The sequence below is a fragment of the Dromiciops gliroides genome, chromosome 3 (assembly GCF_019393635.1).
Source record: "Dromiciops gliroides isolate mDroGli1 chromosome 3, mDroGli1.pri, whole genome shotgun sequence".
Classification (NCBI taxonomy): domain Eukaryota; kingdom Metazoa; phylum Chordata; class Mammalia; order Microbiotheria; family Microbiotheriidae; genus Dromiciops; species Dromiciops gliroides.
The window spans coordinates 667,821,483-667,892,137 of record NC_057863.1 but is presented as its reverse complement, the minus strand read 5'-3'; the positions used below and the strand labels follow the sequence as shown (position 1 = coordinate 667,892,137).

The window sequence follows — 70,655 nt, the reverse complement described above, 5'->3', positions numbered from 1 at the left end:
TACTCATGCAGGATGGAAGGCTAGAGATGGAATTGAATTGCAGTGAAGTGAGCAACACAGCTAAAGCATCTCAAGAAATGGGGACCCTGGCCAGGCACTCACCCATTAAGAGAGCAGGCCTCAGAGGAAGGCTAGGTGGGGTGATGGGACAGTCCAGAGAGTGAGTCATCTCTAAGTGAAGTGGAATTAATGTGGAAGGGTTATCAAGAAGAGATTCATGGAGATTCCATTTCCCTTGTCCAGTTCTTATCTCCCAGGAGAATCAAAGGTCCCAAAGGTCAGTATTTGGGGTTTGCCTTTGTATGCACAGTGCCAGCCTCCTGTGGGCACTTTCCCCAAACCAGTGATAACTAATACTCACTCCTGTCCCTTCAACAAGACCCTAACCCTAACACCAGGGCTACCTTGAACTCAAAATCTACTCTTCAATCAGCAAACCTTTATGAAGTGCCTTTTCTGTGCCGGACCCTGGGCTTAAACATGGGGAAAGAAAGGGGCAAAAGACAGCCTGTGACCAGCTGTGGACTCCGCCTGGAAAAACACTTCCTCAGGCTTCACGGAGAGAAGGTTGGTTTGGGGCTTTCTGATGTTTCCCAAACTGGATGTCATAGATGAATAATAAGAGCTACCCTTCATGGGACACTTCTCACATGCCAGCCACTTTACAAATCGTGTTTCATTGGATCCTCACAACAACTCGATGAAGACCCTAGCTAGTGACTTCTTTTCCCTCAGGATAGTAAGTCCCTATCTTATGGTAACATCTGGGAGTCCTCATCCTTGCCAAACCCTTTTTTGGAATCCTGTAGTCTTATCATGATGCTTCTGTATTCCCTCCATACTTGTTATAACTGAAATTGTTAAACTATTTTTTGCTTCTGGGTTGATTTCTGTGTCATACCATTGAAACTGACAATGCCCTGTAAGCAGTGGACAAAACCCATATATCCCCTCAGAAAGGGGGAGTCCCCGAGCTTCACTCTTAGGAGGGAAGTCTCCACATGATCATGTTGTGTTATCTTTCTTCTTGGGACAAAATATTAAGTTGATGTTATGTTTTTTCTGTCTGTCTCTGATCTGTTTTGTAGAAGGACAGGTATGGATATCATGTTCTCTTTCTAATAAGTAGGAAATATTATATGATATAATAATTTCTCTTATCTGTTTATTAATTTTGTAGGAGAAATTAAACATTATTTCTCTCTTTTTTGGTATTTATCAAGTTTATTTTAATTCATACATTTTATAGAAAAACAGTAGAAGATACATCCATGGTGTATGAAAATTTAGGTCTGTACAAATTCTATATACAGGCAAAGGGAAGTGGGAAAATCATTGTAGTGGCTGCAACTCTCAGTCTGGGGGACTTTGCAGACATAGCCCTGGGCACACTTGGCACATCCCAATGGGCAGCAGGAGCAGCAGCTTTTCTTTTTTTGTGTGTGGGGCAATGAGGGTTAAGTGACTTGCCCAGGGTCACACAACTAGTGTCAAGTGTCTGAGGCCAGATTTGAATTCAGGTCCTCCTGAATCCAGGGCTGGTGCTCTGTCCACTGTGCCTCCTAGTTGCCCCAGCAGCAGCTTTTCTTGCAGGAACCTGCACAGGTGCAAGAGCCACCATTCTTACAGTTACAGTTGGGGTCCGTGGCTGGCAGGCAGATATCAGTCACGCAGTTGTCACAGGAGAAGGATATTAAAGAGGATTTCTCTGATCTGTTTGTAGGAGACAGGCAGATACAAAAAATACATTTTAATATCCAACAATGGAAATGAACTGTATCAATTGCTCGTCCTCTGTAGTATGAGCCCAGTTTGGTTCAGTGGGCCCCAGTTTTAAGGATTTCCCCTCTGGTCCCCAGGGCCAACATTAAGCAGCACCTGAAGCTCTTCAGGAGAACCTGTCCCCTTCTGGGTTTTAAGTAGACTATCATGCATCCATTCACTTCATGTGGAAGTCACCAGAAAGTGATTATTTCCTTCATGTCTAGTCATGGATTTTTGCATCCAGATGTGTTGATCAGCGCAGCTAGGTGGTGCGGTGGATAAAACACCAGCCCTGGATTCAGGAGGACCTGAGTTCAAATTCTGCCTCAGACACTTGACACTTACTAGCTGTGTGACCCTGGGCAAGTCACTTAACCCTCATTGCCCTGTCCCCCAAAAAATATATCTAAGAATGTGTTGATCAAATAACCAAAAATACCCCATGAGATGTTTTCATGGTAATCCTTATTGACTGGGAGCTTACTGCTTTTGCTGTTATACTGACAAACACCTGGGGCCTGCCCTGAGCTGTAGACAGGAACTTGTGGTGAAAGGTCAAGGCCCTTAGGGCAGCCCTTGCTTGGAATGGTCATTGGGCCAGTGCTCAGTCAAATACTCCAGCCCTTGAGGGGAAATGCTCAGAGTCCAAGTCGGTCTCCTTTAGTAGGGCCCAGAACAGGCTCCATCCAGTGCTGGAAGACTTGCAGCCCGTGGTCAGTCTATCCATCTTTCCCCTGGGACCAGCGAGGCCCATGTTTGTGGAGGTCCCTGGCTAGAGGCCAGGCTGAGGCGGGGGGGGGGGGTGGTGGCCAGGAGAGACCAGGAGGCTTGGAGAGCTCCAGCTCCTGAGCTTGCCCTTTCCTGGCTGGGTGGTGCAGGATGGTTCCTCTGGCAAGATGGGCAGAGCACGGGGGCTTCTATTGCTGGAGGGTCTCACCTGTGAGCTCTGCCACCTTCAGGAGGATCTCAGCCAAGCTGACCGGAGCCCACTCTGCCCAGGGCCAAGGGCTCTGGAGGATACCATGTGCCCAGTTCAGGGAGACATGGTTGGCCTCCTGATCCTGGAACTATTCCATGACAAAACCTAATGGGTGATGACTGCTCATTGATCATCAGTAGCCATAGTGTTAGTCGTTATGATATCATTCTGGACATGGAACGGAAGTCAGCCTCCATAGCCCCTCCCACTCTGGCCCTGGAGCCAAAACCACCAGGCCTAATCTCTCTTCTCCCTACCAGTCCTCCAAGAGTCTTGAAGGTATATGTGTGCCACGGAAACTGGTCTCAATCAGGTAATATGGGTTGTTCTGCTCCTGTGTGTTCATACTCAGCTATTCTTGCCAGAAGACCTCAGAGATTCACGTTCCCTGGCCTTGACCGTCCTTATACCCCAGAAAACCCAGCTTCCAAAGCTTCTTAATCATCTCACACTGACCTTTGGGTACTGAACAGGTGTGGTGCCCTGGAACTTGGACAGAGTCAAGGAAGCAGGAGCAGCCGTGAAAAGGATCCAGAAGAAATCAATAACCTAGGCAGGAGAGGTCTGTCTGCATAGAGAATCCCAATGAACTAGTGTTTTTGAAGGGCATCCCTTTCATTCAGAGATTTCACAATGTGGAGGCTACTGAAAGAATGAAGGATGAGTTTGGGCTTCAAGACAAAGATGTCATTATAGTGACCCACCCAGGTCAGGTAAGGAGTAGGGTGGGGAACCAGGGATGGAGGCTAGAAGAAATGGGCTTTCTGCTGTTCCTCTGCATTCCAGGGTTCAGACCTCAGACTGAAGCTAGCTCATTCTCCCAAATGAGGACCAGAGATTACTAAGCTTTGGGGTGTAGTGGCCCTCTGACAGTTTCCTAAAATTCAAAGACCCCTTTATCAGAATAAGATTTTGAAATAATTGAAAGACAAGCTATTGAAAACCTTAAAATATCCCCCTCAAGTTTGTGGATCCTGTGATATCTCTGCACATATGCCCCTGGAGGTACATGGACCTCAGGTTAAGAACCCAAGGTATAAATAGAATGTCTTGGGGCACCTAGGTGGTACTGTGGACTCAGGAAGACTCATCTTCGTGCGTCCAAATCTGGCCTTAGACACTTACTAGTTGTGTGACCCTGGGCAAGTCATTTAGCTCTGTTTGCCTATTTCCTTTTTTGTCAAATGAACTGGAGAAGGAAATGGCAACCCCCTCCATTACCTCTACCCAGAAAACCCCAAATGGGGTCAGGAAGAGTCAGAACTGAAACAACTGAACAATAGAGTTCCAGAAGGGAACAAACTGGGCAAAAGTCATAAGGTTCCCAAAACATAGCCAGCGGCACTATCATCAACACCATGATCTCCATTGTGTCCTGGCCCTCTCTAAAGGGAGAGGTGTTCTGGTCACCCCCGTGGGGCCAGGCTGGATGTGTGCTTCTGTTCCGAGGGAACAATGAGCTTGACAGAAGAAGCTCAGTGTCACTGGTAGTCAGGGAAAGGGGTCACTTGTAGGAAGACTGGAAAGGGGATAGGTTCCAAATGGATTTAAAGCCCAGATGGGATTTGACATTTCAACAGAGGATTCCAGGAGAGGCAAGATTCAAACCCAGGTCTTCCTGTCCCCATGTCCAATACTTCATTAACTACAACACTACAAGACCTCTTGAAGGTCACCTAGCTTGCATGGAAATGGTACAGCAGGGATAAAACTCAAGGCTCAGACCCACAGGCTCCATGACAATCCTATTTGCCCACCCATAGAAATGCTCCCAGCTTCCTTCCTTCCATGCCTTTGCTTTTGCTGTACTCAAAGCCCAGAAAGCCCTATCCATCCATGGCTCTCTGAAGAACTTGTATTCAGCCTCTAGGCTCCAGGAATCTCTGCCTTATCCTTCCAGTCCCATTAGGAGTGGACCTCACCCATGACTGATGTTTCTTTAATACATCTCTCAGGCACACTGCCATGCAGGTCAGCTTCCTAAGATACGTTCGACAAAGTTGCACTACCTGGGCCCACCCCAAGCCGTGATTGTGAGCAATATGAAAACAGAGATTTCATGGCATTCAGAAAGTGCTCAAAAATGCTTGTGGAATGATTGGATCCTCTTCGGTGTAGCCATTCAACCATCCAGGCAAACGGGAGCTTCGTGTTGGGGACATCTTCCTGACAAGCAGCATTGTCCCAAGTACAATAGGCAGTCTTCCTGCCCTCACTGTCTGGGAGTCTTCTAATGCCTTGTTTGACTAAGGGCTGGATTAAGACCTGTGGGTCTCTCCTGCCTCTGAGCGTCTATGATTCTGTAATAAAATGTTCAGGAAACCCCTCCCTCCTTCTTCCATGCAAGGACCCGCGGGATGATAGGTAGCCTTGGCCTGATCTACTCAAAAGGGGACCCTCTGCTTGGATCAAATCTGTCCCTTCCTGGAAACATTCTCCCTGGATAGAAATTAAATATTGCATTGAATTCATTGAGAATAAAGTAGACCCAAGGCTCCTTCCTCACTTCCCATCTCCCAATCCAGCTCTTCCTTAAGTCCTATTTCATCAGCAAGGCCAAGGTAAGCATATGAGGAGGGCCCTGATTAAAAGGAATGGAAACAGGGGTGGCTAGGTGGCGCAGTGTATCCAGTGTAGCACCAGCCCTGAATTCAGGAGAATCTGAGTTCAAATCCAGACTCAGACACTTGACACTTACTAGCTGTGTGACCCTGGGCAAGTCACTTGACCCTCATTGCCTCACCAAAAAAAAAAAAAAAAAGGGAAAGAAACCGGCATCTGGGAGTTGGGAGAAAACTTGAATAGACAGAAGCTGGGGCAGTATTCCTGGTTCATTCTGCACAGGAGTTCACGGAAGGGGGGGCGGGGCAGACAGAGGACTCTCCTGCTCTCTATTCTCTACACACTGCCCTTATCATCTTCCTAATGGTCCCCTCTGACCATGTCACTGCTCACTTCTGACTCTGGCACCCAAAGGCAAAGGTCGTGTGCACAACAATTGGGAGACAGGTATGAGATAAAGGAGAAGGGAAAGGAAAGTAGATGGAAGTGTGAAAGTGATTTGGATAACTTTGAAGGAATGCCAGAGATTGTGTTGGAGACAAGCAGGTTTGGGAGAAATCGAGGGAATTGAGTTGAAGAACGAGGAGTAGTGGGGAGGAACTCAGGAGAGACAGAATAGCTTTTCTTCCAGTGTCTGAAGAGCCATGATGTAGAGGAGGGGTGAGGTTTGTTATGCTTGGCCCCAGAGGAGGGAGCCAGGAGAAATGAGAGTATAACATTGAAAATAATTACAATAAAGGCTGCTAGGGGGCACAATGGATAAAGCACCAGCCCAGGATTCAGAAGGTCCTGAGTTCAAATGTGGCCTCAGACACTTGACACTTACTAGCTGTGTAACCCTGGGAAAGTCGCTTAACCCTCATTGCCCCACCAAAAAAAAAAAAAAAGGTAAAGAAAATAATTACAATATACACAAGTTTGGGGTAAGCATATTATCAATTTATCAATTTCTACCAGTAAGGAATTGAACAAGCATCTCTTTAGCTTTTTGTAGTCCCCAGAGTGAGCATGTGGCCCCAAGAGCATCCCAGTTTTCCCATGTCCCCTCCAACACCCAATATTTTTCTTTTTTATTATATTTGCCATTCTGATAGTTATAAGGTGATACCTCAGAGTTGTTTTAATTTGCATTTCCCTGATCAACAGTGATTCAGAGCATTTTTCATATAACTATAGATAGTTTTGATATGCCTGTTCATATCCTTTGACCATTTATCAACTGGAGAATGACTTGTATTTTCATAAATTTGACCCAGTTCTTTATATATTTGAGAAATGAGGCCTTATTAGATACTTGTTGCAAAAATTCTTTCCCAGTTTTCTGCTTTCCTTATAATCTTGGCTTCATTACTTTTATTTGTACAAAATCTTTTAAATTTTATATAATCAAAGTGATCTATTTTACATTTTGTATTGCTTTCTATATCTTCTTTGGTCCTAAATTCTTCCTCTGTCCATAAATCTGACAGATAAACTATTCCATGTTCTCTTAATGTATCACCCTTTATGTGTAAATCATGTACCCATTTTCACTTTATTCTAGTGTACAGTGTGAGATGTTGGTCTATACCTAGTTTCTGCCATACTATTTTCCAGTTTCCCCACCAGTTTTTGTCAAATAATGAATTTTTGTCCAAAAGCTTGGATCTTTGGGTTTATCAAATACTAGATTACTATAGTCATTTACTGTAGTGTAATGGGTACCTGTTCTGTTCCACTGATCCACCTCTCTATTTTTTAGACAGTACCAGATTGCTTTGATAATTACAACTTTATAATACAAGTTTAGATTTGGTACTGCTAGACCACCTTCTTTCACACTTTTTTTTTCATTGATTCCCTTGATATCCTTGAGCTTTTATTATTCCAGATGAATTTTATTATTTTTTTCTAGATCTATAAATTTTTTGATAGTTTGATTGGTATTACATTAAATAAATTAACATAAGTAGGATTGTCATTTGTATTATATTGGCTCAACCTACCCATGAGTAATTAATATATTTCCAATTGCTCAGATCTGACTTTATTTGTGTGAAAGGTGTTTTATAGTTGTGTTCATATAGTTCCTGGGTTTGTCTTGGCAGGTAGACTCCCAAGGATTTTATATCATCTACAACTTTTTAAAAAGAAATTTCTCTTTCTATCTGTTATTACTGGACTTTGTTGATAATATATAGAAATTCTGAAGATTTATGTGGGGGGGTTTTGTATCCTGCCACTTTGCTAAAGTTGTTAATAATTTCACATAGTTTTTAGTTGATTCTCTAGGGTTTTCTAAGTATAACATCCTATCATCTGCAAAGAGTAATAGTTTTGTTTCCTCGTTACTTATTCTAATTATTTAATTTCTTTTTCTTCTCATCACTATAGCTAACATTTCTAATACAATATTAAATAATAGATATGAGAATGGGCATCCTTGCTTCTCTCCTGATTGTACTGAGAAGGTTTCTAGCTTATCCCCATTACAGATAATGTTCACTGATGGCTTTAGATAAGTATTACTTATCATTTTAAGTTAAGTTCCATTTATTCCTATATTCCCTAGTGTTTGGGGGGTTTTGTTGTTGTTGTTGTTGTTGTTGTTTTGTTTTGTTTTTCTGGGCAATGAGGGCTAAGTGACTTGCCCAAGGTCATACAGCTAGTGTCAAGTGTCTGAGGCAGGATTTGAACTCAGGTCCTCCTGAATACAGGGCCAGTGTTTTATCCACTGTGCCACCTAGTTGCCCCCTCTTCCAGGAATTCTTTTTGGGCCTAAGACCAAATTACATTTTTCTTTGAAGCATCACCTGTAGCCATTTTGGTACGACTGTTCTCCTCTAAGTTTATTCTTTTATCTTCCCTATTACCATATTAACTTTCTATAGTCAACGTTTGGAGGGGGGGTACTCATTTTAATACCTTTTTTGTGACTTAATGTTTTTATGAGAGAGTTGGACTCTAGTCTTATACTCTCCCAAGTTTTTGTGCTGAGGCTCCAGGTCTTACTGGTGGCTTTTGCTGGGCTGCAGGTCTCTGCTACTTGCTTTTTCTGTAGAGTAAGCTTCCCTTCTGACTGGTATTTGTGGGTTGGTGCTCCCTGTTGGCCTCCCTGGGTATGGGGTTTAGCTGCTGGCCTTCTCCAGGGGTGGGGCTAACTTGCTATAGTAACAAAATCTTTCTGGTGGCTGGTCCTAGAGGAATAATTTTGTTACAAGTGTGTCTGAGGGTTGGGGGCCCCTGCTGCTGGTTTACTATAGAAAAACAGTCTCTCTGCTGGTAGGACCCAAGGGTAGCATCTCACCATTAGGGGACTACTGGTTTGCAGGAGAGAAGGGTCTCCCTGGTGGATTGCCCCAGGTTTAGAATTCTGCTTCAGACTCTCTGCTGTGAGCCCAGAAGCTGCTGCTGCTGCTGGACCTCACTTCCCTCCCACCATGGTAAGACAGACCTTTTCTGCAAGTCTGGTAAGCTGCTTCCCTGCTCCTGGAACTGTTCCAAGTTGGTTTTCTAGTGGTTTGGAGGAGAAATTTGGGAGGCCTTAAGAGGGTTCCTTCCTCACTCTACCATCATGACATGGAGAGACCACCAGCCTTATTTTTAGCAATGCTTCCCAAGACCCAATTGAATTCATTCTCCAGGATGTCTAGCTCTAGATCAGTAACCACACCATCATGATTATCAGTGATGTTAGGCTCTTTCTTGTATAGTTCTTTTGTGTATTCTTGCCATCCACAGGCTGTAACTCCTCGAATCTCTCCCCCAAATCCCTTCAGATAATGCCATAAGACCATACTGGGAGCATCAAAACCCACAAAAAGAGGGAGTGAGATCATTTTCCAGCTAAAGATGGCTTAGAAGGTCAGCAGGAAGGATCTGCTGTGCTGGGGTGGGAGTGGAAACCAACCCCAAGGTTGAGGTGACACAGATCCATCCCCAGGTAGGCTGCACCAGAGAAAGAGAGCCTCTGAATCAGCTGCAGTACCGACATCTTCTGGAAGTAAGCTCATGGTCTGGTGAGAGAGCTAAGTGGTTGGCCAGGGGTAGATTACCGGGGTCTCTGCTGTTGCTGAGGAAGAACTCAGTTGTTTTACCCCTGTTGGAAACCAGGAAGCAACCTTGAGCAGCAGCAGCCCAGGTGGGAGAGGGGTGAAGGCTCGCTGGAGCTATCAACCCAGTGAAACAAAAATTTTGTTTTCTGGTTGAACAGCAAGTAGGCCTAGGGTTATTTTCAGACCAGAGCACAGGCCAGGTAAGTGCAGAACATGATTCTCTTTAAACTGTACCACCTGGGACCCCCTGAAGCTTGGGACAGTGCAGCCTGGAAGCAGGGCTCCACTTTAAGAAGGAGTTAAAGACAAGTAAAAGATAGTCACGATGAGCAGACAAAGAAAGATGAGGACCATAGAAAGTTTCTTTAGTGACAAGGTAGAGTGAGACGCACCTTCAGAAGAGGATAGCAACATCAGGGCTCCTACATCCAAAGCTTCGAAGAAAAATATGAATTGGTCTAAGGCCATAGAGGCACTCAAAAAGGACTTTAAGATAAAGTAAGAGAGGTAGAGGAAAAAATGAGAGTGATGTAGGAAAGTCATGAGAAAAAAGTCAACAGCTTGAAAAGCCAAATGGAAAAGCTCTCTGAAGAAAATAATTACCTAAGAATTAGGACTGAACAAATAGAAGCAGTGACTTTATGGGAAACCAAGACACAATAAAGCAAATCCAAATGAAACTCCATGGACTACTAAAATGATAAAAAGCGATTTTAAAGAGGTTTGTATAAAATCAAACAGTTTTGAGGTCTGCAGGATCATGATCCAGGGCTCTACTCTGAGCCACTTCAAGGGGAGAAAAACTCCCAAGAATAGTATAGCCAAATTCCAGAGCTCCCAGGTCAAGGAGAAAATATTGCAAGCAGCCAGAAAGAAACAACTCAAGTACTATGAAGCCACAGTCAGGATAGCACAAGATCTAGCAGCTTCTACATTAAAGAATTGGAGGACATGGAATATGATCTTCTGGAGGGCAAAGGAACTGGGATTACAACCAAGAATCACCTACCCAGCAAAACTGAGTATAATCTTTCAGGACAAAAAAAAAAAAAAAAAAAAAAAAAAAAGGAACTTCAATGAAAAAGAGGACTTTCAGGTATTCGTTATGAAAAGACCTGAACTGAATAGAAAATTTGACTTTCAAATACAAGATCCTAGAGAAGCATAAAAAGGTAAACAGGAAAAAGAAATCATGAGGGATATTAAAATATTAAACTGTTGGGGCAGCTAGGTGGAGCAGTGGTTAAAGCGCCAGCCCTGGAGTCAGGAGGACCTGAGTTCAAATTTGGCCTCAGACACTTAACACGTACTAGCTGTGTGACCCTGGGCAAGTCACTTAACCCCAATTGCCTCACTGAAAAAAAAAAAGGATAAATGATTACTGCCTAAACAGGTACAATAGCCATACTATATAAATAGCCATTAATATATAAGTAGCAAATAATTTAGAAAAATCCAGCCTAGTCCCCCAATAATTTAGCAAACACAATTTGGCAAATAGGAAAATATATTCCTATTTTCTCTTTTTTCTTTCTTTCTCTTCATCCTTCTTTCTTTTTTCTTTTCCTTTCTTTCCCTCTGTTTCTCATTTCTCTTCCTTTATTTACTTGCATCTCATCTTCCTGTTTTCTCTTTCTCTTTGCTTTCCTTCCATCTCTATTGTCTCTTTGTTTCTCTTTCTCTTCATTACTTCTTCCTATTTTCTCATCCTTTTTTCTTTGTTTAGCTTTTTCCTGCTTTTTCTTTCTTTCTTTCCCACCATTTCTCCTTCCTATTTTCTTTTTTCTTTTTGTTCCTTTATTCCAACTCCTTTTCCTGTTTTCTCCTCTTCTTTCCTTTCCTTCATCTCTTCTTCCAATTTTCTTTTGTTTTCTCGCCTTCCCTGCAGCTCTTCCTATTTTCATTTCCTTTTTCTTTCCCTCCATTACTTCTTTTTGTTTTCTCTTCTCTTTTCCTCCAGTTCTTCTATTTATTTTCCTTTCTTTTTCTCCTACTCTTCTTCCTGTTTTCTTTTTCTCTCATTTCTTCTGGTTCTTCTTTTTTCTTCCTTTCTCTCTTTACCTCCTCCTCTCACATCAGCTCTTCATGGATTCACCATAATCTTTCATTTCACCTCTTGTTTCTCTTCCCTGCTCTCCCTCCAAATTATTTTCCTGCTTTCCTTCCTTGTTTGATTTGCTTCCCACTTCTGCTTTCGATCTTGTCCTCCCTCCCACCCCCAATCTCTCATCCTTCCCCTCCATTTCCTCTTGCCCCTACATTTAGTCATTTCTCTCTTCTCCTAAGATATTTCCCTTCAGATTTTTCTTTCTCTCTTCTCCTAAACCCTCTGTTTCTGCTTCTCTTACTCCTGCACTTTTCTTCCAACTCTTCCTCCTACCCCTCATGTACTTTTTATCTGCTTCTTCCCTATCCTCTCTCTCTTCTTCCTTCTCATTTTTGGCTGTTCCTTTTCCCTCCTTTTCTTTCTCTATGACTCCCCAGCACACACGTGCGCACGCGCGCACACACACACACACACACACACACACACCCCAAGCATTGTAGGCTGCAGCATTTTTTCCGAGGATTTAAGGTCAGTGTGGAGATGAGTGAGGAAGAAATCATCTCAGACCTAGAGAATGCCTTCACCCAGGTCATGAAAAACAACACCCTGGCAAACAATAGAGCTATACTAATTGAAAATATGGAACCTTTCCAAATGATGGCAATGAGAAAAGGTGAGGAAGAATGCTCTAGGGCAACAAGAGACTTAAATAGGTGGTTTGCCCCCTCCTTAGCTGACATATAGGCACCCAAAAATACAAGCAGAGAAAGTGTGAATCACAAAACAGCAGGAGAAAAAGAAGGAAGCTAAAGAATTCACTACATCTGTGTACTAGACAGCAGCAGATGTCTATGCAATGATCCACTCCAAGATAGGATGCGTGAGCATCCAAGAAAACCTCCCCCAGGTTTTCCTGGGTCACAGGAGAAACAAGAAAAGGAGGAGGAGGTTGACAAAGTAAAGACAAGCACACTCATTGTCCATACTCTGTGAATGAAGACTGATGAAGGGAACAGCTCACTGGTTGCAGGGGAAGGCGCTATCCTACAAATGTCAGCCACTAAAGGTTCACCCAGTTCTCCTTCATGGGTCAACGAGGAAGGGAGAAAAGGATGAGAAAAAATTATCATACAGACCTGTCCTCAGAACCTCCTGCCCCCATTCCACACAATGGCAGGAATCTGCAGAGACTGGAAGAACTACTTCACAGTGATCCAAATTGAAACATCAGACAAAGCTGTACCAAGAGAAGATGGAAGGCTTGTGTCAGGACCTGCTCCCATGGGGTCAATTCTGAGCTGGGCCCGGGAATACCTCATATTCACTAACTTCCCCATACATGATCTACAAACAGAGATCATTCTACCTCCTCCTGACTTTACCTGTTCTCTTACCTTCTATTCTTTTCTCTTAGTGCTAAATCTGGCCCAAAGAAAAGTAATGCTGTTGAATATATTTTTAAAAGGCTGCTCAGACGCCAGGGGCCTGTCAAACATGATTCAAATACACATTGAGTATTCCCATTGGCCTGCAACAAATGACTATATTTCACATAATGATCTTTGAATTGTGAAAATCAAAATGCATGGGACCACTCTATGGGATTCTTTATTAGCACTAATTGGGACCTAGTTGTAGCTCAAATGTAAGAAGAATAATAGGGGACAGATAGGTGGTACAGTGGATAGAGTATCAGCCCTAGAGTCAGGAGGACCTGAGTTCAAATCTGACCTCAGACACTTGACACTTACTAGCTGTGTGACCTTGGGTAAGTCACTTAACCCCAATTGCCTCACCAAAAACCAACAACAACAAAAGAAGAATAGGAGGTGAGACACTCATGAAGGAATTCACAGGAAACAAAATCCAACATAGGAGAGAAACCTATGCCTTCAAATGTCTATAGATAAAATTTTAAAGTATAGTTATTGAAATGAAGAATTAGAGAGCCTAATATAAGTAATCAAACTTGAATAAAAAAGAAATGAGCATTAATGAATGAGAATTTAAGTACTCAGTCTATGCCAGGCCCTGTGCTAAGTTCTCTAGCTACAAATATAAAAAGCAAGACAGTCCCTGTGCAGAAAGAGTTTCATTCTAATAGGAGGACACATAGTCAGAAGGGAATGGTGGACAGGGAAGACACAAGGTTAGGGAGTGGAGTCAGAGGGTGTCTGGGGCAAGCTGATGTAGCCTGGTATCTTAGTAGCTTAGGTTCTGGGTTGGAACAAAGTAAGACACTTGTAGAGCATTGAATCCATCACAAAAAGAGTTTGACTTAACCATAAATATAACTTTACATAGCAGGTTATTCAACAAGGATAGGGAGGACACTGAGGACAGGAAGAGTTGATTCAGCCTTGTGTAGCTCCCTTGCCCCAGTTGTCCACCATGGTCTACTGTCAAGGGGGCACACACATGCCTGGAGCTCCTTCTGGCTGTTTGGTGTTCAGGTGACCAGGAAGTGATGTCAATGACCAGAGCCAACTAAATCATAAGGACGGTCTCAAGGCCTTTTAAGGAAAAACTATCCTAGCTGGCATGGGGAGAGGGAATAGGTCATTACTCCTACCCCACAAGGTAATTGGTCAATGCTTGCTTTCCAGAAAACTTGAGGGTCATTTGGTTACTTTTCCAAAGCCATAGGTGGAAGAAATGAGTGGGGGGGAATATGGTCCTAGTTCATTGGTGTGCCATATAAATGGCTGGGAAGAAGCATAAGTATGGTGACTCTGGGGAGGACTGGTTATGGTAAAAACTCACCAACCAGAAACCCAGGACTGAGAATGGTACTCTCATGAAAAGTTACTTTGTGGAATGACTACCATTAATGGAATATGACTCAGAAAGAGAAGCAGAGTAGTGTGGTACCTGATGCTAAGAAGGGGGCCCAGGGTACAGAGCACTGGGCCTGGAGTGAGGAAGACCTGAGTTCAAATGCAGCTTCAGCTATATGACCTTGGTCTGTCTGACTCTGTTTGACTCTGTCTGACTCTGTTTCCTCATCCACAGGATTGTTGTGACAACCAGATGAGACAATGTTTTTAAAGTGCTTTGAAAGCCTTAAGCACAGTGTAAATGCTAGCTAGATATGTTCATTGGAAGGAACAGGACCCGTAGGAGAGATAGGAAGAGCACCCAAGAGCCCCCTTGAACAGAAAGGGGAGGTGAAGGAGGACTTTGAGAAGAATCACAAGCCTGGCCCAATGGCAGTCACAAAAGGAGACAATTACCCAGACATCCCCTGGCACTCGTCTTTTCTACCCAAAGCTGAAGAACTATTTCCTTAGTGATAAATCCTGGAGTGCAGGATGCTCAGGAAAGCCTCACACCTCTGGTGGGAGGGGTTGCCACTCCCTTTTCAGGGATACTGTGGTATCCAACTGGACACCCAGTTCTCACCTGTGGCTCCAAGAAGCCGTGCTGTGTGCAGGAGCCCCACCTCAGTAAACCACTTTGGCACACAGGCTAAGCCAGGCTGAGAGTAACCGAGGAGCCTCAAACCTATAGGTGAGTTATGTGAAGACTCCCTTCAGCAGAATGGGTAGATGAAAACAATGTGTTCCAGTGGCCATAAAGGCAGCTGAAGAAGGTCTTATGGAATGCTTAGAGTTTGGTTAGACATGGAAGATTTCACAGTCATCTGCTTTATCCCTGGCCATTGCTGGTCATCTTGACATGTGCCTTGCCACAGGACTGGGATGGCTCTGGAAGAGAGTGAGGCCAACAACTTTGTGCAACTCTGTCTCACATAAATCCACTTTATGCAGGAATCAAAAGGCATCATTCATGCTATTTTACCATTTTTACCTACCTCAGAATCCTGTGGGGACAGGCAAGAGATGAAGCAGAAGGTGCAGATAGATACACTAGGAGCTGTAGTCACAACCCTGCATATAGGCAGCTCAGACCATAGGCTCATCTTCTTTCTCACTGGACTGAAGCAGCAGGGGGTTGGCAGGCCCCTGGGATCTGAGCAGCCTTTTAAAATTGTATTTCGCTATTTATTTATTTATTAATACTAAGAAATATTTTTATTTAAAGTTTTGAATTCCATATTTTATCTCTCCTTCTTTCCCTCCCCTTCCCCCCTCCCTGAAGCAGCAAGTAATCAGATATGTGTCATACATGTACAATTATGTAAAGCATTATCTTATATTAGTCATTTTGTATATGAAAACTTGAATAAAAGAAAAATTGAAAGAAAGTGAAAAATATCATGTTTCAGTCTGTTCCATCAATATCAGTTCTTTCTTTGGAAGTGGATGGTATGTTTCAACAATAGCTCTTTGGGATCATCTTGGATCGTTGTATTGTTAAGAATAGTTAGGTTATTCACAGTTCTTAGTCAAACAATATCGCTGTCTATAGATAGTTTACAACATTGATTTTTGTAAGATGTTGAGTTCCAAATTTTTCTCCCTCCCTCCCCTCCCCCTTCCCGAAGACAGCAAGCAGAGTGATATGGGTTATGTATGTACTATCATGTTAAACATATTTCCATATTAGTTGTGTTATAAAAGAACAATCAGAACAAAAGGGGAAAAACACAAGAAAGGAAAACAACAACAACAAAGTGGAAATAGTATATTTCGATCTACATTCAGACTCCATAGTTCTTTTTCTGGATGTGGAGAGCATATTCCATCATGAGTCTTTTGGAATTGTCATGGATCATTGTGTTGCTGAGAAGAGCCAAGTCTATCACAGTTTATCATCATACAATGTTGCTGTGACTATGTACTATATTCTCCTGGTTCTGCTTACTTCACTAAGCATCAATTCATGTAAGTCTTTTCAGGTTTTTCTGAAATTCATCTGCTCATCATTTCTTATAGTACAATAGTATTCCATTACATTCATAGACCACAACTTGTTCAGTCCTACCCAAATTGATGGGCACCACCTCAATTTCCAATTCTTTGTTACCACAAAAAGAACTGCTATAAATATTTTTGTACGTGTGGGTCCTTTTCCATTTTTATGATCTCTTTGGGACACAGACCTAGTAGTGCTTTTGCTAGGTCAAAGGGTATGCACAGTATAGCCCTTTGGACATGCTTCCAAATTGATCTACAAAATAGCTAGATCATTTATTTCACAACTCCACCAATAACGCATTAGCATTCCAATTTTCCCACATCTTCTCCAACATTTATTACTTTCCTTTTTTGTCATATTAGTCAATCTACTGGGTGTGACGTGGTAACTCAGGGTTGTTTTAATTTTCATTTCTTTAATCAATAGTGATTTAGAAATTTTTTTCATATGACTATAGATAGCTTTAATTTCTTCATCTAAAAATTTTCTGTTCATATCTTTTGACTATTTTTCAAATGGGGAATGACTTGTATTCTTATAAACTTGATTAAGTTCTCCATATATTTGAGAAAGGAGGCCTTTATCAGGAACATTTACTATAAAAATTGGTTCCCAGCTTTCTGCTTTGCTTCTGATCTTGGTTGCATTGGTTTTGTTTGTGCAACCCCTTTTTAATTTAATGGGATCAAAATTATCCATTTTGCATTGCATAATGTTCTCTATTTTTTGTTTGTTAATAGATTCTTCTTCTCTCTGTAGATTTGACAGGTAATCTATTCCTTCCTCTCCTAATCTGCCCATGGTATCATCCTTTATGTCTAAATCATGTACCCATTTTGACCATATCTTGATATATGGTATAAGATGTTGGTCTATGCCTAGTTTCTGCCATACTATTTTCTAGTTTTCCAAGCAGTTTTTGTCAGATAATGAGTTCTTATCCAAGAAGCTGAAGTCATTGGGTTTATCAGACAGTAGATTGCTAAATTCATTTACTACTGTGAATTGTGTGCCCAACCCATTCCACTGATCCAGCACTCTATTTCTCAGCCAGTACCAAATAATTTTGATGATTGCTGCTTTATAGTATAGTTTTAGCTCTGGTATGACTAGGCCACCTGCCTTTGAACTTTTTTCATTAATTACTGAGGTTCTTTCTTAAGGTAAATTGCCAAACATTCAAACTCTCCTACACAAAGCACAACTTCAATGGTCTGATCACATTGTTCAGATACCAACAGTACATTTGCCTAAAAGACTATTTTATGAAGAACTCACACAAGGGAGGTGATCACATGAAGGACAGAAGAAATGATACAAGGACACTCTCAAGGTCTCTCTCAAGAACTTTGGAATCTATACTGGGACATGGGAAACACAGGCACAGGACCACCTAGCATGGCATGCCCACATCAAAGAAGAGGGTGTGCTCTTTGAGCAAAGCAGAATTGCAGCAGCTCAAAAGTCATGTGAGATGCACAGATTTAAAGATATCTCCCTTCAATTGCTCGCATGGACTACTTGTGTCCAACTTATGATAGATCCTTCTGAGCTATTAATCTGATCAGCCACAGTCAGATACAGTGTACCTTGACCCCAATATAGTGATGTCATTTTGGTCTTCTTTAAGAACAAGGAATAGGGGCAGCTAGGTAGCGCAGTGGGTAGAGCACCGGCCCTGGAGGCAGGAGTACCTGAGTTCAAATCCGGACTCAGACACTTGACACTTACTATAGCTGTGTGACCCTGGGCAAATTGCTTAACCCAAAATTACCTCATTCAAAAAAAAAAAAAAGAACAAGAAATAAAAACCAAGCAGTTATAACTTTCTCCTTCGAAGGGTAAGAAATCAACAAGGGAAAATTTAATTCTAGATACAACTCTTTATCAACAGGGAAGAGCTGTTGGGGTGAAAATGGTGGGAACTGTGTAGGGTGAGGGAAGGTAACTGCTCCATCTTTGAGGCTGAAGGAGAGAGGAAGATAGTTAGGCATACATAGTCTAACCTGAAAGAGCAGACTTCAAAGAAGACAGAGGGAAGTTAATTAGGATCTCATGGAACAAAAGTCTAGAGAGGAGGGGGCAGCTAGGTGGTGCAGTAGATAAAGCACTGGCCCTGGATTCAGGAAGAGCTGAGTTCAAATCCAGCCTCAGACATTTGACACTAGCTGTGTGATGATCCTGGGCAAGTCACTTAACCCTCATTGCCCTGTAAAAAAAAAAAAAAAAAAGCAATGCTGGAGCGAACAGCAGTTGTCTACTCTAAATAGACCAGTATAGAGACACAGAAAAATAATTTACCAAATTTGTTCAGAAGATGGAAACAAAGGCATATAAAAGAGTATGGATACAAAAGTGTGGCATGTTTCTGTCTAAATTATTTCAAGAGCAAAAAAATGACTCCAAGATAGCTAAAGCTTAGAATGTGCTGGGTCTAGCAAGGAAAGAGAAAGGGTCTTTTTAGCTAGTATTATGGCAAAGAAGACTCAAAGAAGGAATAGGATTGACAGAACTCAAGCTGAAAGGAACCTCAGAAACCATCTAGTCTTTCTCCCTTACTATAGATAAGGAAATTGAGGCACCAAGAAGTTAAAAGTCTAGTCCAGCATCACACAGCTAAAGTTTGAGGTCGGATATGAGCCCAGGACTTTATGATTCCCAAGTGCATACTCTACATGCTATGCCAACAGAGAGATAGAAGGCACAAACTCTCAGTTTTCATATTGCTTCCAAAGAAAGTAGTTTGGGGACTAGAATGGATGGTACAAAAGTGATGAATGGATAATTGATGCCCAAGATAGGTAATGGGATAGACAGTAAGAGGGTAATGAGCTGCCCTAACCCAGATGAATTGTATCCTTGGCTCCCGAAAGACATGGTGAATGGAATGATTGAGACCCCCTAAGTAATGTTTGGAAGCACATTAGTCATTGACTGAAGTTCCATAGCATTGGAAATGGGCACATTTTGTTTTGACGTCCAAAAATAGGAAGAGAATGGAATCTTCAGATTATAGGCCAGTCATCTCAGCTTTAGTTTCTGGAACATTTATCAGATTCTGGTGGGCCTGGATCCTGAGCTCATAGTCTTTTTATCTCTTTTCTCTGTGGGCTAAGGTTGGCACAGTCACCCAAACTAGACTCATGAAGATAACCCAGTGGCATAGTTACGATGCACTCTCGTGGTGGTAGGGGACAACTCTGGTTACCTTTTTTGGTTATTTTTCCTATTCGGGGCTGATAAATTGAGCTTCATTAGTCTATTTCCCATTTAACAAATGAGCCAAAATGACATTATTATTATTTAATATAGGTGTTAATAGCTGGCAAGTAATCTTGAAAATTGCTCATATGCTTTCACCACTTACCTATTGAGGAATGACATTTTGTGAGATATATACACACACACACACACACACACACACACATATGCATGTATGTCTGTACATATGTGTATATATACACACACATATCTTTTAATTGTTTATATATCTTAGCAAATTTTTATCAGAGAGATTTGATACAAAGATTTTTTTTTTCTATTCAACTACCTCCCTTCCCCTCCTTGGTGCACTAATTTTGTTTGTGCAGGAGCTTTTCAATTTCATTGCTTCTATCTTTGGTTTGCTTAAGAATTCGGCGGAGCCAAGATGGCAGAGGAAAGGCAATGAGTTCCCGAACTCATAACACGATCGCTCCAAAAAACATCCAAATAAGGTCATAGGAAAATGCCCAGAGCAGCAAAACTCACAGAAGAATGTGCTGAAATCATCTTCTAACCAAGAACAGCTTGGAAGGTCAGAAGGAGGGAGCTGCTGTGCTGATACAGGAGTCGGGCCCAACCCCACAGTCACCCTGACACAGATCCAGTCTCAGGAAGTCCTCACCAGAGAAGGAGACCCCCAGAGCCTCTGAATCAGCTGAAGCACCAGTGTCATCTGAAACTAAGCTCACAGTCTGATGAATGGGCTGAGCCCTGGGCAGGGAAGAGACTACAGGGGTCTATGCTGGTGCTAAGGCAGAACTTGGATTTTACACCCCTGCTGGGAACCAGGAGGTAGGCTTGAGTAGCAGTGGCCCAGGTGGGGGAGGGGCACAGGCTCGTCAGAGCTAACAACCACAACACACAAAGCTGGTTGATTGGCAAGTTGGTCTGGGGTCATCTAGGACCAGGAAACAGGCCAGGCAAGGGAAGAACCTGATTCTCCTTAAATAATACCACCTGGGACTTCTTAAGCTTGGGATACTGCAGCCTGGAAACAGTGCCCCACTTTAAGGAGCTAAAAGTCTAGTAAAAGAAAGGCAAGATGAGCAGACAGAGAAAGGTGAGGACCATAGAAAGTTTCTTCAGTAACAAGGAAGACCAAGGGGCACCCTCAGAGGAAGATGTCAACATTAGGGCCCCTATATCTAAAGCTTCCAAGAATTCGCCTTCTACCCATAGCTGTGAAAGCCATGTTATCTACTTCTCTAGTAATTTTATAAAATAATCTTTAATATTAAGGTCATATATCCATTTATAATGTGCTATAGAATAATTGCTCTAAATCTAATTTCTGTCAGACTGCTTCCCAGTTTTCCCAGCAATTTTGATAAAATAGGGAATTATTTCCTGAATAATTTAAGTTCCTTCTTTAATCAAACACGGATTATTAAATTCTATTGTTTCTGATTATTCTTTGTTTCCCACTTTGTTCCACTGATCTGTTTATTTTTTTTAACCAATATCAAATAGGATTGATGACTCTTGCTTTATAATATAGGTTGAAGTCTGGATGTGCTGTTTCTCCCTTCAGTCATTTTTTTTCATTATTTCTCCTAATGAATTGTTTTTAATGTATGAGGTATTTTATTTTTTCTATTACATGTAAAGATAGTTCTCAACTTTTGTTTATACAAGCTTTACAATTTCAGATTTTTCTCCCTCCCACCCCTCCCTCCCCCCTCCCCTAGACAGCAGGTAATCTGATATAGGTTATATCTATATATCTCTATACATATATATATATATATATATATATATATATACACACACACACATATATATACACATAATAACATTAATCCTATTTCTGCATTAATCCTGTTACAAGAGAAAGAATCAGAGCAGTGATGCAAAACCTCAAAATAGAAAGAAAAAAAAACCAACAGCACCCAAAACAAAAGAAATAATATGGTTCAATCAGCATCTATACTCCACAGTTCTTTCTTTCTTTTTTTTCTTGGATTTGGAGATCCTCTTCTATCATGAGTTCCCTGGAACTCTTCTGTACCATTGCATTGGTGAGAAGAATATAGTCCATCACAGTAGGTCAACACTCAATGTTGATGATACTGTGTACAATGTTCTTCTGGTTCTGCTCATCTCACTCATCATCAGCTCACGTAAGACCCTCCAGGTTTCTCTGAACTCTTCCTGCTCATCATTTCTTACAGCACAATAGTATTCCATTGTATTCATATACCACAACTTGTCCAGCCATTCCCCAATTGATGGGCACCCCCTCAACTTCCAATTCCTTGCTACCACGTAAAGAGCAGCTATAAATATTTTTGTACATGTGGGTCCCTTTCCCCCTTCCATGATTTCTTTGGGCAAAAGACCTAAAAGTGGATTGCTGGGTCAAAGGGTATGCACAGCTTTATTGCCCTTTGGGCATAATTCCAAATTGCTCTCCAGAATGGTTGGATCAGCTCACAGCTCCACCAACAATGCATTAGTGTTCCAATTTTCCCACAGCCTCTCCAACATTTATTATCTTCCTTTTTTGTCATTTAGCCAATCTGATAGGTGTCAGGTGGTACCTCAGAGTTGTTTTAATTTGCATCTCTCTAATCATTAGAGATTTAGAGCATTTTTTCATATGGGAATAGATAGCTTTGGTTTCTTCATCAGAAAACTGCCTGTTCATATCCTTTGACCATTTCTCAATTGGGGAATGACTTGGATTCTTATAAATTTGATTTAATTCCCTATATATTTTAGAGATGAGGCCTTTATCAGAAGCACTGACCTCAAAAATTGTTTCCCAGCTTTCTGCCTCCCTTCCAATTTTGGATGCATTGCTTCTGTTTGTACAAAAATTTTTTAATTTAATATAATCAAAATCATCCATTTTGCATTTTATAATATACTCTATCTCTTGTTTGGTCAAAAACTGTTTTCCTTTCCAAAGATCTGATAGGTACACTATTCCTTTCTCTCCTAATTTACCTATGGTATCACCTCTTATGTCTAAATCATGTATCCATTTTGACCTTATTTTAGTATAAGGTGTAAGATGTTGGTCTATGCCTAATTTCTGCCATACTATCTTCCAGTTTTCCCAGCAGTTTTTGTCAAATACTGAGTTCCTATTCCAGAAGCTGGAGTCTTTGGGTTTATCAAACACTACATTACTAGTGTCATTTACTACTGCATTTCCTGAGCCTAGCCTATTCCATTGATCTACCACTCTATTTTTTAGCCAGTACCAGATAGTTTTGATGACTGCCGCTTTATAGTAAAGCTCCAGGTTTGGTACCGCTAACCCACCTTCCTGTGAATTTTTTTTCATTATTTCCCTGGATATTCTTGATTTTTTGTTTTTCCAGATGAATTTTGTTATTATTTTTTCTAGCTGTATAAAATAATTTTTAGGTAGTCTGATTGGTATGGCACTGAATAAGTAAATTAATTTAGGCAGTATTGTCATTTTTACTATATTAGCTCTGCCTATCCATGAGCAATTGCTATCTTTCCAATTATTTAGATCTGATTTGATTTGTGTGAAGAGTGTTTGGTAGTTGTGTTCATAGAGTTCCTGGGTTTGTCTTGGCAAGTAGACTCCCAAGTATTTTATATTATCTACCGTTACTTTAAATGGAATTTCTCTTTCTATCTCTTGTTGCTGGACTTTGTTGGTCATGTATAGAAATGCTGATGATTTATGTGGATTTATTTTATATCCTGCTACTTTGCTAAAGTTGTTAATTGTTTCAAGTAATTTTTGACTTGATTCTCGAGGATTCCTTAAGTATACCATCATATCATCTGCAAAGAGTGATAGTTTTGTTTCCTCCTTGCCTATTCTAATTCCTTTAATTCCCTTCTCTTCTCTGATTGCTAAAGCTAACATTTCTAGAACAATATTAAATAATAGGGGTGATAATGGACATCCCTGTTTCCCCCCTGATCTTATTGGGAAGGCCTCTAATTTATCTCCATTGCATATAATACTTGCTGATGGCTTTAGGTAGATACTGTTTATTATTCTAAGGAAAGCTCCCCCTATTCCTAAACTCTCTAGTGTTTTTATTAGGAATGGGTGCTGTACTTTGTCAAAAGCTTTCTCTGCATCTATTGAGATAATCATATGATTTTGGTTGGTTTTCTTATTGATGTGGTTGATTATGTTAATAGTTTTCCTAATGTTGAACCAGCCCTGCATTCCTGGTATAAATCCCACCTGGTCATAGTGTATTATCCTGGTGATCACTTGCTGTAATCTCCTTGCTAATATCTTATTTAAGATTTCAGCATCAATATTCATTAGGGAGATTGGTCTATAATTTTCTTTCTCTGTTTTTGCTTTGCCTGGTTTTGGTATCACCACCATATTTGTGTCATAAAACGAATTTGGTAGAACTCCTTCTTCACCTATTTTTCCAAATAATTTGTATAATATTGGAATTAATTGTTCTTTAAATGTTTGGTAAAATTCACCCATAAACCCATCTGGCCCTGGGGATTTTTTCTTAGGGAGTTCATTAATAGCTTGTTCAATTTCTTTTTCTAATATGGGTTTATTTAAGGATTTTATTTCCTCTTCAGTTAACCTGGGCAGTTTGTATCTTTGTAAATATTCATCCATTTCATTTAGATTGTCAAATTTATTGGCATACAGTTGGGCAAAATATTTCCTAATTATTGCTTTAATTTCCACTTCATTGGTGGTAACATCACCCTTTTCATTTTTGATACTGGTAATTTGGTTTTCTTTCTTTTTTTTAATCAAATTAACCAATATTTTATCTATTTTATTGGTTTTTTCATAAAACCAGCTCTTAGTTTTATTGATTAATTCTATAGTTTTTTTGCTTTCAATCTTATTAATTTCTCCTTTAATTTTCAGGATCTCTAAGTTAGTGTCTAATTGGGGATTTCTAATTTGTTCTTTTTCTAACTTTTTAAGTTGCATGCTCAATTCATTAATCTCCTCTTTCTCTTTTTTATTCATGTAAGCATTTAGAGCTATAAATTTTCCCCTAAGCACTGCTTTGGCTGCATCCCATAGATTTTGGTATGTTGTCTCATTATTGTCATTCTCTTGGATAAAGTTATCTAATGAATTGTTTTTAAATAAAATTTTTATTTATTTTGTTAAATATTCCCAATTAGGTACAAAAAATTAACATTCATTTTTTTAAAAATTTTGAGTTTCAAATTCTCTCCTTCCATCCTTCCCTTCTCATACTACTTGAAAAGGCAAGCAGTATGATCTTGATTACACATGTAAAGTTATAAAAACATACTTCTATTTTAGCCATGTTGCAAAAGAAAATATACAAAGTAAGTCCAAACAAAAATAAAGAAGGCTTAAAAATATGTTTCGATCTCTACTCAGAGTTGCTGGAAGTGGATAGTATGTTTCTTGAGGCATCCTTTGAAATTGTGTTGCAGGGTAGCTAAGTCTCTCATAGTTGAGTACCCTTACTATATTGCTATTACTGAATACAATGTTCTCTTGGTTCTTCTGATACATTAAACCCAGCACTCTAGAGCCAGCCAAACCCCTTTTGGACTTTGACTCTACCATTTGCAGGTGTATCAAAGAAAAGCCTGCCAAGCAATAGCCATCAAGAATGGTCTCCCATCTTTTTCAATCAGTAAAAAAAAAAATTATATATGAGTGTGATGGAATACTATTGTGCTATAAGAAATGATGAAGGACATAGTTTCAGAAAAACCTCAGAAAACATATAAAGCGATACAAAGTGAAGTGAGCAAAGCCAGAATATTATACAAAGTAACAGCAAGATGGGCTGCTAGGTGGCGCCATACTGCATAGAGTGCTGGGCCCAGATTCAGGAACTCTCATCATCCTTAGTTCAAATCTGGTCTTGGACACTTACCAGCTGTATTTCCTTGTGCAAGTCACTTAATCCCATTTGCTTTAGTTTCCACATTTTGTAAAATGACTGGAAAAGAATACTCTAGTATCCTTGCCAAGATAACCCCAAAAACGGTCACAAAAAATCAAATATGGCTGAAAAATAAATGAACAATAATTTATTCTATTGTTAGATTTATCTAGCTCTGAAAGGAGAAAATAGTTTTACTGTCTATATCCTCTTGCAACTCATTTAACTTTTGAGAATTTGGGAGCTATGCTATTTGGTGCATATATTGATATTACTTTCTCATCTTCATAGGTTTTAACAAGATGTCGTTTCACTGCTTGTCTCTTTTTAGGTCTATATTTGCTGCTGCTTTGACTGAGATTAGGTTTACTATCCATGCCTTTTTTGTCACTTCAGCTGAAGCTTGATAGATTCTGCTCTAGCCACTTATTGTTACCCTGTGCTTTTCTGTATCAATTGTGTTTCTTGCAAATATCAAATTTTTGGATTCTGGTTTCTTCTTTCTTTCTTTTAGGAAAGAGATTCTGCCTTTTATTTTCTGCAAAACTCTGTAAATAAAATACCAAATCAGACATGATGGGGAGAGGTAGGGTGACCGGAGATTAGAAGGGGATCCCAGACCCCAGTGCAGTGAGGGAAGCCCGGTGGAGGCTGGGGAGGCACTTGACTGCAGGTGGCGGTCTCTGCTGGGAGGGGAGCAGAATATATTAAAGAGATTTCTATGTATAGGAATCTGTAGGGTGGGAGGGAACCCTGGAGCCTGGCTCCTGACACCCAGCCTACCCCTGCCAATGCCAGTCAGGCCCATCAGGTTGGGGCCCCCCAGGGTCCAGTCAGCCCTGAAGGCATAGGCTCAAGGGCACAGGTGGTGACTCCCAAGTCCCCTGTGTTCCTGGGACAGAGAGCAGACAGGGAGCTCAGAAGGCTTTGCTGGCCATGCCTCCTGCCCCAAAGATCAGAGGCAGAGCTTCCAGAGCCTCTCCCAGCCATCGGTGAGGAGACTGACCATCCTCCCCACACTGCAAGAGGCTCTGGCAGGCAGCCTCCCTCATGGCCTCCTTGTCTGTTTGGCACAGATACACTCCAGAGCCTTGAGACAGCCCAGAGCCACACACCCTGCCACCCATGGCCTCTGGTTGTTCCAAAAAACAAAGCAGGGCTTTCTTCCAGAAGGCCTAGCCCAGGGCTAAATTTTGAAGCTGGGTTGTGACAGCAGCTACCTCTTTGCTGTTGCCATGGATGAGAAGGGAGCTAGGTGGTGCAGTGGATAAAGCACCCACCCTGGATTCAGGAGGACCTGAGTTCAAATCCGACCTCAGACACTTGACAATTACTAGCTGTGTGATCCTGGGCAAGTCACTTAACCCTCATTGCTCCACAAAACTAAAAAGAGAGAGAGAAGGGAGCTAAGGGGCCGTAGCCTATATCGGTAGTGCTGCCCCTCAGGGGCCAACCTCGGTGCCCACAACACCACAGCCCGGTCATCCAAATTTAAGCTCTTCATGAGCTATGAGGAGAGTCTCCACAGAGGGACTGTTCAAGGTCTCAATGTAGCTCCAGAACTGGAAGATTGAGTGCTGTTCCCCAGGCCCCATTCGAGGCATCCTGGGCAGCCACTGTCCCATGGCATCCTCCAAGAGCTTAACACACATGGCCTTGGCCAGGCCTGGCTGGCACAGCAAGAGGCAGGCCCCAGACTGGCTGCAAAAGGTGAAAAGGACATGCTCCACAGGACACACCAAGAGATTGCTTCCTTCAGTGCACAGGTCCCAGAAAGGCAGGAAACCAGGCTGGGGAATGGAGAACTGCAGCACTTCCTGAGCAGAGGTGGACTCGCCCACTTGCCCCCCACAAAGCTGGCACACCAGCTCCAGCACCAGGGCCTCCCAAAGCAGCCACTCCAATGCTGATGCTTCCTGGCAGCACAGGGGCCCAAAGGGGCCTAGTTTCAGCAAGAGGTAGCCAAGGTGTTGGAGGTCCAGGGCAGGGCAGCCAGTGCTGAGGGGGGGCCAGGCATGGGGAGGAGTCCGGGGCATCCTCAGACACACTACTAACCCCAGCCTCGGATCCCGGCCCTGTGCTGCTCAGCATCCTGTGCTCAGGCCCATCCTCATCCTCACTGAGGAAACTAAAACTCTCCAGTGCATGCTCCATGGTGAGGCTGAAGCTGGACGCCCGGATTCGGGACATGCCTTGTCTCTGCACCAGTAGACTCTCAAGCTGAGTCACCTCCTGCTCCAGTCCCTGCGGTTCAGGAAACCAAATCCATAGTCATCCAGGGCAGAGCTCAAGGCCCCCAGGACTTCTTCCAGCCCAGTGTCCAGAGGCCCTGTTCCCTGATCCGACAGCCCCTTCTGGGAAAGAGCTTTGGCCTCCATTAGAGGAACACCAGCTGCCTCCTGGACTAGAACCTGGGGACTGGGGGCATGGTCTGTGAGAGGCGATTGTGTGGGTGTGGGAGGGGCGGGGTCTCTGTGTGCTAAGGCATTGCTTAAGGGATAAGAGGAATCACATCAGTATTCATTAGGGAAATTGGCCTCCAGTTTTCTGGTTTGCTCTTCCTGGTTTAAGTATCAAAGTGATATTTCGTTATAAAAGGAATTTGGTAGGACTCCTAAGTGTGGACTTTAGTTGGGTCTTGGAAGTCAAGGAGGTCAGTGGTTGGAGAAGAGGAGGAAAAGCATTTCCGGTGTGGGGAAAGCCAGAGAGTATGCCCAGAGATGGATGGGCTTTGTGGAAGAGCCAGGCAGGCAGTATCACTAGATGGAAGAATGGAGGGGGAGGAGGGGGCAGGGATTGAACAGCTTCCAATGCCAAACAGAGCATTTTGTATTCAATCCTGGAAGCAATAAGGGGCCCCTGGCATGGATTGAGTGTGTGTGTGTGTGCCCCCCCCCCCCCCCCGCATTGGATGGATCTGAGCTGTAGGACAATCACTTCAGTGGCTAAATGAAGGGTGGACTGGAAGGGAGAGACACCCCCCCCCCCCCCGCCCCCGGCCCAGCACCTTTGCAATAAGCCAGGCATGAGCTGAGGGACTGCACTAGGGTAGGAATTGCTTGCATTTAGCATTTAGCAGCACTTAGCACACACTGAGTGTTTAATGAATGCTCTATTTCCCTACCTATTTATCTACTGCCCTCTGTCCACATACCATCTATTTCTCTATTACTTGATCAATCTATCTCCCCATGTACCAGTTTTAGTTTCTGAATTAGGGCTTTTTACCAGGGCCAGGCTCTATCCTCACCATGCTTTGGGCCTTTGTCTGTCTCACCCTGGGTCCCCTGGTTCTTGTGTTGGCCTCTACTTCCTGGGGTTCAGACCCCCTGGGTCTTTGAGGTTCAGAATGTTAGATCTTTATTGTTCTCTCTAACATCTCAGGACAGCATGGTATGGACCTCGGAGTCCCTGCACCTGGGCTTCTCTTTGCATGGACATGGGTGCTGGTTGTGGCCACTTCCCAAAGCTTCCAAAGTCTCCACTCAAGGGATTTCTGATGACTTCACTGATTTCTCTGGACTTTTCTGATCTGGGTCCTCAAGCCACATGTGCCCTTCACTTTGCTGGGAGGAATGGGGTTTTCCTATTGTCCTTAGGTAGAATTTTGAACAGTTTGGAGTGGGGGCAGTACTCATGTAGGGTAAGGCAACTAATGAGGAGATAGAAGACTAGAGATGGAATTGAATTGGCAGTGAAGCAAGCAAGCAGCATGGCTAATGCCTCTCAAGAAATGGAGATCCTGGCTAGGCACTCACCATCAGGAAAGCAGGACCCAGGGTGTCACCATGCTGATGTAGAGTTATAGAGCAGACCAGAGAGTGAGTCATTTCTAAGTGCAAGTCAATTTCTGTTTAAAGGGGGTGTCAAATGGAGATCCATGCTTTCACTAAGATTCTCTTTTTGTGTTGTACTCCATATGGAAGGCAATGGTTCTTTGGGGGGTAAGAAATTCAAAATAAACGATTAAATATAAAAAAGGGGAGAGGTTCTGTGAAGTGAGGGTGTAAGTGTGACTGTAGGGCAGCTTCCCTGAAGAGTGGGCAATGTAGACAAACTGAAAGAGATGAGTGGATGAAATCATAACCCAACTGATATTAAAAATGATGGCAGGGGGCAGCTAGGTGGTGCAATGGGTAAAGTATTAGCCCTGGATTCAGGAGGACCCGAGTTCAAATCCAGCCTCAGACACTTGGCACAGTCTAGCTGTGTGACCCTGGGCAAGTCACTGAACCCTCATTGCCCTGCCCCCCCCCAAAAAAAGATGGCAAATCTAACCCACAACAGGAGCAAACAGATCCCAAGGAAATACTGAATTTTCCATAAGTGCTATATGAAGTAAGAGATTTCTTAAAATGAAAGAAAAGCACTTGGGGAAAGAATTGGAAGAAAAATAAATGGTTCAGAGTAGAAAATAATAAATAATTCTTTTACATATTGCAATCTTGTACATTCCTCTTAGGCCATAAAAGTTAAAGAAAAGGTAGATCTGTCATAGGAAGTACACTTCCTTCAATGTCATAAAAGTTGAACAAACTTAATTAAACAGTCATAATTGGATAAATATTCCCTAAGTAAATAAACCTCATCAAGCAAACTCAATAGGTAAACTAAGTCAGATTACAGATTAAATTATATTTAGAGGATTCACAAATAAGCTGATTGAGGAGGAAGATGTATATGTCACCAAGGAGTGAAGGACAGTTAAGATTCTTTCTCTGGCTTCATAACTAAGGCTTTAAGTGAAATTCCACATCCCATAGGACAGGTTTTAGTCAACTCAACAATCTCTCAGCTAGGAGAAACAGCCCTGACATTCCCTCAACTCGAGTCAGGTTTTAGTTAGGTGAGGTCAAAATTTTAAAATTCCCATTGCAGTTTCCTCCATTTTGATCATAAAGAAGTCTGCAATGCCTTATAAATTCAATCAATCTCTGCCTTGGGCATATTTTCCATTAGACATGCATATATTCCTAAAGGAATATTGGAAATATTGGATGTTGAATATTAAAAAACATTGTATACAATAGTAAACCAAGAGTAGCATAATCATGATTATCAGGACTGAATAATAGAAAGTCTCCTTGGTCCAGCTTGTTCCTGATAACCCTTTCTTAACAGCCATTTAATCAGCTTATTTCATCTTGAGTCTTAGGTGTCCTATGGAGTCAACTGGTCCTTGGAAACATTTTCCCTTGGGGATTCTGGAATAGGCTTCATTCCCAGGATGGTTCTGGAGAAATGTTCCTCCTAGTAGATCAGTTTTCTTGGCTCCAAATTACATATAGTTCCCTGAGTTAACTAGTTCATGTGGTAAAAACCAGTCCAAATATTATGGAGCTAACTTTATTAAACTTAGATCTATTAAAAAAAAAAAACCACCAAACAGGAACCCATAATTCACCTGGAAGTTCAAAGAATTTACATATCGCTTGCTCTTTCTAGCTTACCTTAAACCCCCCCTGTACTGATATGGAATATGCAATCTGCAGTATGAAGGAAGAGATCTTAGAGGATCCATGAGGGCCTGACTTATAAAATGAGCCGTTCTGTCTCTTAATATTATCAGAGAAAGACTTCCAAAAAAAAGGGGGAAGGTATTTTAAAATTTCTCAGAAGCCAAAGTGGCAGAGAAAAGCCAAGAAGTTACCTGAGCTTTCCCCAGTTTCCCTTAAAAAAAAAAAAAAAAACATTGTCAAGCCTCTAAACAGATTCTGGAATGACAGAACTTGCAAAAAGATGGAGTGAAACAATTTTCCACTTTAAGATAACTTAGAGGGGCAGCTAGGTGGCACAGTGGATAATGCACCAGCCCTGGATTCAGGAGGACCTGAGTTCAAATCTAGTCCCAGACACTTGACACTTACTAGGTGTGTGACTCTGGGCAAGTCACTTAACCCCAATTGCCCCGCAAAAAAATAATAATAATAATAATGAAAAGATAACTTAGAAACATAATGATAATGCATTTTTGTTGGATCATTTCAGTAATGTCCAAGTCTTTGCTATCCCTTTTGGAGTTTTCTTGGCAAAGATACTGGAGTAGTTTGTCCATTTCCTTCTCCAGTTCATTTTACAGATGATGAAAACTGAAGCAAATAGGGGTTAAGTGACTTGCCCAGGGTCACACAGCTAGTGAGTTTTTTGAGGTAAGAATTTGAACTCACAAAGCTGAGTGTCTTGGACTCCAGGTCCAGCCCTCTGTGCACTATGGTGCCATCTAGCTGCCTATAATGCTATTATGACTCTAATATTCCCCACACAAAGATTAGAACATGCCTTTCTAATGGGGCCTTCACGGACAGAATTTTGGTATGCTATGCCAACTCTATATCGCAAATTTATTTCTGTAGTTTTCCATTTGGGAAATGTAATTTGGTAGAATACTATCAACCTCAAATTGCTAATAGCATTTATCCACATTATTTCTCATATTTTTTTTTTATTTTAAATGAGATTAAAAACCTGCTAAAATCTCTTTCCCCAAACTCCCATTCTTGACTTTCAAACCCTTTACCTCACACTAGGTCAGTACAAATGGGCTCCAACTTCCTTTAACTGTTCACTCATTCCCTTCTCTTTCTAATTATTTAAACTTTCTCTCTTTTTTTACCTTCCAGTGGACTTTGATTAAAACCCTTCAGACTACAAAACTTGCCCTCTCTTGCCATCCTCAGATTCAACCCTTCCATTTGCCTTCAGCACTTTCCTTTATTTCCATCTTTATTCTCATCTCATTCTTAGTTCTGTGATGATTAAAAAGTTTGAGAAACATAATTTCTGGGTAATTTAATCACTTATTAATAAGGTCAGCAGGTTATTAATAAAAGGATGGTCATTTGGCCATCTGTCTTAGACTGAATTCAATCATGGCTATTGGGCTCACAGTCTATATACCTTTCTAAACAATAGGTGGTCAATAGAACTGAGGGTGATCCACAAAGAAATTATCTCCATACAGACTACCCCCCAACTATACCAAATCACTCCCAACCTTGGGCTATCTAGACAAAAGGATCTGTCTCCACCCAAGCTTGCATAGAACACAATGGGCTTCCCCACACTAGAATAAATTGCTTGCAAGCTTTAGTGGTGTCTGACCAAGATGAAGGAGAGTTAATGTGATCTTATTATCAGTAACGTCCTACCAAAAAACTTCCAAAGTTATTAATAATCATTTCTCACAGTTCACAGTCACATACAAGTCATTGAATCTTTCTAGTATTGAACTTTCTTATCTTTTACATTTCAAGTTGCATGTTATTGATATTCAGGTTTTCAGGTCATGTCCATACTCTTTGTGACCCCATTTGGGGTTTGCTTGGCAAAGATACTGTAGTGGTTTTGCATCTCTATCTACAACTTATTTTAAAGATGTGGAAACTGAGGCAAACAAGATTAAGTGACTTGCTCAGTGTCACCCAGCTAGTACATGTCTGAGGGCAGATTTGAACTCAGGAAGATGAGTATCCTTAACTCCAGGCTGAACACTCTATTTACTGTGCCATCTTGCTTCCCTTCAAGTTGCATAGTCTATTTCAATTTCTTTTAGGTGACTTTGCCTCTAATTTACTTAAATAATTCTGTGGAATCATTAGCAGAAGATAGCATTTGATAAGGCCTATAAGCTGCAGACTACCAACCTTTTTTTTTTTTTTTTTTTTTTGCATTTTCTAGGTGGTAAAATTACCTTCCACTAAAACAATGAATCCATTGCCTCCCTAGGGAAAAAGTGATTTAAAAAAAAAAAAAGCCTTAAGCATTATTTACATTTAACCTTAGTTTCAGGAAGCTGCAAGCCTCTCTCTCACACATACACCCCCAAAAAAATCCATTAAGAAATTTTGGCATTTACAAAAAGATTCAAACCACACTTTAGAAATGTACAAGTAAAAACATTACATTTCAGTTACAAATTTCATCTCTAATTATGTTACAATGCCACAAATTCTCCCTTTTTCCTTGTTTGGCCTCATCTCCACCACTCACCTGGCCAGGGTCAAGAGGAAGAAGATATTATTGTTATCTCCCTGATAACAGTGGAAGTGAGTTCCTGTTTATTGGAAAGGGAAGTTCAGCAACAGAACTGCACCATATCACAGAGAGCTGATTTCAGTATTAATTAACTTAAATAATAGAGTTCAATCATCCCAATTCCCCAACTCTTCTAGAGGAATGGGACTTTAGGTACTAGCTCGCTCTAAGAACTTGAAACAATGCCAGTGGATCTTTGAAGACAGTTCCATTGCCAATGTCCTCTCTGAGTACAGGGCAGATAGACATCTCTTGAAAGGGAGCCTGACAGCTGACTCTAGAATCCCAAGGCTCTTCCTTGGCCTCCTGAGAGTCTAAGAATGTGATGATTACAGTCAGTACTTCTCTTGCTTTGAGAGGGAAAAGCCTGGAAGGGGCTACTGTGAACCCACTTTCCCCTTCTCTTTTATTCCATATGTGTCAAGATAACTGTCCCTCTGGACAAAATTTGCTCTTTCTTCTTTTCCTATATTGTTATTTACATATTGTTTGTTTGCATAGAGTGTGTTTCATCAAGGAACACCCTGTTCCTAGAAGAAACAAAGGGGAGAATGTGTCAAGATAATGAATGTGATGAGATTTAGCAGCTACTCAGGGGCCCACCTGGAGACTGGTTTAAACTGATTGAATTGAATAAGGTGACTGACTGCTGACTGGATTACTGGCTTACTTCCAGTTTACTAGATTGTAAGCACATCTGGCTGGTACTTAAGGGTACTTAAGAAAGTAATTGTTCTCAGAAGCTAAAAACTTTCAACTTTATATTGAGACCACCTTCTGGTTCAGTGAACCAATGAATTTGAGTGACACTAGCCAATCAGCTTGAAGAACTTTCCATTTCTGGGAGGGGAACATGAAGCAGGAAGCAGACACTGGGGAGAGAGTTCTGGGGTTTTGGTACGAGGGATTGGCGTGGTGGCAGAGGAGTTCAGAAGTGGGAGCTTAGGAAGGTTAGGATTGCCAGGTTACAGGAAATCTGTTCTCAATCTTTCTCTTTCTTTTACTATCTTTCAATAAACCCTTAAAAACCTAAACTCATTTATCAGTGATTTTAGTCAGTTTCCCCCCAAAACTGGGGGGACAGTTTGTTTGACAATGTTAGCTTCCTTAGGAGATGTATAAGATTATGACTGTTTAACACAGTCATATGGGACACATTTCATCACTGTTTCAGTTTCCCAACCAGAGAGGAATGATAATGTTAAAAAAGAATCCCAGGTCTCATTTGCAGCTCAGGGCCAAGGATATCTATACCTGTCCAAACAAAGATTTTTAAACTGGGCTTTAGAGAATTTGAATTCCTTGTTAAAAATCTTTTCCCAGTTAGCAAGAAACAACCCCTAGGGATGTTCTTAGAAGAAATTTTCTGACTACATCCCATACTTTAGAGTAAAAAGATAGTTTAACCAAAGTCTGAGGAACCCAAAAGAATTATTTTGGAACTAAATTTGGATTGAAACCAATTAAACAGAATCCCTCAAAGTAAAATTTCATGTCAGTCCAAAGCCTTTTGGTGGTGATGGCAACACTGTAAAACAGATAACCAAGACAGTAAACAGACTTAGATCTCCAGATGATTTCAGACCTAACCGATGTACATTCTTACCATGAACACTTTGCCAGTGATACAACCACAGCACTGGACCCTACCAGGGTGGGATCAGAACCAGACCATAAAGGGAACCTCTGAGGAACCCAGTGCAGAGCTTTCTACCAGACCAGAGCTGCTGAAGCAGTCGGAACCATCTACCCAGCAGCCAGGACCATGGCCCTGGATTGAAGTAGAAACATTGGCCACAACGCACAAACAAGTCTCTTGTTATATGTCTGCAAAATAAGGGCACGAGGTACTAAGAGAAACAGGGCACAAGGTTGGGGGACAATGCTGTGTCCTGCCTGTTAAAAGGCAGAGTACTTCAGTTTAGTCCTTGCTTTAGCCACCTGAATCACAGTGGCTCACTCATCAGAAATTCTGGGCAGCTACTAAACTAAGCACCCTCAGAAGTACAGATTCATTATTTGAACAGACTCATTATTCAAATGCAAAGACAAATAACAAACAAACAAATACAGACCAATACACCAGTACGCAGGACACACAGAGAAGACAAGCTCACCTTTCTTTCTGGCATTTTTTTCTAGGGGGACAGCAGTCTTTATGGCCTGGCTGAATCTTCCCCTTCAAAATTCTCCAAGGTAAATATGCCCCTTGCACACAGGAGAACTTCTGAACCAGAAGCCCTAGTCTTCCCAAACTCAACTGCTTGTCCCTGCAAAGTTTACCAAATTTGTTGTGGGAGAAACATCTCCTCTCCAAGTTCATGTGGTGGGTAATTGATGTCAAACAGAAATTTGTCACATCACAGAAATTATGGAAAACCTAGGCTTAGTTATTATTTAACCATAAGTTCAGGCCTCAGAGAAAACCTGAACCCTTGCTTAGGACTCTACTAAGGTCTCATAGGCAAAATTACAACAAGGGAAAGAGAAACAATTATTTACATATCACTATCTTGTACCTTCCTCTTAGACCATAGAAGTTAGAGGGAAGATAGATTAATAATCCCATACTTCCTTTGATGCCATAAAAGTTGAATGAATTTAGTTAAACAGTCATAATCTTATACATCTCCTAAGGAAGCTAACATTGTCAAACAAACAAAGTAAACCAAGTCAGGTTCCCAATTAAACTACATTTAGAAGATTCACAAATAAGCTGATTGAGGAGAATTTAGATATTGCCAACGAGTCAGAGACAGATGACATTTCTTGCTCTGGCTTCTTATCTAAGGAATGGTTAAAGCTTTAAGTAAGTAAGCCTGAACTTACCTTGAACATCTTATTCCACAAGTCAGGTTTTCATCAAGTGATATTAATAAGTGAAAAGTAAAAAATTCCCATTACAGGAATTTGGTGGCTGAAAAGGCCTACTTGTCCTGGGAAGGAGGGAGTTAGAACCCCTGGGGACAACTGGTGCCCAGAGGAGCAGCGGGCCATGGATAGAGGGAAACTTCCATGCAACTGCAAAAAGAAGGGGATATTGATCAGGGTGGGAGGGGTCTTACCATGGGCTGTGCTCTCTCTGACACCTGCAATAACTGACATTGCTCTGAGAGTGAGGAACAATGGAAAAGGGAATCAATCCATGGGCTGAGCTCTACAAGGCAGCAGTAGAAAGTATCTAGAGGAGAGAGACTAGAATGGACACCTTGGAAGTTTTAATCACATGAAGAATACAGAGAAAAGGAGGAGACCAGATAATTATAGAATCATGAATTGGTGAATGAGAGTCTAGAGCAAACAGAGAGAAGGTGGATAATGAAGACAGTGAGAGGAAGCCTTTCTGAAAAGCGGCACAAAGAGTGAAATTTAAAAAACAAATGAGCAAAACTACTTGAAAGGGAAGAGAGGAAAGGGGAATCTACTTTACTGAGAAGAAACAAAAAGAGGGAAAAGAACTATACAACCAGTTAAAAGCAGGAGATAAAAAGGAACTAATAAACAAAACCCCAAAGGAAAAGGAGTAACAAACAGGAGAAGGGGATGGGGGAAGGATAAAGGGAAGAAAGCCAGTGGGAAGAGGGCCACCTTAAAAAAAAAGATTAAGGTAAAGTAATTGAAAGAACAAAGTACCGCGTCTACAGCAGAAGAAGCAAGGGGGATCATAACTTTTTTTTAAAATCCAATATCAGAGAAAAAGATAAATTGAATTCTCATAACTTTAAATGTAAATGGATAAAGTAATCCAATAAAATGTGAAAGAATAACAGATTAGATAAGAACAAAACCCCATAATCTTTTTTTTTGTCCGGACAATGGGGGTTAAGTGACTTGCCCAGGGTCACACAGCTAGTAAGTGTTAAGTGTCTGAGGCCGGATTTGAACTCAGGTACTCCTGAATCCAGGACCGGTGCTCTATCCACTGCACCACCTAGCTGCCCTGAAACACTATATCTGGTAGCCAAGAAAAACACATTTAAAAACAAGAACATACACTAAATAAAACTGAGGGAATAGAAAAAATTTACTAGGCATCAAGTACATCCAAAAAAGCAAGAGTCACCATCATGCTATCAGACAAATCAAAAACAAATATTCAAAAAATGCAAAGGGATAAACAAGGAAACGACATTATGTTGAATGGAACCATAGACAAGAAACCAATATCTCCATTTATATGCTCTGAATGTCTTGGCAAACTTATAAAGAAAATATTATCTGAGCAGCAAGAAAACACAAACAGTAACAATAGTGAAAGGAGACTTCTATATTCTCTGTTTTGGATGTCTAACAAAAAAGATAAGCAAAAGAAAAAATACAGAAGTGAACAAATTGCTTAGACTCTAAATGAGTACAAAAGAATATACATATTTCTCAGCACCATATGGAATATTTGTAAAAATGGATGTTGTCACTAGGGCACAGATAAATTAAAAAATACATTTTTTAAAAAGCAGAATTAGCACATTCTTTACCAACCCTAACACAATAAAAATATTAATTGGTTTTGGGACCACAAACAAAAGATACAGACCTAATGGAGACTTACCAATTCAACCCTAAATAATGAGTGGGGTCAAAAAACAAATCAGACAGAAATAACTTGGAAAATGGTAAAACAGTATGGCAGAAATTGGGTTTAGACCACCACCTTCTACCACACTGCACAATACATTCTAAATGGACACATGTCCTCAACATTAAAGACCCTACTATCAAAAATGAAAAGAGGAATGGATCATATACCTTTCACAACTATGAATAAGAAATGCATTTTCACCTAAACAAGAGATAGAGGCAATTGCAAAAGATAAATTAGGTAATTGTGATTACTTGAAACTAAAAAACTTCTGCACAAACATTAATGTATCCAGAATAATAATAATAGCTAACAAATTAATAATAATAATAGCTAACATTTATTTAGTGCCCAATATGTGCCAGGTACTATGCTAAACACTTTGGAACCATTATCTCATTTGATCCTCACAATAACATTAGAAACAGGTGCTATTATTATCCCCATTTTACATTTAAGGAAACTGAGGCAAACAGAGGCAAAGTGACTTGCCCAGGGTCACACAGTCAGTAAGTGTCTGAGGTTGGATTTGAACTCAGGTCTTCAGTGCTCTGGATACTATGCCACCTAGCCACTCTAAGGCAGATAAGGATAAAAAGGACAGTGATTGAATAGGAAAAAAGAAATCTTTGCATCAGATTTCTCTAATGAGGGTTTGGTATCCAAGATATATAAACAATTTTTATACCTATCCGTGTGTATATACATATATGGTATAAATTGATATGACTAATGGTCATTTCCTAATAGATAAGTGGTTAGAGGATATAAACAGGGATAAAAAGAACACCACATGAAAGAATCGTCCCGATCAGCGCCCCTCACACCCTGCAAATTGGCAGAGATTAAAAAGTAGGGCCATAGTCAGTGTTGGAGGGGCTGTGGGAAGATAGGCACATGGATACATTTTGGGTGGAGCTGAGAAATGGTACGACCATTTTGGAAAACAATTTAGAATCATGCAAATAAAGTGATTAAAATGTCCATACCCTTTGAATTAAAAGCTCCATTACTAGGCTTATGCCTCAAGGAAGGCATCAAAGAAGAAAGCAGCCATAGAGTCCAAAATATTTACAGCAGCCCTTTTTGATAGCTGAGCATTGGAAGAAAATAGATGCCCATCAAGTGAGCAATGACTAAACAAACTGTGGTATGTGAATGTAATGGGATATTATTGAGCTATAAGAAATTGTGTGTGTGATGAAGACAGAGAAGCATGGAGAGACCAACGTTGAACCTACACAGAGTGAAATTAGCGAAGCCAGGAAGACATCTCCACAGGAACTACACCTGCAACAATGTAATGAAAAGAATGACACAAAGTATCAAAAGTGAAGGCACAGGCTTAGAGAGCCATGAGAGGATCCTAGCCCATCCCTCTGTCGAGGTGGGAGGTGTATAGGTGTTACACATGATACAATGTATCAATTAGTTGGGATCACTTTTTTCCCCTCATGAAAAAAGGACTATTTGCCATATTGAGATAGTTCTTAGGAGTGGGAGAGGGAGGATAAAAGGGATAACTATGATATGAAACAAACAGGAAATCTGAATAGAAACTTATTTAAAAATAAAAACAACTTCAGAAGGCTGTCTACACTTGCTGCCTCTACTTCCTTTCCTCTTATTCTCTTAAACCTCTGAAGCCTGATATTCGAACCTCATCATTCACCTGAAACTGGCTCTCTCTTGCCAAATCCATTGGCCTGTGCTCAATCCTCATTCTCCTTGGCCTCCCTGCAACCTTAGACAAGGCTGATCGTTGGAGTCTCCTGGATACTCCCATCTAGGTTTTCAGGATGCCCAGTGTCTCCTTATTCTCCTCCTACCTCTCTGACCAGTCCTTCTGTCTCCTTTGCTGGCTCCTCTTCCAGATCACACCCTCCAGTCACAGGTGTCCCCTAAGGTTCTGTCCTGGGGCCTCTTCTCTTCTCTCTCTGTACAACTTCACTTGCATTTTCATCTCTATGCTGATGATCCTCAGACCTATTTGTCTACCTCTAACCTTTTTGCTGACATCCAGTATCACATCTCCATCTGCCCACTGGAATCTTGAATTGCATGCCTCATAGACATCTTAAATTCAATGTCTAAATTGGTGAACTCACTATGGGGGGGGGAGGGGAGGAAGAAACGAGAGGAGAGGAGAGAGGAGGAAGGAGAGAAAGGGAGAGGGAGGGAGGGAGAGAGGGAGAGAGGGAAAGAGGGAAAGAGGGAGAGGGAAGGAGGGAGAGAGGGAGAGAGGGAGAAAGGGAGAGGGAGGGAGGGCGAGGAGGGGAGAGAGGGAGAAAGGGAGAGAGCATGTGACTCCTCTCTTCCTGCCTATTCATTTAATGTCTAGGGGCACCACCATCCGCCCATCCCCTAGGCTAACAACCTAGGAGATCTCTCACTCTTTTATTCCCTATAACCAATCTGTTGCCAAGGCCTGTTGATTTCACCTTCACAATATCTTTTGAATATGCCCCCTTCTCTCCTCTGACATCACTCTGGTCCAGACCCTTATCACCTCACACTTGGACTATTTTATCTGCTACTGATGGGTCTTTCTGCCACAATTATTTGTCTACTGTAGTCCATCCTCTACTCAGCTGTCAAAATGATCTTCCTAAAGTACAAGTCAAGCCACATCATTCCCCTGCTTAAACTCCAGTGACTCCCTATCACCTCCAGGATCAAATGTAAAATCCTGTTTGGCATCAAAGGCCTTCATACACACACGCTCACACACACACACACACACACACACACACACACACGATACTGGTCTCCTGACTGTTCCCATACAAGACACTGTCTCTAAGCTCTGGCCCTCCCCTATGCCTGGAACATTCTCTCCCCTCCTCTCTGCCTCCTGGCTTTCTTCAAGGTCAGATCAAATTCCACCTTACACTGGAGACTCTCAATTCTTCTTCATTCCAGTGCTATCCCTCTGTGGATTATTTCCAATTTGTCCTCTCCTTAGCTTGTCTATACATAGTTGTTTGCACATTGTCTCCCCCATTGTACTGTGAGCTCCTTACAAGCAGAGACTGGCTTTTGCTATTCTTTGTATTCCCAACACTTAGAACCATGCCTAGCATATAGTAGGTGCTTAATCATTTTTATTTACTGAAAACCAGAACCATTTTTACAGTAACCATCAATTCTGTAAAGACAAGCAACTTTGACAGACTTAGGAACTCTGATCTACTTAATGACCATGATCCCAGAGGACTCACAATGAAACATGCTGCCTATCTCCTGATAGCGAGGTAAGGCCTCAGAAGCCAGACCGAAACATTTCAGTTTTTGGACAAGGCCAGTCCTAGAATATTTCTTTGTCTATACATGTTGGTAGCAGGGGGGTGGTTTTTCTTTCTTTCTCATTTTGATGGGTAAAAAATAGATTCTTGTTGCTTAAAATTTTCGTAATGAATTTTTGCTCCCTACCTCTTATATACTCCATCAACCATTATTACATAATCTGCCATGTTCAGGGCAATGGGGCTTCAAAGACAAAATGAAAAACTGCCTGCCTTTAAAGAGCTTATGTTCTCATCAGGAGGTAGGATATGAACAGAGGCAAGCATCCACCAGTCATCCTGGAGGGAAGGTGTGCCCACCTCTGAGGGACATAGAGAGCCCAGGATTCCAAGAGGTGCTGGTGAAGAGGGAAGGAATTCTTAATGCCATGGGGAGCTTGGCTAATGAGGGAGAGGCCAGTCCTTGGAACCTTTTCTGGGGATCCACACAGAGCAGATCAAATGTTTGCTGAGCCTTCTTTCAACCATGAGGATTAAGACACTCAGGTAGATTTCTGCTTGGTTGGGAACTGAGCTGGAGGTTTATGCAGATGATCTCACTATCTTGTGATGATGTTCAAGCCAAGAAGATGGCTGAGAGCTACCAGGTGAAGCAAGAGCCAAGGCAAGCTGTAGGGCTTCCCCTACCTGGCCACCATGTGTCCCTTAGTTCATGGGTTCTCCATTTCTATTTCTTCTCTCCTTATTTTAGGTGAGTGAGCATTTGTTATAGGAGTGCCTAAGCAACCAGGAAAACAGGGTGCTCCATCAAAGCCCTCTGAGGTCCCAAAGCCAGTAGTGGCAGCAGCAGACCACAGGGAGGCAAAGACAGTGTCCAAGTGCCCTGTCTGACCCAGCACAGACATCCACTGATCATCAGTGAAGACACTATAGTCCCACAAGAGCCAGAAGAGCTGACTGATTCATCAGAGCATGTTTTTCTACTCCAAGTGAACTCTGAAGATGGGGTGAGGGATCCTTCCAGGGCCAGGATCCAAGAGGTAACCCTGGGTCCCGGCTTCTCCATACGTTTGTGTCCTGAGCATGGTCCTCTACATTTGAGCCTACTCTTCCCAGGGAGAGGGAGAGTGAGAGTGTGAGAGTGTGAGAGTGTGAGAGTGTGAGAGTGAGAGAGAGAGAGAGAGAGAGAGAGAGAGAGAGAGAGAGAGAGAAGAGAGAGAGAGAGAGAGAGAGAGAGAGACCCACGTGCTTGTGCAGACTACACAGACTTGGGAGGATTCTTTTTTAAATGTATGTTCTTGTTAGACCTTCTTGGTAAATATCCCTTTATCCGAGATAACTGAGGCCAACTGGTTAATCAACTTTGGGAAACACAGTATCTCTAGAATTCGAAGCCCCCTAGAGTCCCAAAGAGAAGGACAGTCAGTTATCCTTTGTGGACATGGCCTGCCAGTCAAAGTGGAGGTTGAGAGACTGACTTCAGAGGAAGAGATGCATGAGGCATGAGGTGCAGCCTATCTCAAGGCTTGGAGGGAGAGAGGGAATCCTGAGTCTGGGGAACAGCAAGGTCAGTTTGGCTAAAATACAGGGGATATGATGAGCTTTCAGTGCCCAGTACAGAAGCTTCTTGCTGATCCTTGAGCTCCAGGAGCAGGGAGTGGTATGATCACAGCTGTTCGGGCGCAGGGGTGCTGAGGGAGGGGGCTGCAGCAATTGTCCGGGGACAAGATGAGAACCTGAACTATGGCTTCTTAGGTGGAGAGAAGAGGGTCTTTCATAGAGGGGAGCGGTCGATGGGGGTGAGAGGAAGCATAGGGAAACGAATTCTATGGTTTTTTTTAATCCAATAACATTTTGAAAAGAGGGACACTTCCTGCTCCGAGTCTGGCACAAAGGAAAAAAGGAAGAGGGGAGGGTGGGGTGTTGAGTTACACACTAGGACACAAAGAGTTTGTGAGGAATGGCCTCCGCTGTCTCGGGTCACCTGCTGAGAGGGAGGCCAAAGAGGGCTGGAATGAAGTGGAAGGTGGGACGGAACCTCCTGAGGCAGCCAGCAGGGAGAGCCCCCCCCCCCCCGGAAATGAAACTCCCCCTGGCCTTGGAGCCGGGGAGTGCGGGGGGGGGGGGGGGGGGGGGCTGGGAGGGGCTAGAGCAGAGCCCCAGAGCAGCAGAGAGGCTTAAGCACAGGGCCCTGGGCAGCCCATGCCAAGGGTGCTGAGCCCTAGCAGAGAAGCTGCATGCGGCCATCACCCCGAGAAGGGCCTTCAGACTGATATGCCCTGGCCCTGGCCCTGCCTGCAGCTCACCCCTTGGTTCTGGCTCTGGGCCCAGAGGGTCTGGCTTGGGCCAGTCACAGAGGGAAGGTGCCTCCTGCCCATCAGAGTTCATCTCCTTCCTAGATTCTTTCTCACTCTCCTTTAAACACTAGAGGTGGTGCTGCTCGGCGATCGGTAAACTTCCAGATGATGCTCCCCACTTGGCTGGGGTGAACAGAGCCATCCACTCAGGAGCAGAACCTTTGGGGGAGTGCCCCAGGCTCAGCTGGGGGCTTCTGAAAGGTGTAATTAGAAGAGAAGTGTCACCAGGGTGAGGAGCTTGGGGCAGGGCAGGGCTATAACAGACAAGGGCCCAGCTGCCTCGGCTGCTCCCGCACCCGATGCCAACGGCTGAATCGCTTGTGCCCTGCTGGGGGAGGACACGGTGCTGGGGGAGCCCACCTGACCTGCCCTAGTCCAGGCAGTCAGTGACCCGAGTCCCACCCTGGCAGGGGTGTCATCATGGGATGTGGCGAGCAGGAGGCCCCAGGGAAGGCTGCGGAGGGGGTAGGGACTGGCTGGACCCGAGGACCTTCTCTGCAGCCTCTGGGCAGCCACTGGACCCTAGGATCTCAAGCCCCTTCTGGCTCGAGGAGTCCAAAGCAGGCTCCAATTCCCTGGTCTGCTCTCCCACGAGACAAGGACAGAACACTTACTGCCATGTCAGTTGTGCCGACCAGCTCAGACCCCCGGAAGGGACAGAGACAAGGAGGTTGAGGGGGCACCCACCTGCCCACCCGAGTACCTTATGAGCCTCAGCCTCAGAGAAACACGAAGTGCCAAAGGAATGGGCACGCACACGCACACAGAGGGTGGCCAAGCACACGGGCTGAGGCACCCAACAGCAGACGGCCAGCCACCTGGGACCCTCAAAGCCTAGTCCGACCCCTCCATGGATTGCAGAGGGCCCCTCGCCAGGATCCCCCCACCCCCACCACTCCCAGTACATGACCCCGCACATCCGCGTGCTGCCAGCTCCTAGGCTGGAAGCCTGGTTCGTCCAGCTATAGCACTCCACGTGCAACCCCAGGCAAGACCTGTCAGCTCTCTGGGCCTTGGTTTCCCCACGTAGGAGAGAGAGGGCGAGGGAAGGCTATCGTTCTAAATCCCCTTACGGAGAGCCCCAAACCCTGGGAGCCCAAGTGCCCCCCTCCCTGACCAGGTGAGCCGCCTGGTCTCCTTCAGCACCATGGCCAGAGAAGCCAGCTGGGCTGCCAGGCTCAGATCCAAGGGGGGCTCAGATCCGAGGGGGGGCTCAGATCCGAGGGTGGGGCTCAGACCCAAGGGGGTCCTCCCCACCTCTGCTCCAAGGCTGCCCCCACAGAACCCCAGTGTTCTTGACATCCAGTCTGAGGCCAATCATTTTGCATTTTGCAGACAGGGAGATGGAGGTCCCAAGCGTGGACCCAATCCTGTCCACCTCTCTCTTCACTGTCCCTCCTGAAGTCAGCCTTCCCCATTTGCACGGAAAAGGTCTGTGGTGTGACAGCAGGGGTCTAGGCCTGGGAGGCCAAGGTTTCCCCCCTCTCTCTGCTAGGGCCACTGCTGGAGCCTGGACAGTGGCCACTGCAGGGCAGTCCCAGCACCTGAGGCCTGGCTAGAGGTGTTTCAGCGCCAAGAGCTGTGGCCGGACGCAGCCGCGCCACCACTACTGATGGGCTTCCCTTTCTGGTACACAGAAGCTGGATGACTCCAGCCAGGTGCAGGTCGGGGACCACTGCCTCCCTAGGCCCAGTTCCTGCCCCCCACATCTCACTGCAAACCAGCTCGTCCAGCGCAGGAGAGGATGCTTCCCAGACTGCTTCTTCCCACCCAGGACTGGATCAGCTATAGCCATTTTATGGGTGAAGTGACCAAGAGACGGGGCAGCTAGGTGGCGCAGTGGATAGAGCACCGGCCCTGGATTGAGGAGGACCTGAGTTCAAATCCGGCCTCAGACACTTAACACTTACTAGCTGTGTGACCCTGGGCAAGTCACCTAACCCCAATTGCCTCACTAAAAAAAAAAAAAAAAAAGTGAAGTGACCAAAAGAGACAAGCCTTGGTAAACACCAACTTCCCCAGCCCAGGGCCCAGGCCCCTTGCCCTGGGGGAGGTCATGGGCCAAGTGAATGTCAGTTAAGAGCAGGGTCTGACTAGGCCCGAGACCCAAGCTGGCCTCCGGATGCTTCTCACTCCACGTGAAACAATGCCCCTAGCCAAGGGCCTCAGCTTAGGAGGTGCAGAGGCAGGCCTGCCACTTCCTCCCACTTCCTCTTCCCCATCCCATCTGCAGAGCAGAGGCAGTGAGGCCATTCTGCATCTCTCCCTAAGGTGCCAAACAGCCTTTTGGGTTGGTTTGCATCCCATCCCGCCCAGATCTTTCTCCAGTGACCTGAGGGCCTAGCCAGAGCAACCTTTAAAATCAGTGCGATACCTCAGCCAATCAGAAGTTTTGAATCTTGCCTCTCCAGGGTGATCTCCCAGGTTTGAAAATGACCCAAGGAGCCAAGCACAGATCCCTGGGCCACACCTTGGAGACCACTGGCCAAGCCTGCTGGGAACTGAGATGAACCCCACAAGCCTCAAAGTGCCACACAACCCCAAGTCCCATCGCTGTTGCGGTGACTCCAAAGGGGCCCTTCTCCAACACCACGAGCCTGCACCAAAGGTCCCGCCACACCCAGGTCCCAATGGCTCTTAGGGGTATAAACCTGCCCCAGGACGGGGCATCTTCTTGAGCCCTGACCCCCCAGTAAAGCAGAAGCCAGGACGGCTCGCCAGCCCGTCCAGCAGACACTGGAAGCCCCCAGCCATGGCTCCAGGAGGTCCACCTGCCAATGAGGATGTCACTCCTCTGGACGTGAAGAGCCCAGCAGCCCAGGAAGCTGGCGAAGTCGCCCCCGACTCCCTAAAGGGCTGTGGTCCTGACCTGTCTATGCCTCTGTGATTCTGTCCCAGAGTGCCTTGTGACTCTGGGCCTCGGTATTTCCTCCTTCCCCATTGACCTCTACCCAATCCTGGCTGGTCTTCCTTCCTCCATCCCCTTCCAGTCACAACCTCTAATGGTGCTGCTTGGCAAGAAAGGAACATTACGGGATGCAGGGGCCCGGCCTGTGACCCAGGGGTCTCCCAAGGCCACGGCCCACCCACACCTAGGGTCCCTGGATGTCTCCTTCTAGGCTTTCCTGGCTGCCCCCCCCCCCGGCCACCCACCCATCCTCCTCCTCCCCCACACTCAAGAACCACACAGGGAGGGACAATCTGATGGCTCCGTTTATTGTTCCCAACTCCCCCCCTCAACCTGGCCAATCGGGGAGGCTGCCCCAGCGGAGGACAGGGAGGGAGAACCCCCAATGGAGAAAAGATTGGGAATAGAAAAGGGAGACGGGAGGACTGGGAGCAGGGAGGGGATAAGAGAACTAAAATCAAATGCTAAATGAGAGAGATGGGGCTGCTGTTCCTGCCTCCCCACCTTGGCTCAGGGAGGAGGGGAGCTCTCTCCCCCTTCCCTCATGGGGCCCCAGATAATGGGGGTGCGGGGGCAGGGGGTCTGTCTTGGTCTCTGTCTGTCTATCTGTCTCTCTCTCACTATCTGTCTTTTGGGCCCAGGGAGGGAAATGGGGCGGAGGGGGGGCCCCAGCACCAGAGGATGTGCCGTGGCTCATCCCTCGTGCCCACACGCCCGACTCCCCTCTCTGACTGTGGGGGAATGGAGAAAGAGGCCGCGTGCCGCTCTCTCCCCTCTGCCGCCCCCCGTCATTCACTATGTCTAACTCCCACTGAGTGTCTCTTGGTCTGGCTCGATTGCGCTCTCTCTCCCAGCCCGAGGAGCCCTTCCCCCCGGGCCCCGCCGCCCCTACCGGGCCCGGCATTCACTACACCGGCCCTCGTCCACAACCCCGGCCGCCGCGTAGTAGTTCTGCCCGCAGGCCTGGCACACCAGGGGTGCCCCCACAGCGTGGGTCTTCTTGTGCCTCCGCAGGGCGGCCCCCTGGCCAAAGCCCTCCCCGCACTCCACGCAGATGTGGGCAGGCTCCTCCCCAGCTGCAGACTCCTCCCCATCCTCCTCCCCCTTCTCCTCCCCATCCCAGCTCCCCAGGCCGTGCTGGGCCCTCTGGTGGGCCAGAAGCTCAGAGCCCTGCATGAAACCTTTCCCACACTCCACACACACATAAGGCTTGAGAGTCGGGGCTCGCCGTGGCCGCGGTATCACTCCACCAGCCCCCACTTCCACCTTAATCACTCTCTCCCCTACTTCCCCCTCGGCCCGAGCTCGGCCCGAAGCCAGCCCCCCGCCATCCCCGGCAGCAGCCATGTCTCCATCCTCCACCGTAGACCCCCCCATGGCAGCGGCGGCGGCGGCGGCAGCGGCAGCAGCAGCGGCAGCCACCTCGGCCTCCACTTCGGCCACCACAGCCGCTCGGGCTCTCCGGGCGGCCGCCTTGCCCTCAGCAGCCAGCTCGGGGTGCAGCCTCAGATGGCGGGCCAGGCTCTTGGCCTGGCTGAAGCCCCGGCCGCAGCGGGGACAGACGAAGGGCTTGAGGCCGCTATGGGAGCGCCGGTGCTTGGCAAGGCTCTTGCTCTGCGTGAAGCTGCGCCCGCACTCGGGGCAGGCGTAGGGCTTCTCGCCCGTGTGGATGCGCTGATGCTGCATGAGGTTGGAGCTCCAGCTGAAGCGCTTGCCACACTCGGAGCAGGCGTAGGGCTTCTCGCCTGTGTGGATGCGCCGATGCTGAACCAGGTGGGAGCTCTGAGAGAAGGTCTTCCCACAGTCGGTGCAGGCGTTGGGCCGCTCACCCGTGTGTGTGCGCTGGTGGCGCGTCAGCTTCGACCAGTGGCTGAAGCTCTTGCCGCACTCGTTGCAGATGTAGGGGGCCGGCGGCCGCGGCCGGCCCCCAGGCCCCGAGGGAGGGAGGGGAGGTGGCGGCGGGGAGGGCTTGGGAGGGGGCCAGCTGGGCTCATCCTCATCGTCGTCCAGGAGGAGGATGTCCACTGAAGGGAGGAAGGAGGGAGGGAAGGTCAGAAGGAGACCAAGGGCTGGCCTGGCGTCACACACAGAGCAGACCCCAGCGTCCGAGCCAGAACGCCATGGCCCCCGATGTTCCAGCCGCAGGCGGCCCCGCAAAGGCCGGGAGGCTGGCCAAGGTCCCATCTAGCAAGCTCGGGGCTCCCCCCAGTCTTCTCTCAGTCAGGCTCCTGTTGCCCAATACCTCTACCTGCTCCTCCCTGGGCAGGGCTCCCAGCCCAGCAGAGCCAGACCTCACCCAACCTCCCCAAACACGACAGCTTCGCACATACGAGCCCTTCCCGCCAGTGTGTTCAGAGCCAGGGCCAAGAACCCCGTTCTGTGAAGGAGAGACCCCGGCCAGGCCAGCGGAGGCACCTCCAGTTCTCTGGAGGGAGGCAGGCCCCAAACCCTTGGGCAAAAGAGAGGCCGAGCAGCAGAGCAGCCAAAAGAACTCCCCAAGGGGCACAAGCTGCCTTGGGAGAGAACGAATGACTTCCTTTCCCCATCCTCTGCTGGGCAAACCCTGGCACCGAGAACAGGGAAAGCGAGTCACCAGGACCTGCTCTCCCTCTGTTGGTGAGGCTTCAGCCAGCCCAAAGGCCCTTCCTCTGAAGTCTGAGAGGGGGAGGAGGAGAGGGAGGGAGAGGGGGGAAGAGAGAGGGAAGGGGGAGAACGGGGGAAGAGAGAGAGAGCAGGGGGGTGGAGGGAGGGGAGAAAGGGGGGAAGAGAGAGAGCAGGGGGAGAGGGAGGGGGAAGAGAGAGAGCAGGGGGGAGAGGAGGGGGGGAGAAAGGGGGGGAAGAAGAGAGGAGGGGGGAGAGGAGGGGAAAGGGGGGACGAGAGAAGAGGAGGGGGAGGGGGGAGAAAAGGGGGAAGAGAGAGAGGGGATGGAGGGGTAGAGGAGGGGAAGAGAGAGAGGAGGGGGGAGAGGAGGGGGAGAAAAGGGGGGAGATGAGAGAGGGAGAGAGGAGGAAGGGGGAGAGGAGAGAGGGGGTGGAGGAGAAGGGAGGAAGGAGGAGGAGAAAGGGAGAGGGGAGGAGGAAGGAGGAAAAAAGGGAGAGGAGGGGAGAAGAGAAAAAGAAAGAGGATAGGAAGAGATGGAAAAGAGGAGAAAAAAGAAGGGAGAAAAGGAAGAAGGGGAGAAGAGGAGGAAGGGGGGAAAGGGGGTAAGGGGGAAGGAAGAGTGGCAGGTGGGGAGGGGGAAGGAGGAGAGAAGGAGAGAAGGAAGGAGGAGGAGGGAAGGGACAGGGAGAAGGGAGGGGGGGCGGCAGCAGGGGCTGTGCCCCTTGGGTCTCCTCCTAGCTCCGAGCTTCTAGCGCGCCCCTTCCCGTTGTGCCCCACCCCCCCCACTGGCTCTCGCGGTCCCTGCAGCCGGCCCGGGGAGGGGGGATGTTGGGGGGCGGCGGGCGCGCGGCCCCTCACCTGGGTGCTCGCGGCTGGCCATCTGCTGCTCGGAGGAGTCCAGCGGCTCCGGGGACCAGTCTTCCTCCCGCAGCTCCATGCCTGGGGCCGAGATCCTGGGGGCGGGGATGGAAGCCAGGGTGCTGTGAGTGGGGGGGGGAGGGGAAGGTCGAAAGGCGCCCCAGGGAAACTGAGGCTGGGACCCAGGCCGCTGCCCGCCCACTACCCGAGAGGAGGCTGGGAGGGCCCCCCCCACAACTGCGGAGGGGGGAGGCCCCGCGGGGAAAGGGGGGATCGGCACGGGGTGACCGGCACGGGGTGACCTTGGGCCAGTCACTCCACTAAGGACTCAGTTTCCCTCTCGGAACATGGTGGGGGAGGGGGTGATGCAGTGGCCCACTGGGTTCCGGGCGCGGCCACCGGACGGGGGAACTGAGGCTCGCCCCTCCCCCTCTCGGCCTCAACTTCCCCCTGGAGCCTCCGAAGCAGCTTCCGGTCTTGAGGCCAGGCCTGGCCAGAGGGGGGGGAGGGGCAGGGTCACGTGTCACTCCTGCCCCTCCCCTCCCCCAACATCCGCAGGAGGCGAGAGCGCGCACCAGGAGCCCGCTACCTGGGCGCGCGCCCCCGAGCGGGAACGTTACCCCGCCCCTCCCCCCTCCTCGGGAGCGCGCAAGCACGGCCCTAAATGTCCTTCCCCTCCTCCCGCGCATGCGTGTCGCCTAGGTGGGCCCCCTCCACCACCCCCAGAGCGGAGGCGCGCGTGCGCGTCCCCGAGAAGGGGGCCCTCCCCGAGGAACGCGCATGCGCGTCCCAGGCGCTCCCCTCCCCGTACCCCCCCCCCTCCCGCTCACCGGCGCGGTTCCTGTTCCTGTCCGTGTAGGTTCGGGCTGAGGCTGGACTCCCGGGGGCCGCCGCCGCTCCGTCTTCCTCTTCCTCTCCTCTTCCTCCTCCTGGTCCTCGGGCTTCTTCCTCCTCTTCCTCCTCCTCCTCCTCCTCTTCTTCCCTGACGGCGGCGGCGGCGGCGGCTCCTCGGGGCCCGGGGTCAGGGGGACGGCCGGCCAGACCGGAAGTGACCCTGACGTCACGTCCGTCCCCCTCCCCAGGCCCCGCCCCCCCCAGGGCCCAGGCTCGCGGGTCGCTCCAGGGCTCCCAGCCGAGACAGCCCGCTCGCTCGCGGGGCCCGCCGGCGCTTTCTGGGCTGTGGGGCCGCCTGGGGGGCTCCGCTCGCCGGTCCGCGGGCGGTGTCCGCACAGGCCCCGCCGACAGCCGTTTCCGGGCCGCTCTAGGACGAAGAGTCCTCCCGCCCGTGCGCTCAATGGTCGGGGGCGGGGGGTGGGGGGCGGTACCGAGTCCGAAGAGGCGGAGCCCCCGCGCTCTCCTTGGGCCTCGCCCGGGCCCCGCCCCCTCGGCGAAACCGACTTCCCCCGGGGATACAAAGTATCGGCCGAGGGGTGGGGCGGAGCCGGAGCCCAGCAGGCTACTTAGTAGCTCCCTCCTGACGTCGTCGCCGCCCGGCGCGGGGCGAGGCAGGCCTCGGGAGCGCCGCTGGGGCACTCTGGGGCACAGGGGACCGCCAGGCCAAAGGTCTGGAGGCAGGAGATGAAGGACTCGCCGAGTGGGAAGGTCTCGAGATGCTCTCTTCTTCCCACCCCCCCCCCCCCCAGGGAGGAGCTTGTGTCTTCACCTGACTCCCTGCCCCTGATATTAGACCGCGGGCAAGTCTCTGTCCGGGGAAAGGAGGGGAGACAGTGGGAAGCCCACGGGTGGGGGTTACTTCCCGCCTCCCGACCACTGAGCCTAGAGTAGGCACCTCGTGGGTAAAATAAGGGCATCGGACTCCGTGGCTCCAAGACTCCTTTTTGCTCTCAGTCTATGCCCCTGTGACCTGAGGTGGGGACATGAATTCAAAGGTTATCGCAATGACGAGGAAGATGGGATGATGAGAGGCCTCTACTAGGCAAGGAAAGGCCTGACCTGGTGGCAGGGGTGGGGGGCTGAGCAGAGATGAACTGGTCACCTGTGTGGCTGGGGAGGCAGGGAGGGAGGAAGAAAGTAGGAGACTTCAAGGATCTCAGGGTCTGGAAGGAAGGGGGAGTGCCTGCACAGGACCGTGTGGAGGAGAGGGCACCTTGGGGAAGCTGGGCTGGAGATGCCTGGGCAACATCCACTGGAGCTGATACAGGCTGTCAGTCCCAAAAGGCTCGGTGCAGTTTGAAACTATCCAGAGAGGGGGCGGCTAGGTGGCGCAGTGGATAGAGCACGGGCCCTGGAGTCAGGAGTACCTGAGTTCAAATCCGGTCTCAGACACTTAACACTTACTAGCTGTGTGACCCTGGGCAAGTCACTTAACCCCAATTGCCTCACTTAAAAATAAAAAAATAAAAAAAAAAGAAACTATCCAGAGAGTTGGGTTGGGCTTAGGAAGGAGAAAGACTTGGGAGTCCTTGACATAAAAGTGCAGCAGGAGCCCCTGGGAGCCGATGAGAAGCCACCTGGGACAGAATCTTGGCAGATGCCCACCTGTAGTGCCCAGGGCAAGGCTAAAGAACCAGGGAGGGGCAGGCAGTGGTACAATCAGCTTCCTGACTCAGGAAGCAAGACCTCAGATACTTAACCAACAAGGGCACTCTGTCTACCTCCTCTGTAATATGGGGACAGTGATAGCGCCAACCTCCCAGGGTAGTTTGTCAGATCAATTGAGAACATACAGGTCAGGGCAGCTAGGTGGCACAGTGGATAGAGCACCGCCCTGGAGTCAGGAGACAAATCCGGCCTCAGACACTTAACACTTACTAGCTGTGTGACCCTGGGCAAGTCACTTAACCCCAAACTCACACACATACACACACACACAAACAGAACATATGGGGTAAAGTACCTGTGCCTTAATAGCACTATTGAGAATGCGTGGAAGGTGGGCTGAGGTGGGGTCACCAAAGTAGGAGCAGAGCCCTGGGGAACCATAGAAAGCAGGGAAGGACAGAGGGCTGGCCCTGGCCAGCGTCCAGACCCAGATCTACAAGAGGAGGGCAGAAGAAAAGCTGCCCTGCCGGGACAGTGACCAGATTGCTGATCACCCAGGAGTGGGGCTGGACAGTGGGCCACCTCAGACAGCCATCGAGCCTGGGGCATCTGCTGGCTCCACATAGGCTTTTGGCAAGAGCTTGGTTTGCTAATGAAACTGAAAGCCCAGTTTCTTATCCCCCTCCCATTCCATTCCAGAAACATCCTTTCCACTTTTCCCTCCCAGAAACGAGGAGAAAAATCCATTGGGAAATTAGCCAGGGCCGACATTAGAAGCAGGTTCAGCATCTCAGCAGCCAAGGGGGAGAGGAGCCCCTGGGCCACCCGTCTGGGGCCCTGATCCCTTCACTTAGCATCAGGGAATCTCCAGGCTGGGCTGGCTTCTCCCAAGTCTTTCTGCTCCATGTTTCTGAGGGCACAGGGTTCCTCCCTTCCATTGGGGCGGTAATTGGTGGGCACACGCCTTGTTTGTGCTGCAACCCTTGCCCAAAGCACTGCCACAAAGACTTTGCATACAAGTGTGGGTAAGACCTGGGTCTGGGCAGTGGAGGTGAGAGGGACCAAACACTCTATGGGGGCCAGGCTCGGGGGCAGGCCCACTGTCTGCCCACCTCCTCCTCTAAAACTGCCACGAGCTTCCTGTGGAACTTCTCAAGGGCTCTAGAATCTTTCAGAAGGACTCAAGGAGAAGGCCGATGGAGGAGGAGAAACCCAGCCCTGGGCAGGGGGAAAGGAGAGCTGCTCCCTGGGCTGGACCCTGAAGGGAGACAGAGGAAGAGCCAAGCCACGTGGTGTGCCCTGAGCTGGGGAAGCTAGGCCTTCACTTTACAATCAGGGCGGGGAGAAGGAAGGAGACTGGCAGGGGTGGGTCCTGGGGCACTGGGGTGTGACCTAATAGAGAGGAAGAGGATGCAGGCTGCGGGGGGGGGGGGGGGTGGGGGGGTGGGGGGGGGTGGAACAGACACCGGCAGGCAGGAGGCTGATTCCTCTCTGGAGGGCCAGGCCCTGGTGGGGAGCCCAGGCCGCCTTTCCTCACCCACTCTGCCCCTCAACCTGGTCCAGAGCGCCCACACTTACTCAGCTGAAGCTGCTCTGTCCATCTAAGGGCTCTCACGGGCCACTTCCTAGGCCTTGGCCTTCTTGCCTCCTCTGCAGCTCCCACACCTAGGGACCCTGCTCTCTCCTGAGCTACTGGAGCAGCCTCCTAGCCAATCTCCCTGCCTCGAGGCCCTTGGATCTGTCCTCCACACCACTGCGGAGGCAGTGTCTGCCTGACAGGGTCACTAGAGAAACAGGTGCCTTTGGATCCCCGCCATGGTGGCGTGCTAGAGGAGACCAGACTCCAGGCCCTCATGTTGCTGTGTTTAAATGGCTCTAGGGCACGCCTTCATCTTGGATTGATGAAGCTGGATCCCTGTTGTTTCCCCAGCACAGGTGGACAGGCTCCTGGCTGGGACTCAGCACAGGGCCTGGCAACTGCCTGCTGGCTGCCAGGTGCCCCTCTGGCTGCTCGGTTGCTCCCCCTCCTTGGTCTCCTTTGCCATCATCACTTGTTTCCCACCAGTTGTCTCAAACTCCATCAGAACGTAGGAAAATGTAACGAGCCCCAAGTTCCCCATGATTTAACTACATTCTCAGGGCCTCTTCGTCCCTCTTCAGGCTGCCCTCCTGACTCTCCATCAGGGACTTTCTTCCAGGCCGGAGATACCTGTCCACTCTGGAAGCCCCCCCACCCTGGCCCTGGACTGCCTCTCCCACCAGAAGCATCCCATGCCTTGTGGCCTCTCCTCAATTGTCCGGAAGCCTCTCAGAACCGCCGTTTGAAGGCCCAGGCCAGCCCTGTCTTCCTCCCTCTCCAGCCCTAACTCTATCATGCTAGATACCTTCACCCCTCTCCTCTTCCTCATTCGCAGGGAAGCTCTTTGCGGGTCAGGGAGTACAGTCAGGTAGGGGGCACAGCAGATAGCATGCTGGAACCTAGTCAGAAAGACTCATCAAATCTGGCCTCACTTCCCAGCTGTGTGAGCCTGGGCAAGTCACTTCACCCTATTGCCTCAGTTTCCTCCTCTGTCAAATGAGCTGGAGAAGGGAATAGCAAACTACTCCAGTATCTCTGCCAAGAAAACCCCAAATGGGTCACAGAGAGTCAGATGCAACTGAAGCAACTGAATAACAACAAAGTATCTTTCTGGTGATTGTATTCCCAGGGCTTGGCACAGTGCATGGCATATCATAAGCTCCTAATTCTTAATTTAACTTCTTTCCATGGTCCTTACTCCAGGCACAGATGAAGAAGATGCCCATTTCTTTATCAGCATCAGCCCTTGATCCCAAGACCTTCCATCTCCTCCAAGATTGCTTCCACCACTGTTCCACACCTCTATCTTCAGCTTCTCCATTTCTGTCTCTTTCCTGATACCTTCAAACATACCCAAGTCTCCCCCATTCTTAAAAATCCCTCACCAGACCCTACGTAGTGGAAACTAATAAATGTTTGGTGATTGTTAAATTCAAGTTACCACCCTCTTCAATCCTTAAGTGGAAGTTACTCACCTACTCAATAAACTCCATTGGCTCCCTGTTTCCTCTAGGTAAGACCAAACTTGAACTCTTCTGGTTAGTTCAGAAAGCTCTTCCCACCCGGATTCCAACCTGTTCTAGTCTTCTTTTCCTCCTCCTTTATGTTACAGTCCTTCCATCCTGGTGCACTTTTGGCTTCTCACATACAACATGCTATCTCCCATTTCTGGGCTGTCCCCCATGCCTGGAATGCTTCCTCTCTGCTTTTCAGGATCCTTTGTTTCCGGGAAAACTCTCCCCAAGCCTCACCTTCCACAAGATGCCTTTTCTTAGCCCCACAAGCTAGGGCTTTGTCCTCCGAGCCCCCCCCCCCATATTTATTTTCTACGAAACATACCTCTACAGGTTGTCTCTACCAAAAGAATGTAAGCTCCTTCATTATTTTCTAGGAATTCCCTGAGCCCAGCATAGGGTCTGCACAGTGGTAAGCAGTAATTGCTTTCTCATTAAAATTGATCAATGGATTGCCCCAATCCCACCCTCCCCCAAACTTCTTTATCCTCAACTCTACTCAAGGTATACAATCAGTGGTCATGTCTCCTTTTTTAAAAACATAGATATTTTATTGATCTTTTGTTCTCACATCACCTAGATTTACCCTGTATCCTTCCCCATCCCAGGAAATAATCCTGTAAAAGAAAGGGTTGTTTTTTTTTCCTTAAAAGAAACCAGGGGGTGACCCTAGGCAAATCACAACCCCAATTGCCTCACCAAAAAAAAAAAAAAGAAAGAAACGGGGCGGGGGGGGGGGCGGCAGCAGCTAGGTGGCGCAGTGGATAGAGCACCGGCCCTGGATTCAGGAGGACCTGAGTTCAAATCCGGCCTCAGACACTTAATACTTACTAGCTGTGTGACCCTGGGCAAGTCACTTAATCCCAATTGCCTTAAAAAAAAGAAGAAATTTAAAAAGAAACCAGGGGGCAGCTAGGTGGTGCAGTGGATAGAGCACCGGCCCTGGAGTCAGGAGTACCTGAATTCAAATCCGGCCTCAGACACTTAACACTTACTAGCTGTGTGACCCTGGGCAAGTCACTTAAACCCAATTGCCTTTAAAAAAAGAAGAAATTTAAAAAGAAAAAAAGAAACCAGGGGGCAGCTAGGTGGTGCAGTGGATAGAGCACCAGCCCTGGAGTCAGGAGTACCTGAATTCAAATCCGGCCTCAGACACTTAACACTTACTAGCTGTGTAGACCCTGGGCAAGTCACTTAACCCCAATTGCCTCACTAAAAAAAAAGAAAGAAAGAAAAAGAAACCAAAAAGAGGATGAGAGAACAAAAAATAATAAAACTGATCAACACATTGAAAAGAAGTCTGCTTTTATGTGCAGCATCCTGCACAGAGGCCTCTCACTTCTGTCCAGTGAGGGGAGGGCTCTTCTTATAGCTCCCCTTCTGCATGCCTTCGTAACTGTGGTCAAGGGCAGCACCATCCTCTGGGTCCTTCTAGCTTCCTGCCTAGAAGTCACCCTGGTGGCCTCACTCTGTCTCTGCCCCCCCCCCTTCAGATCCAATGTGGTGCCAAGGCTTGTAGGTTTCATCTCTTCAGCATCTCTTGTAGATTTCATTTCTGCAACATCTCTTGTGGATTTCATCTCTGCAACATCTCTTGTGGATTTCATCTCTGCAACATTTCTTCTTCCCCCTTCCCTTCTCTGACATTGCCGCCCCCTCAATCAAGGTATGCCTGGTCTATTGCAATAGCTGCTGGGGGGCTGGGTTGCCTCAAAGCCTCTCTCCTCTCCAATCCATCCCCCATTCAGTTGCCAAAGTGAGAATACATTTTTTCTCCACCCGACTCATATCTTTTTAGGAATGTCTCTGGCTCTCCTTCTCCCCATTCTATTTTTGTGTCTCTCCTTTCCATTTTCTCTTTTCTGTCCCCCCTTCTTAGTCTTTCATCTCTATCTCTCTCTCTTATGTCTCTTATGTAATGTCTCTCACTTGAGAAATATTTGTTCCTGGTAAAGAATTGGAAGTTGAGGGGATGCTCACCAATTGGCGAATGCCTGAACAAACTGGTAGATGAATGTAACGAAATACTATTGTGCTCTAAGAAATGAGGAGCAGCCAGATTTTGGGGGGGGGGGCAGGGCAATAAGGGTTAAGTGACTTGCCCCAGGGTCAAGTGTCTGAGGTCATATTTGAACTCAGGTCTTCCTGAATCCAGAGCCAGTGTTTTATCCACTGCATGACCTAGCTGTCGCCGAACGGGGGGAGGACTAGGAGGAAAGCTCAGAAGCTTTGGTATCAAGGACCAACAAAGAATGGTTGGACTCCAGGGCACCCTACATCAGACAGTCACCACCCTACTCAAGAAGCTGCTATGACTCCCTCTTGCCTCTGGAATCAAGTACAAATGCATCCACGACTACAGGGCACATTCACTTCCCCTCATGCCTTCTTCTCCCAGCTAAACAGGCTTTATGTGGAAGGCAGCCAGGGTATGCAGTGGGTAAGAGCCACTGGAAGAAGTGAGTGCGATCCTACCTCAGATACAACTGTGAAGCTCTCACTTGGATGACCCTCTTTGCCTCAAGTTCCTCACCTGTAAAATGAGGGTCATCCTAGCACCCACTTACCAAGGTTGCTGTGAAGATCAACTGAGGTAACATTGGAGAAAGTGCTTTGCAAACCTTACACTAGCGATGATGACAAGGACAACACTCCCTTTTGCCCAGGCTGGCCTTCCTCAGCTCAGACATGTGTCTCCATCTCTGGACTTGCTAGTCCCCTTCAAAGGCCTCTCCCCCCTGGTGAGAAGACTGCGCAAGTATGCGGGCAGGGTCCTCCCTGCCAAGCATCAACCCTGGGCCTTCCACATCACAGCCCCAGCTCAGAGGGCAGGCTCTGCAGCCTCTGATCTCTGATCTCTGTAGCCCCAAGGAGAATAGGCCCCGCCTTGAGGAGCATCCTGTGTTCAGGCCAAGGCAGCCCCAGCCCCACAGATAAATGAGATGCAAAAAAAAAGGCTCACAGAAGGGCAGAAGAGAGCCACCTTTCCATCTAACTCTGCCTGAGGGACTGGGCATTGGCTTTGGGCTTGGGAGAACTTGGGTTCAAATCCAACCTCAAACATTGAATGTATGACCTTGCCCAAGTCACCTAACCTCTCAAGGCTTCAGCTGTAGCTTCTGCAAAGGAGCCTCTCCCAGCTCTAGAGCCACCACCCAGGGAGATTCAGGTGCAACAAAGCAGTCAGCAGCCCAGAGTCAGTGCATTCATCACCAAACATGTATTAAGCACCTACTCTGTGCCAGGCCCAGCGCTAAGTGCTGGGGATACAAAAAGAGGAGAGAGATAATCCTGCCCTCAAGGAACTTCCAGTCTAACGGGAGAGCCCCCAGGCAAGCCGCCACACAGCAAGCCCAGAACTGGCTGAAGAGGAAATGCTCAACAGAGGGAAGACACAGCAAATGAGCATCTTAGCACCAATTATCTGCCTCTGGTCACAACCTAGGAGGGCAGTACAGTGACACAAGGCATGGACGAGTCAAGTGACACACCCAGGGTCACATGGCAAATGAAGATCTGAGTTAAGATTTGAACTCAGGTCCCGGGTCTTGTTGCTGGGGCAGGTGTGCTCATCTACCTGTGGTGTCCGCCATCACCCAGCTCATGCCCAGGGCCCCAGGAAATCACGGCACACCCATCAGCCACACCCTGTGAACCCTGGCGGCAGACAGCTAAACCAGGTGGGGGTGAAGGCACCAGCCTCCAACAGACCAGGGCATCAGGGGAAGTGTCTGCCTCAAGCACATGAAGACCCCTCTGGTGTGTAGGGACCAATTTTTAATTGGGGAGTGTTAGCTAAGCGGCTTGCTGCAATATTGGGGCAAGGACGGAGACTGGCAGCCTCCCTCAAAACAGAGCAGGATTTATTTAACAAGAACAAACTTTAAAAAAAAAACACACACAAACAGGATCCGTAGGATCAAGGGAAAGGAAATAAAATGGGGAAAGGAAAATTATACAACCTGAATAACACCACCACCCAGGAATCAGCTGAGAACACACAGCTGCATCCTGTTGCCTTCCAGCTTCCAGCTAGAATCTCAAATCTCCTCCCTTCTTCCCAGCAGACCCCAGACAGCCCCCAGCCAATTGGCTGGCCACTCTGACAGTCACATGACTGCCCTCACTAGGCTTCCAATCATTATAATTTTGCCAGACCCATTGGGGAGTGGTGATGACTAGCGCCATGGCAACGGCTACAACCAGTGGGTGGAGCACCATGAGGTTTGTGGAGCCCCAGAGGCCAGTGCTTGTGCTGAGGTTTGTTTTTAAAAATTCTAGCCAAAAGATGGAGTCATAAAAACCTCAAATAACAATTAATTCTTTACAGGTGGAATGGGTAGGTGAGAACCATCTGTTCCAAGGGCTATGAAGGAGGCCCAGGCAAGTGCTGTGGAGTGGCCAGAGCTGGCCGGAGGCATCTACTGCATCCCAGGCCGGCATCGGCCATCTTGACTGTAGCCTGGCCACTGGACTTCAAGTCAATCCAATTCTGGGAAGGTCAAGATGAAGGACAGATGATGGAGATGGAGAAGGGGGAGGAACCTGCCCCTTAGGTCAGGAAAAGTCAAGGAGATGGAGATGGAGCATCCGCTAGAGAGCTCCATGGGAACCACATCTCTCTTCAAAGTCCTCAGTGACAGGGAGCTCCCTCCCAACAAAGAAGCCCTGACTGTGCAGAGGGATTTCCTTCCACTGGGACTGAGGATGAGAGGAAAAGGGAGTTCTCTCCGGGAGGTGGCAATGGGCAGGGCCCAGAAGATGGAGGGCTTGGCCACAGGGCATAGAAGACTGAGACTCCCTCGGAACCCCAAGGAAGAGATGAGAGGGCAGGCAGCCCCTGCCTGGGCTGAAATGGGAAGTCCCCAGCCACGCTCCCTCCTTTCCCATTTCAGCTTCACGTTCGGGGGTACCCACTGACACCCAGCCCCTCCAGAGCCCCAGGCTTCCGTGACTCATCCTGGCCAGGTCTCAGTGTACCCATTGCCACCGGCTTGCGCAGCACCTCTCCCTGCCTCCCCTCCCCCCTTCCACCTGCCCCCTTCCTGGGTCCTCCCTCTACCTGTCCCTTCCCCTGGCTCAGCCAGTGCCAGTTGGATTGTCTGCTCTAAGTGCAGCAGGGATCCAGCTGTCCCTCTCCTGACCTGCCTGGCCCATCTCAGTGGTGGCTGCCAGCTTCAGGTACTATCTCCACAGCTTCTCCCTGCTATACTACCACCATCCCATCCCAGCATCTCTGAGCTTGCCCAACTAGAAGGTCCTGGCCAGCCCCCCTGCCAAGTGGCTGTGGCCTGGGAGCCTCCAAGGAGCCGAACAGAAGAAGGCTGGTGCCTCCTCCCTTCCCCCTCCCCCCTCCGCCCTCCCCTCTTCCTCTCCTCCTCCCTTCCCCCTCCTCTCCCCTTTCTCCCCCCTTGCTCCCCTCCCCCTTCCTCCTCCCCTCCTTCCCCTCTTCCCCCTCCCCCTCATACTGACTGAAGCATCATTCCCCCTCCCCCCTCCCCACAATAAACATGCCGTTTCTCACGTGACACAGATCCGGGGCTAGTCTCTGATCTCTCTCCAGCTTGTCTCCATTTTACCCCACCAGCGGCACAGCTGCTTCCCCACGTCAGGCCCTCTCACCCCACCCCATCCCACCCCACCCCAGCGACCTCCCTTCACAGCACCCCCCAACAGGTGTTGGCCTTGCAAGGTGGCACTGAATCTGCCTGCACTGACCTTCAGGCTGCCCCTCGGTACCTTGGCATGGGCCCCTCTCCCCCAGTGTCTTCCCTTGGAGATGCCCTCCCCTCCTCCCTGCATTCATCACCTGCTCTTTAGGCTGTGAGCCCCCTAGCACTCAGGACACAACTGGAATACAGTAGGTGCTAAATAAATGCTTGCTAACCCAAGAACTGAGATTATCTAGTACAACCTCTATGTTTGACAAAAGGGGGATACGAGGTTCCGAGCAAGGAAGGGCCCGACCCCAATCGTCGCTCATGTGTCGCGAGTCCAGGCTGAGCGAGCCCAGGCGAGGAGCCGGGAAAGGGGCCTTGAAGGCCGCGGTCAGCAAGTGGACTGTGGTCCTGGCCCGCCAGTCCGGGGCGAGACGGGGGTCACGCCAGGACCAGGCTTTCCCGGCCTTCCAGACTCCCCGCCCCTCCCCCGCGGTTTCTTCGCCACCCCCCTCCCTCCGGAGGGGGCGGGGAAGAGCGGGAGGAGTAGTCAGGCCGAGCGCTCTCGCCGCCTCCGATTGGCTGGGACTCCGAGCGCCGCTGCTTGGGATGAGTCCAGAGCCAGGCCCAGGCCCTGCCCTCCTCCCGTCTCTTCCACCGCGCTGTCACCCCAGGGCCCCAGCTTCCGGCGGAGCCACCTCCTCCCCTCCTCCCACTCCCGTCTCCACGGCAACCGCCCTTCCCTCCCGGGCCCCGCGGCGCGCGCCTGCGCCCTCACCGGCCTCCCGGCCCCCTTCCTTTCCCCGCCCCCAAGCCGCCCTCCTCCGCGTTCCACCGCTCCCCGCCTCTCGCTGGAGGACGGCCTATGGGGAGCCGGGCCGCCGCGCGAGCCTTTCTGGGAAGTGTAGTTTCCTCGAGGGAGGCGGGGGGGGCACCGCGCCGCAGGGGCTGCCGGGACATGGAGTCCTCGGTGTACTTGTACGCATGTGCGGACGGCTGAGGGGGCTTTCGGGGGCGCGCGGGCGGGCGGGGGGCCCCGGCGGTGGACACGGACACGGACGCGGACACGGGCACGGGCTTGGGTCCCGACACCGAGTCGGGCGCGGGCTCGGAGGGAAGTGGGCAGACAGACAGACGTACCCGCGGTGAGCGACCTGGGGGGGGGGGGGACAAAGGGGAGGGGGCGGGGCGGTGAGGGAGGGGACCCCCCCTCGGGCCAAGGACCCTCTTCCCCTCCCCCCTTCCGACCCGCCCCACCTTCTCCCCTTCCCCCTCCCTTCCGCCCTCCCCTTTCGCTCCTTTTCCGTCTCCTCTGCCACTCCCCCTCCCCCTCCGCCCTGACCTCTCCCCCTCTGCCCCTCCCCTTGTATCCGCCCCTCCCCCTCTTCACCCTCCCTGCCTCTCCCGGTTTCTCCACCTCTCGCTGTTCCACCCCCCCTGCCCTTCCCCCTCCCTCCCCTTGCTCCCATCTAGGCTCTTCCTGCCCCTCCCCCTTTCCATAGCCCCTCCCCCCCAGCCGTCTTTCCCCCCCCTTCTCCCTTCTTCCTCTGTCCATATTATGCCTCCCCCACTCTCCGGAGCCCAGTGGAAGGAGGACTTGGGTTCAGATTCCAGCCCACACTTAATCACTATGTGAACCCCGGCCTCAGTTTCCTCCTCTGGAAAATAAGGGGGTTGGGCTGGCTGGGTCCGGGCCCTTTCTCATTTGGGATCCGGGATCTTCAAGCTCCCCCACTCCCAGGGCCTGTGGGGGCGGGGCCCAGGAGGGGGGAAGGGGGGAGGGAGAGGGGGAGGGGAAGGGCAAGGGGGGGAGGGGCCCCGGCGGGGAGCCCAATGGGGAGGAGGCGAGAGGAAGTAGGGGTGGGGGGCTGTTATTCCCAGAGGGTCCAAGGGCCCCAGCAGGGGGGAGGGGGCCCGCACTGACACTAACCGCAGCCTCCTCCCCCAGACCAGGAGCCCCCCCATGGAGGTGACGCCCCCCCTGCTGCCCCCCCAGGGGCCCCCCGTGAAGCAGGAAGCCCGGCCCGGGGAGGCCCTGGCCCCCGACTCCCCCTGGTGCCGCTTTCGCCACTTCCACCTGGGGGACGCCCCGGGCCCCCGCGAGGCGCTGGGGCTGCTGCGGGCGCTCTGCCGGGACTGGCTGCGGCCCGAGGTCCACACCAAGGAGCAGATGCTGGAGCTGCTGGTGCTGGAGCAGTTCGTGAGCGCCCTGCCCGCCGACATCCAGGCCTGGGTGCGGGGCCGCCGGCCCGAGAGCGGGGAGGAGGCCGTGCGCCTGCTGGAGGAGCTCTGGGTGAGTGCCGGGGGAGGGGGGGAGGGGAGGGGGGAGAGGAGGGGGAGAGAGGGAGGAGGGAAAGGGGAGAGAGGGAGGGAGAAAAGGGGAGGATAGGGAGAGGAGGGGGGAAAGGGAGAAAGGGGGAGGGGAGAGGAGAGGAGGAAGGAAAGGGGGAAGGGGGAGGGAGAGAGGAGAGGGGGAGGAGGAGGGAGAGAGGGAGGGGAAGGGGGAGGGAGGAGGAGCGGGGAGGACACACACCTAGCATGTCTCCCAGGAGGCCAGTGGTCTCTAGTGAACCTGATGCCCAAATCGGGGGAGGGAGGCTGTGTTGCCCACAGGTGAAGGGGGATGATCGTTCTGGCTCTACCTGTGCTGCTTGTGTCAGGGGCTGGAAGACTGTTGGGTTCTCCTCCAAGAGGCTAGCACCTTCTCTTGACTGACCTCGTCCAGTCTCTTCCCCAAATCTGTGGCTTCCCCCAGTCACCGAAGGCCCAGAAGGGCCCTTTTTGTGGGGTGGGGGCAGCAGGTCAACCCCAGGGAATTCCTTCCTTCATTGAGATTCTCCATGAGCTGCCCCTTGGAGGGGAGCCCACCCACTAGTGTGGCCTCCCCCAGGCGACCAGGTTTGCCCTGCCTTCACCTGAGAGCCAGCCCCCCAGTCCAGATCTGCTGCAGGTCTTTGAACTGGTCCTCGTCTTTGCAGGCAGCCATCTGCTGGCCAATGGGGCTGCCCGGCCAGGCCCATCCCTGCTGCTTTTCCCAAATACATGGGGGCCTGCGCTCACACACTCTCACACCACCCTCCCCAGACCCACCCACCCCGTCTTCCCCTCCCCCACTCAGAACCCCTAGCTTCCTAAAACCTCAGAATCCAGGTGTCTCTTCCATGAAACCTTCCCTGCTCCCCCCCCCCCAACTGCCTGCTCATCATGCCTTGGTGGCTCCCTGACAGTAGAGCTGGAGGTCAGAGTGGATTTCGTTTTTTCTCTGTGATCCCAGGACTAGCACATGGCAACAAATGCTTGTTAATTGCCAGATCTAACCTTGTTTCTGGTCCCCTCTGGGCTCCCCGCACCAATTTGTACTGAGAGCTCGTGCATGGCTCCCTCCTTGGGTCCCAGCTTCACTCTGTCCTCGCTTTCGGTCCTCCCCAGACGTGGTGAGTGAGCTCACCCTCTGGGCCTCTCTCCAAGCCTGGGCCTCATCCTCCTGCTGACCCGAAGTGCCTTCTGTCAGCCCCTGCCGACTGGCCCTTCTCTACACGCTAATCACCCTTGTCCTCTCTTCCGTCGCCTCTGCGATGTCTGGCATTCAAGGCTCTGCACCGTTTGCCTCTTTCCTCTTTTCCAGACTGAGCCTCCGCGTCCCTCTGGGCTGGTCGCCCGCCCGTAGTGACTTCTAGGGGGGGGGGGGGCTGCCCTTGCACCTGTCGAGCATTCTCCGCAGCTCCATGATGCCAGGGCCCTTGTCGTTTTAACTCGCTCGGTCTCGCTTGTCGCTCTCCTTTCTGTGCTGCAGGATGAGGGCCGTCCTGCCGACGCGTTCTGTTCTGAGGGTCTCCGAGAGACCCCGACACGTGCTCTCGCTCCCCCTTCTCACTGAATGAGGCCTGCTCTCAGGAGGGTGGGGACACTCACAGGCTGCCTGAGGGGTCGAGTTGGACACCCGGGTTTTCTCCACTTCCTCCCTGTCACTGTCACTTGCTTATGCCCAGGGCTGTGACCTGGCCTGCATCTCCTTTCCCTTTTGAAGATTCTGTGGTCTTGACACAGGCCGGCTGCCTCGGTCTCCCCTTATTGGTCTGAGACTGGCTTTGCCCTTTCCCGGCCGTTGGGTGCCCCCCGGTCTCTGTGACTCCCCCTCGTGCTTCTCTCCCTGGCTGGGCCGGGAGGGGTGAGGCCCAGACTGGAGTCTCGGCTCTGCTCCTTTCACTGCAGGAAGGCTTCACAAAGCCCCTTCCCCTCCTCAGGCCTCACCTTCCCCCTCTGCCCAGTAACGGTTTGCTCTCTGTCTTCGGTGTCCCTTCAGGATTGGAGAAGTGCCCAGAAGTCCCTGAAGAAAGACAGAACTGGGTCCTCTTAGCTGTGGCACCTGCTCAGAAGGATTGCCTCGGTCTCCTGTCCCTTCCCAATGGGAAATGGGCTCTTAGATTGGGGACCAGGCCAACAGATATTTCTTTGGCACCTACTACACGGAGGATGGCAACCGTAGATAGATGTGGTCAGAAAGATAAGACAGGGCCATTGCCCTCAGGGACCTCCAGTCTGGGAGGGGGTCTGAGGCCCGGCCGAGACGCCGGGCGAGTGTGAGATGCCCAGCTCTCGGCTCTGTCTCCTCTATCACCTCACGTTTTCTCCTCCTTCCTTGGGCCAGGGAAGGAGGCACAGCACGAGCCTCCAGCATGGAAGCCAAAATCTTAGTCCTGTTTGAGGCGTAAGGCGCAGGGTTCACCAGAGAGCATGGATGGTCTGGCCCACAGTAGGCACATGATGTAAGCCTCCAAAAGGGAACTCCCGGGCAGCCTCCTGCCAGCTCATCCACACCCCCCCCCCCCGGCCCCCGTGTGAGGCCTGACCCCCAGGCTTCCTCCTCGCCCTGGCCCCCAAGCCTCCGTGCCAGGTGCCCGCAGCTGCCAGAGCGCGCCTTCCTGCCTTGAGGGGCCTTTTTTGTCTTCTGGGTGCTGCAGTAGACTCCCCTCTTCCTCTCCAGCCTCCACTGGGGTCGGGGAGGGGAGGGCTGCCGAGTGCTTGGGTTCAGCACCTTCTCTGCTCTGAGGGGCTCTGTGCCCAGGCGCCAAGGAGGGTGGGCCTGGGGACCTTGGCGCATTCCTTCTCAACCTCATTCTCCTTCCTCACTGTCCTCCTGCTCCCGCTTTGAATGTTGGTGTCTCACCAGATGCTTGGGTCCTCCCTGAAGTGCCCACAAAAGAGGCTTTGGCTCCGCCGCCTTTCCCCCACGCTGCCCCAGATCTCATTCAGAGCCCTCCACACCTCCCTCGCCGTCCACGCCTGCTGTGGCTGGCCTGTGGACTCCAGAGGGCATTTTCCTTGGGCTTTGAAGCCTAGCCTGGGGGTACAGCGACGGCTAAAGATGGCGAGGAGTCAGGACCAGTGTGAGAGGGAGCCTAGGTCACGCCCTAGAGCAGAGCATGTCCTTGGGGCCGAGCCTAGTGTGGTCGCAAATGAGGGGAGCCCCTGGGGGAAGCTTTGTGTCCGCCACCTCCAGCCACAGGGTGGGCGCTTTGGTAGCTCCTCTGGGTGGACCTGGGGGAGGCCCATCAGGCTTCCTGGGACTCACCAGAGCCTGGACGTTGCTCAGACCGGTTAGCCCAGGTTCTGGTCCCTGGTCAGGGGAGCTCAGGGAGGCTGGAGTGGATGCTGGTGCAGACGGATCTGTCGTGGGACCAGCGATGGAGCCACGCGCTAGGGAGGCCGGCCAGGAAGTGAGATGATCCCTGCCCTCCAGGGGCTGCCCCTCCAACAGGCCGAACAATCGGCAGGGAAGGGCTCTAAGGCCTGTGGCCTGGATTCCAAGCCCTGGACGGCCCAGAGAACTTGGTTCTGTGGGTCTTCGGCGGCACCTCCCCAGGGGCCTCTCCTCAGGGTGATGATTCTAGATCAGGACATCGTGGGCCAGACGAGCGAAATCGGCTTCTCGGGGGACTCCCACCCACCAGGGGCCAGATGGGAAATCCTGGGCAGGGTGGGCCAAGCACATTTGCCTGGGTGTGAGGGAGGGGCCTCGTCCCCAGCCCTCTGGGGACAGCGCCTGCCGGGCCCTTCCCCCTCGCCTCGCTGTCCTCTGTCGCCACCTTCCCTGCACAGTGAGACTAAGCATCCGTGTGCTTCCTCCTGGGAGGACTGGGGGCAGGGCAGAGATGCTGCTGTCCCTGTGTGCGCAGGCTCAGTGCCCTCCTCGGGCCTTCCTAACCACACCAGCTTTTATGTGCCCTGAGAGGGCGTGGCTTCTTGCTCTTCTTTACTGGGGGGTAACCTAGGGAGAAGGTGGCAGGAGCTCGTACCCAGGGCCCTCTGTCATTCGGCGCTGCTGCTATTCCCCCCCTCCCCCATGCCGGGGAGGTGGGAGGCCCCCTGGGTGACAAGCCTTTCAAGAGTACCTGGGCTGGGGTAGCTAGGTGACGGTGACACAGTGGATAAAGCACTGGCCCTGGAGTCAGGAGTACCTGAATTCAAATCTGACCTCAGACATTTGACACTAGCTGTGTGACCCTGGGCAAGTCACTTAACCCCAATTGCCTCACTAAAAAAAAAAAAAAAACTGCCTGGGCTGGGGCAGCTAGGTGATGGTGGCACAGTGGATAAAACACTGGCCCTGGATTCAGGAGGACCTGAGTTCAGATCCAGCCTCAGACACTTGACACTTAGTTGCTGTGTGACCCTGGGCAAGTCACTTCACCCTCATTGCCCCCCCCTCAAAAAAAGTGCCTGGGCTGACCCTTTGCCAGAGAAACCACACCTCCAAATGGTCCCTCATTAAGCAGGTTCTCCCACTGTTTCAGGGTCCAGTGACGTCCCAGGACCGGGCCCAGGAGCTCAGGGGACAGCGAGATGTGACAGGTGCCGCTGGTGTCCCTGCTGGGAAGGAAGATGGAGGGATGATGTCGCTAGGTGAGAAGCAGCCCTTCCCCACTCCCCGGGGAGGCCTGGAGAAAACAAGAGGCTGCCCCTCATCTGCCTTTGGAGGAACAATGTCTATGGGGAGGAGGCTGGGCCTCAGGGAGCCCTTACCGAGAGGGGGATGGGTGATGCTGACCTTCATTAAAAGCTCCTCCCCCACAGGTCCCCTTGCCCCGCCCCAAAGGCCCCACCCTGCCTGATCCCAGGTGACCCTGAAGCCCTGGTCTCACCCCTTATCCTCTGTGTCCTCATCACCTTCCCTGACCCTAACCCACCGCTGTCCCAGGCTCAGCCGCCTGCACAGCCTTTGGCCCTGACGCCTGCCCCACCCCCATTCTTCCATCAGGGGCCTCCACACAGGTGACCTCCAGTGACCAGGACCCCATTCCCAGACCTGGGGTCAGCCCCCCCTCTCTGAGCAGCCCTGCCCAGGACCCTGATGGGCCCCTGGCCCCAGTCTGTCTGTCTAGTCCCCTCCTTCTGCACCCCATCCTGCTCATGTCCCAGCATTGATAAGCCTGGGGGATGGGAGGGAGCCACAGGCTTGGAGCCCATGAGGGGTCTCAGGCCCTGGGGAGGTTACCTTGGAGAGGAGGAAGCTGGGAGATTAGGGGGGTTACTGAAGGACTGTTGGGGACAGGAGAGAGCCCAGAGGGCAGGCAGCAGGAAATGCTCCTTGCTGGTGAGAGCCGGCCCTATTTTGGGGAGGGATCCGCGTGGGGGTCAATGAGGTTAGCAGCATTTGTTAAGCGCCGCTTCCATCCCTGGCACGTCCCCTCTGGAGCAAGTGAGGAAGAGGATGGGAGACGTCCTCTAGGCAGACTTGCCCGAGGTTTGTGGAGGCCCAGATCCTCCAAGCCCTGGGGTTCAAACCGGACCCTTTCCCTCACCCCATGTCCTTTGGCCTGGTCATTCTGTGTGCAGATGACCCAAAGTCAGGCGGTGGTGGCAAGGTTTCAGAAAGACGAGGGTGCTGGATGAGATCGATGTCTGTGGTCCGAGGGGCAGCTAGGTGGCACAGTGGATAAAGCACCAGCCCTGGATTCAGGAGGACCTGAGTTCAAATCTGGTCTCAGACACTTGACATTTAACTAACTGCGTGACCCTGGGCAAGTCACTTAACCTCATTGCCCTGCTCCCCCCCCCCCCAAAAAAAAAGAAATGCAGTCGGAGCCACGTTCCCAAAGACAAAAATAAGGTCCCTTCCCTCTGAGAGCTTGTGTTGTCTGCACCAACAGGGAGTCAGGACAAAGGCCTCAGAGAAGGAAGGGTGGGGATGAGGCAAGGGGAGAGGTGTGGGGTCCTAGCAGACACACTGGGGAGATGGCAGCGAGCGCTGGCAACCCCTTCCTGGGGAGAGGGTCCGGGCAGGCACGCCCTTGGAGCCTCCCTGGGGCACCTCGCCCATGCCCCTCCCCTCCAGGACAGCCTCCCCAGGGGTCCCGTCTCTGCCTCTGGGCCACTCCTGGCAGGTGGACGTGCCCTTTGCCCCAGGCCTTGAACTGACCTCCCCTGGCATGGACTCAAGGGCCTTCACTCTGTTGATCGCCTTCTGTCCCAGCAGCCCTGGAGAGATGCGCTCTCTGCAGGATGTCAGAGCTCAGGCCCTGAGTGGTGGCACCAGGGTCAGAGGGGCTGGGGAAGGCTACCCTTTGGCCGGGAGGTCAGAGCAAGGAGGCCCAGGGAGCTGCTGGAGTGTATTAAGTGGGGGGACCCGATCGCTGGGGGGGGGGGCTTTGGGAAGCTCCCGTTGGGCAGCTGAAGGAGGCCAGACTGCAGGGAGACCCAAGGCAGCTGCTGCTGACCTCCAGGTGGGAGTGGATGGTGGTCAGCACCAGTCGGAGGAGCAGATGGGAGATCCATATTGGATCTGGGCAGGAGAGCAAGTGAGGAGTGGGCGGCACCTATGGGGACAGAAACGGGGAAGGGAGGGGGAAAGAGACAGCAGTGGAGGTGCCGGGGCGCTCCCCCCACAGAGTACCTGGTCTCTGGACCGACTTTGTGAAGCACCTACTATGGGCCAGGACTGCAGGTGGCCCCTCCCCCTCTGCAGGGCACAGAGGCCAGCTCAGACCCCAGGGCAGAGTTTGCTTGGCTCTCTGACCTCTGACCCTGCACTCCGGACCCTCCCACCTTGTGTCTGTACCAGGGTCCAGACTCTCCCAGCGGCTCTGGGTTTTCTTCCTCGTGGGTTGTTTCCCGGATGTTTTCTCAAGGGTCATCCTGGTGCTGTTTGATGCCAGAGGGTGGGAGTGGTACCAGGCCCCCACCCCACCCTGTCCTGACCCTGTCTCTGCCCCACAGGAGGTGAGCCGCCCTCGGGGGCTGTGAGTGTGACCGTGGCCTCTGAGCTCCCCCGTCCCTACAAGCAGGAGCCGGGCAGCCCCCCGCCCCTGCCCGCACTGCCCTCCTGCCTGCCCTGCTTCCTGGGCCCAGCTGCAGCAGCGGTGGCCACGCCGGCCTCGTGCCTCGAGTGCGGCAAGGCCTTCCTGAAGCCCGCCCATTTGCTGAGACACCGGCAGAGCCACTCGGGCGAGAAGCCCCATGCGTGTCCAGAGTGCGGCAAGGCCTTCCGCCGC

General features: G+C 48.9%; 2 protein-coding genes and 1 pseudogene across 3 annotated transcripts in view; 1 reads left to right on the top strand and 2 right to left on the bottom strand.

Annotated features, from left to right (window-relative positions):
* Positions 1 to 26,246: 26,246 nt before the first annotated feature.
* On the bottom strand, positions 26,247 to 44,463 carry LOC122748463 (annotated as a pseudogene).
* A 2,276-nt stretch (positions 44,464 to 46,739) lies between these two features.
* On the bottom strand, positions 46,740 to 50,876 carry ZNF787 (zinc finger protein 787). Its single transcript, XM_043996036.1, has 3 exons — positions 50,743 to 50,876; positions 49,913 to 50,007; positions 46,740 to 48,476 (listed from the first exon to the last, which is right to left on the bottom strand). Exons 2-3 carry the CDS (start codon positions 49,989 to 49,991, stop codon positions 47,341 to 47,343), a joined length of 1,215 nt encoding a protein of 404 aa, XP_043851971.1. The 5' UTR covers positions 49,992 to 50,007; positions 50,743 to 50,876; the 3' UTR covers positions 46,740 to 47,340.
* An 11,259-nt stretch (positions 50,877 to 62,135) lies between these two features.
* The window catches only part of ZNF444 (zinc finger protein 444), a 9,206-nt gene continuing 686 nt past the window's right edge, over positions 62,136 to 70,655 (top strand). The window contains exons 1-4 of one of the 2 annotated variants that reach the window (XM_043996047.1): positions 62,136 to 62,309; positions 63,113 to 63,457; positions 67,959 to 68,067; positions 70,381 to 70,655. The exon at positions 70,381 to 70,655 is cut by the window's right edge and continues 159 nt beyond it. In XM_043996047.1, the coding sequence (XP_043851982.1) occupies positions 63,128 to 63,457; positions 67,959 to 68,067; positions 70,381 to 70,655 (714 nt within the window). In that variant the 5' untranslated portion in view covers positions 62,136 to 62,309; positions 63,113 to 63,127. The remainder of the gene's footprint in view (positions 62,310 to 63,112; positions 63,458 to 67,958; positions 68,068 to 70,380) is intronic. The other variant, XM_043996046.1, reaches the window with a different exon arrangement.

Coding starts and splice junctions, on each gene's coding strand:
- ZNF787 (XM_043996036.1), bottom strand. CDS start 49,991: ATGGAGCTGCGGGAGGAAGACTGGTCCCCGGAGCCGCTGGACTCCTCC. Junction 48,477..49,912: donor GGCCAGCCGCGAGCACCCAG/GTGAGGGGCCGC, acceptor TCCTCCCTTCAG/TGGACATCCTCCTCCTGGAC.